Genomic DNA, 72,089 nt, shown 5'->3' on the forward strand with positions numbered 1-72,089 from the left:
ACACGCAGACAATGAAGACAGTAACAGCCATGTCACAGTCAGAAACAGACAAAACACAGACAGCAAGACAAGACACAGAGTGAAAAGAGGACAGATGGAGAGAGAACAGAAGTGGGTTGATAGTACAGGCATTATACAATATGACCTCAGACAAATTGCAACAGAAACTCTTTCAACTGTCCTAGTCTCATGGATATGTCCTTCATAACATATCAAAAGTCTTAAGAAATCCAAGTGGTGGAAAGTATTGAAAAATACTGAAACTGGTGATGCCACAATTTCCCCTTGACGCCCATGTTAAATAATGTTTTTATGCATGTCTTCTTGTCTGATGTCCACACAAAGTGTTCAATACTGTTCACAATCACCCAGAAACTGTTTTACATGAGACATGGAGTTGGATGCAGTACTATATGTGTGTAAAAGGAAATTCTTAACCCATAGATGCATACAGGTAAGTGGGTCAAGAGGGTTCGTTTTCTTGCAATATATTCGTAATGAAAGGTTTTTATCATTTCATATTCCAGGTATTCCTAAAAATATATATATCAGACCATCTAACCCTAACCCATTAAAAAAATGTTTTTTACCTTTTACACTTTTTAAGTATTTTTTGTATTACTAGCCCAAGCTTCCATAAGAGGGTCAAAGATACCTGCATGCATCGGATCTGGATGAAGTTGCTGTCCTCTATGCACAGTTGATGGAGGGATCAGTGTCTGCAGAGAAGGCTTGCAATGCTGATGTGATACTCAGAATAAAGGAACAACTCAAAAGCAAAAGTGAATACTTAAAATCCTGTAACAGGACAGCTGCCCTCTGGTTGCAGTACATGGATATGGTGGGCATACTTCGCAAGTTTCTGAGAGCTGAACGTACTGGCAATTGGGCACTGCACCTTGAGGCAATATCAGAAATGCTTCCTTTCATGGCAGCATCATTTTTTGGCATTTAGCAGACACCTTATTCCAAAGCGACTTACAATCAATACATTTGACTTAGCAAGTGAATCATCAATCCGCCAGTGACCAGTCGTAGCAGGAAGAATAATCCAGCTCAGGCCCGGGGCCATTGATAGAAGGAAAAACCTTCTTCTAAACCTAGGTTGTTGTTTTTTATTTATATATAGACACTGGAGAAACAGAGAAACAGTACAACGGGGTCAATAGATGTTTTTAGGGGACACAGTAGGCCTAGAGGGGTGTCTTCGGGAGACGCAGTTCTGGGGTGCAGTAGATCTCTCAGGAGGAGCAGTCTCAGGGTATGACTTCTCAGGGTATGATTCTCTGAAAGCTGCATGCCTTGTATAATTGTAACGGCGAAGATTGTATCGTTTTTCAACAGCTACCGTTTCAGTGCAGATGAGGCATACAGGTTTTGCTTTACTAAATGTTGGCCAGATAAATGCGTACTTGTCAGTCCATTCCTCATTAAAGCTGCGGGTTTCCACGTGAATGTTACGCTTCAGGTTGTTTGAGAGTGACATTTTGCATGATTGATAACTGAAAATGATTACAATGTGTAATAACAAAGTGAAGCCAAAATATCTCGATCGCCCCCTGGTGGCTGGCTGCAGTATAGGTGTCAGGAGTCTGTTAACACTGATAATAAGCCATTAATTAATAACATACATTTTGAAAGAAAGTGAAAATATTAAACAATAATATGCTAATTATGCCTAAATAAAATAAATAAATATAAGTCCGGCCCCCACAGTGGGGAATTCGAAAAATTCTGGCCCTTGCCTCACCACGGAGTCTCAGCGTGGCCCTTCTCTGAGGAAGAACAGCGTCTTCGTCAAGAACATAGACAAATCCATCGACAGCAACGCTCTCTACGACACCTTCTCTGCCTTTGGGGACATTCTATCCTGAAAGGTGCCCTTTTTATATTCTTCCTGTAAAGCGCATTGTAATGCATTGTAAAGCCACTGAAAATCCATTGATGATATTATGGAATGTATTACGGTGGAAATAACTGTGGAAAGAACGAAAAACGTAATTGTAAGCTGTGTTTACAGAAAACCAGCGAGGTGAAATTCAGCAGTTCTTTCTCCATCGAATCCCTGCTGAAGAGAGACAGTCCTCCTCCTGCTTCTCGTCTGTGCCCCAATCCCTCCCCTCTTGTGTCCGGAGCGGAGCAGCAGCCCTGGCGCGCCGCCGCAGAGAGAGGCGTTGGAACGAAGAGAAGGTTGAGCTGGGACTCCCCACCTGTAGAGATGCAACACCCTCTCCACCGCGCAAGTGACAGTTACCCCGTCTACGCGACAGGAGGCGACACAGCCCATGGACTCATTGGTGAAGATGCAAGGCCTGCCAAGAGGATGCGTGCTGACCCACCCTATGTGATCTTCACAACCCACAGCGCTGCTCCTCATTTCACTAGCCCACACAACTGTAATGTGTACTACCCCGTGCCTACATATCCTTATGATTCTCACCATTTTCGATTGTAAAGACACATCTTGTCCATCTCTCCTTGTGCACTTGAAGCTTTTTTGAGGTTTTCAATAAAGTTAACATACAAACAAAACATCCGTCACTACTGTGTTCATTTTCCGTAATAGAAAAACATTGTAACTAAATTGAGGATGCACTTTTACGCAGCAAACCAGTCTGTGGCGTGGTCAGAGACGGTGTTCATCACAGATAGCTGTTACCTTATCCCCCATGGGTCCTTATGGCTTAAGTTTTCATATTCATTTGAACTCTTTCAAATCAAACAAAATTCCCATTCTAAGCTTGTGAGGGCTACTTTAACATTTTGTCAAAGCCTGTAACATTTGTTTGGACTGTGGATTGTTCAGGGTTAGGCAATACTTGACCACATTCCAAAGTTATAGTCCTGTGAATCACTAATACATATTTAGTATATGTAAATACCACAGGTGGCCTCCCTTGCTTTGGGACAATGGACGTGATCAAATAGGTGATAATGATTGGAATTCTTTTCATTAGACCTAATGAACTTCAGAAAAGATTGCTTTGGGAAAAGTAACCAAATTTAATGATCCCATGAAAACAATTGGAATGTGAGTATGTTCCTTGTTTTGATCATCATTAATCACATAACCTTAAGTTTATTCCTAATTCAGATATGAAGACATTTTATACAATATATCAGCCATTTCTTTAGAGATACATGTTCATTATCTGTTTTGTTTGCTGCTAGGTCTATGATAAATGTGCACAGGCTGGTGGCAAGTGCAAGTTGTAGCCTACTTTATTAGTTTAGACATGAATAGTGTTTACATTTCTGTCCTTGTTTAATTTGTCAAATTCCATGAACATACTGTATGTTTTCATTGCTATAGGCTTCTGTGGTAGAAAGAGTTTTTAGTATATTCACCAAACAGCATAAGTCCAGTTTAAATGATAGAAATAAGCTATACTGGAGGGCATGTTCCTCCACTCAAGACCCTCCCCGACGTTTAACACCTTCTCCCGTATGAAAAGGTCATCGTTAACCTGGAATGCACACCGTGTGTTGTCCCTTTGTTCTAGATGGACATATATCCAGAGCTCTGGGACTCCATCATTCCAGGTCCACAGCTCCACTGAGTCAGGTTCGGATTACTACTGCCCTGTGTGTTACTTGGTATTAGAACTCTACAACGACCGAGGTTCAACATGTCTGAGAACATGGGAACTTACCTGCTGCCCCTCCAGGCTCCAACCAACAGCGCCCCGCGGAAGAAGTATACCCGTTACATGAAGTGTACTAGGCCTACATACCTGGGATTGATCGCATGTGTCATTCGGGATTCTCCAGACAAGATGCTCACATTTAGTCAGGTGTGTAATGTATTATGGCATATATTGTAATACGACTAACTTTTCAATGTTGATATGGAACTGCAATTCCCAGTACTGATGTGAACTTTTCTTTTGCAGTTGATGGACAAGTTGGTAGCGTTTGTCTCAGGAGACAGAAAGGGCCTTGAGAACAACATCAGAGTGTGCTTATCAACCAACAACTGTTTTGTCAAGGTATGTATTTCCTTAAGACATATTCCATACACATGCTTCGATACGTTCTAGTTTTATTACATTACCTGGTCTACAATGGACAGAAAGTGAGAGAGTTCAACAGAAAGATTAACACGCGCTTCTTTATTCCAGGTTCCAGTAAGTCCACACATGCCAAACGCCAAGAAAAACTTTTGGCGTGTCGACGAGAGTCAAATAACGGCGAAGATGGTGCGACGCCACTTCAAGGACATCCTGGACCAATTCCCCGAGTTGTCCTCCAAAGTGCCAATGCAGGTGTACATACCGTCAGAGCGCTGCGCAACGGCCAACTCTCCAACGCCAGTCTTCACAGCTGCGCAGAAGCGATGCGAGGTGAAATTCAGCAGTTCTTTCTCCATCGAATCCCTGCTGAAGAGAGACAGTCCTCCTCCTGCTTCTCGTCTGTGCCCCAATCCCTCCCCTCTTGTGTCCGGAGCGGAGCAGCAGCCCTGGCGCGCCGCCGCAGAGAGAGGCGTTGGAACGAAGAGAAGGTTGAGCTGGGACTCCCCACCTGTAGAGATGCAACACCCTCTCCACCGCGCAAGTGACAGTTACCCCGTCTACGCGACAGGGGGCGACACAGCCCATGGACTCATTGGTGAAGATGCAAGGCCTGCCAAGAGGATGCGTACTGCTGACCCACCCTATGTGATCTTCACAACCCACAGCGCTGCTCCTCATTTCACTAGCCCACACAACTGTAATGTGTACTACCCCGTGCCTACATATCCTTATGATTCTCACCATTTTCGATTGTAAAGACACATCTTGTCCATCTCTCCTTGTGCACTTGAAGCTTTTTTGAGGTTTTCAATAAAGTTAACATACAAACAAAACATCCTGTGTTCATTTTCCGTAATAGAAAAACATTGTAACTAAATTGAGGATGCACTTTTACGCAGCAAACCAGTCTGTGGCGTGGTCAGAGGCGGTGTTCATCACAGATAGCTGTTACCTTATCCCCCATGGGTCCTTATGGCTTAAGTTTTCATATTCATTTGAACTCTTTCAAATCAAACAAAATTCCCATTCTAAGCTTGTGAGGGCTACTTTAACATTTTGTCAAAGCCTGTAACATTTGTTTGGACTGTGGATTGTCCAGGGTTAGGCAATACTTGACCACATTCCAAAGTTATAGTCCTGTGAATCACTAATACATATTTAGTATATGTAAATACCACAGGTGGCCTCCCTTGCTTTGGGACAATGGACGTGATCAAATAGGTGATAATGATTGGAATTCTTTTCATTAGACCTAATGAACTTCAGAAAAGATTGCTTTGGGAAAAGTAACCAAATTTAATGATCCCATGAAAACAATTGGAATGTGAGTATGTTCCTTGTTTTGATCATCATTAATCACATAACCTTAAGTTTATTCCTAATTCAGATATGAAGACATTTTATACAATATATCAGCCATTTCTTTAGAGATACATGTTCATTATCTGTTTTGTTTGCTGCTAGGTCTGTGATAAATGTGCACAGGCTGGTGGCAAGTGCAAGTTGTAGCCTACTTTATTAGTTTAGACATGAATAGTGTTTACATTTCTGTCCTTGTTTAATTTGTCAAATTCCATGAACATATGTTTTCATTACTATGGGCTTCTGTGGTAGAAAGAGTTTTTAGTAAATTCACCAAACAGCATAAGTCCAGTTTAGATGATAGAAATAAGCTATACTGGAGGGCATGTTCCTCCACTCAAGACCCTCCCCGACGTTTAACACCTTCTCCCGTATGAAAAGGTCATCGTTAACCTGGAATGCACACCGTGTGTTGTCCCATTGTTCTAGATGGACATATATCCAGAGCTCTGGGACTCCATCATTTAACCTTGTGCACTTGACGCTTTTTAAATTATTTCAATCAAGTTAACGTCACTGCTGTGTTCATTTTCAGGGATGCAATGCTTTATGATGCTTCCACATTTAGATTTCTTCTCTCACATCCCATGCGTCATGACGCCAATATTTCGATCAACTATTTTGTGTAAACTCAGGTAAGGGCTGTGAGTTGCGGTTGTAGTAGTGCTCCTGTCTGGTTTGGAGATCTTTCAGCCTGGCATGAACTCCTCTCGGGGTAGCTGGCTGTAGAACAGCTGTAGAGCAGGGCAGCGTGCTTCGTAGTACACTTCCCATAAGCACCTGAGCTGGGGAAACATCTGTGCCTGTTTTTGGAGTGTTTCTCAATGCTAGCAGGGCTAGATGGGGGTCTATGTTGGTCTGCAAAGCTTTCTTGAGTGCATGTTTGACCGTCTTCACCATCCTCTCTGCCAAACCGTTGGATTGAGGATATGCAGGGCTGGAGTGAATGAGCTGTATTCCCCAGGAGGCTGCAAACTCCCTCATCTCTGCACTTGCAAAAGGAACATGGTCGCTTACCAGCTCTTTTGGGATCCCGTGCCTCGCGTAGACTGCTTTCATCTTGCGGATGACTGTGTGGGCGGTCTTGTCAAGTAGATGGAGCACCTCTGGGTACTTGGACAGATAGTCCACCACGACAAGGTATGACTGGCCCTGGAGCTCAAAGATGTCAGCCCCGACCTTTAGCCATGGTAGCTCAGGGATATCATGTGACATGAGGGGCTCTCTCTGGTTCTGTGGTTGGAGTTGTTGACACGGAGAGCATCTCTCCACTGCGTTGTCGATGTCACGAGTCATTCCCGGCCAGTACACGACTTGTCGGGCCTGTGCCTTTGTCCTCTGGATACCTTTATGTGCGAGGTGTAGTCTCTCTAGTATCACCTGTCTGGCGGCTTGAGGAATCACAATTCTGTCGCCGGTCATCAGTAGTCCGTCCCTGATGTGGATAATGTGCCGCTGAGGCCAGTATTGGTAGAGACTGGCGGGCACACTGCGTCGTCTTTGGGGCAAGCCGCTGCGGTGTCTCTCAGCCACTGCCTGTAGTGTCTCGTCAGCTGCTGTGGCTTCTTTGAGCATCTTGAGCATGTCTGAGCTCATGGCAGCAGTAGCCTCCATCGTGTGGATCACTCTCTCCTCGAAGAGGTCCTCTTTTCCACTGTCGGCCTGTTCGGTGACAAACGCGCGGGAAAGGGTGTCGGCGACGTGCATGTCTTTTCCTGGCGTGTATGTTATTTTCAAATCATACCGTTGAAGCTGGAGCAACATGCGCTGTAGTCTTGCTGGGGCTTTGCTCAGGTGTTTCTTAAAAATCACTTCAAGTGGCTTGTGATCAGATTGGACTGTGACAGTGTTGCCGTAAACATACTGGTGGAAGCGTTTGGCTGCGAACACTATCGCCAGCAACTCCTTCTCTATTTGGGCGTAGTTTCTCTCAGCTTCTGTGAGAGCTCGTGAGGCATAGCACAGCGGTCTCCCCTCCTGTAGAAGACAAACTCCCAGTCCATCTTTCAACGTGTCAGCCTGTATGGTGAGAGGCATGGCTTGGTCATAGAACTTCAGCACAGGGGCGTTGGTGAGGGCTGACTTCAGCTTGTTTAAAGTAGGGGTGGGCATCAATGATCGACGATCGATAATTGATCGATAAGGATCTTGGTCGATCACAAAATATTTTTCTCGATAATCATTAATATTTTTATTTTTTAAAATAATAATAATAATAATAATAATGGAAATTAGTTTGTCCACGTTATGTGTGAGAAATGAACTTTGTATTTGCCTTCGCATTGAATTTCGCAACGACAAGTTCCCGTACGTTAGTGTAACCTCCAGTAATTCCAGGTTCCCCTCAACAAAGAGGCACTGAGAGCGTCTTATAAAAAAGTTGAAGTTTATTACACAGTTGTAAAAAAAGGTTAGCAGAGCAAGCTCGGAAAATGGCGAAGCGAGCGAAACGAAGCTTGGTGTGGGAGCATTTTGATCTGAAAGGCGACCTCGTTCATTGCAAACACTGCGCAGTGACCTATAAATACAACACGACAACGACCCCGATGAAATACCACCTGCAAACCGTACACCCTGATTGCTCCTTCGCTACCTTCTCAGCCCTCCATCATGTCTCATCTTATACGCGGGAGGTGTGTTGCACAACAAGAAGAGAAAATAACGATGGCCATCTGTAAATTAATTGAAACAGATATTCTGCCGCTCAGTTTTGTCAAGGGTAGAGGATTTCGTGCGCTGATGCAAATAGTCAAGCCAGCATATCCTGTTCCATCGCGACGTTCCATGCTTGTTATTTCTGCCCTATTTTTTTATTTTTTATATATTATTTTTTTATATGAAAAAAAAGCTTAGCAATTAATCGATAATTGATCGTTAATTCTTGCGATTATCGAAAAAGACATTTTGATCGTTTGCCCAGCCCTAGTTTAAAGCATCATCATGTTCATGGTTCCACTGCCAAGCTGCATCTCTCCTCAGCAGCTGTCTGAGCGGGGCAGTCACTGAAGCTTCGTCAGGGATATACTGAGCCAAATCCGGTGTAGGATGGAGAGAGAGAAGGCAGGGTAGGTGTAGGATGGAGAGAGAGAGGAGAAGGCAGACCCTGTCTTCTCTCTCTCCATCCTACACCTACCCTGCCTTCTCCTCTCTCTCTCCATCCTACACCTACCCTGCCTTCTCCTCTCTCTCTCCATCCTACACCTACCCTGCCTTCTCCTCTCTCTCCATCCTACACCCACCCTGCCTTCTCCTCTCTCTCCATCCTACACCTACCCTGCCTTCTCCTCTCTCTCCATCCTACACCTACCCTGTCTTCTCCTCTCTCTCTCCATCCTACTACACCTACCCTGCCTTCTCCTCTCTCTCTCTCCATCCTACACCTACCCTGTCTTCTCCTCTCTCTCTCCATCCTACACCTACCCTGCCTTCTCCTCTCTCTCTCCATCCTACACCTACCCTGCCTTCTCCTCTCTCTCTCCATCCTACACCTACCCTGCCTTCTCCTCTCTCTCCATCCTACACCCACCCTGCCTTCTCCTCTCTCTCCATCCTACACCTACCCTGCCTTCTCCTCTCTCTCTCCATCCTACACCTACCCTGCCTTCTCCTCTCTCTCCATCCTACACCTACCCTGCCTTCTCCTCTCTCTCCATCCTACACCTACCCTGCCTTCTCCTCTCTCTCTCTCCATCCTACACCCACCCTGCCTTCTCCTCTCTCCATCCTACACCTACCCTGCCTTCTCCTCTCTCTCTCTCCATCCTACACCCACCCTGCCTTCTCCTCTCTCTCTCCATCCTACACCCACCCTGCCTTCTCCTCTCTCTCTCTCTCCATCCTACACCCACCCTGCCTTCTCCTCTCTCTCTCTCCATCCTACACCCACCCTGCCTTCTCCTCTCTCTCTCCATCCTACACCTACCCTGCCTTCTCCTCTCTCTCTCTCCATCCTACACCCACCCTGCCTTCTCCTCTCTCTCTCCATCCTACACCTACACTGCCTTCTCCTCTCTCTCTCTCCATCCTACACCCACCCTGCCTTCTCCTCTCTCTCTCTCCATCCTACACCCACCCTGCCTTCTCCTCTCTCTCTCCATCCTACACCTACCCTGCCTTCTCCTCTCTCTCTCTCCATCCTACACCCACCCTGCCTTCTCCTCTCTCTCCATCCTACACCCACCCTGCCTTCTCCTCTCTCCATCCTACACCCACCCTGCCTTCTCCTCTCTCCCTTCACTCCCTGCTCGTTCTTCACTGTGTGTTCACCACGTGTTGGTGACTTGAGGAACGTAAACTGTCGGATTTACCAGCGGGGGGGGGGGTTGTGACGATGTCTCGCGAGCCTGGGTTTTCCTTTAGTAACGTTGATGGAAACGCCTACTGCCAGGTCCTCCTGGGTGCGGCAAAGAAGACCATCCCACGTGGCTATAACAGGAATTACATCCCAGGTTGGGACGAGGAATGCAGCCGCCTTCTGTGCGACCACCAGAGGGCTAGTGCCAGAGAAGAGGTGGACGTGACTGCAGCAGCACTGCTCCAGAAGCTGGATATCACCCGCAGGGCCAGATGGACAGAAGTTGTCGAATCAATCGACTTCACCCATTCTAGTCGCAAGGCGTGGCAGACCATCAACCAGCTCACAGGCAGAAATACAACACCCCACAGCTGCCCAGTCACAGCAAATGCCATCGCATCCCAGCTCCTGAAGAACGGCCGCTTCCCGGATGCTGACAAAGACTTTGCCCGACTGACATCGCGTGAGGTGTCCTGCATCTCGGGAGCGGCCAGTGTCGATTCCAACCTCTCGGGCTCAGAAGACTGAGGAACGGGGTACCGCAGGGGTCTGTTCTCTCGCCGATGCTGTTCAACGTTTACATCCACGACCTACCTGATACAGCATCTAGAAAGTATGGCTACGCAGACGATCTTGCCATCATGCTGAGCCGACCAACGTGGAAGGCGATGGAAGAGGGTCTTAACGTAGACATAGGCACACTGGTAGTATACCTTCGAAGGTGGCGTCTACAACTCAGTGTCGGAAAGACAGTCGCAGCGGCATACCATCTTAGCACCAGAAAAGCCAGGAGGGAACTTGAGGTGCGCGTTGACAACAAATGTCTGGAGGTCCAGCAAGCCCCGAAGTACCTTGGAGTGCGCCTGGATCGGACATTATCCTTCAAACAACACCTGGAAGAAGTCAAGGCCAACGTGACATCCAGGGCCGCGCTGATCCGCCGCCTTGCTGGTACAACCTGGGGAGCCTCCGCTAAGACGCTGAGAATATCCACCCAAGCCCTGGTCTTCTCTGCAGCGGAATACTGCGCCCCAGTCTGGAGCAGAAGCCCTCATGCGAGAAAGGTCGACGTGGCTATCAATACCTCCCTCAGAATAATTACTGGATGCTTGAAGCCTACCCCTGTGTCCCTCTTGCCAGTCCTCGCGGGAATAGCACCGGCCGGCCTCCGACGGGAGGCTGCCACCCTCGCCCTGGCCAGGAAGGCACAAAAGCATGACTGGCACATCCTGCACAACACCACCATAACACCAGCACCTCCAAGCCGACTCAAGACCCGCCACCCTTACAACAAGCCATGCTCAACTCCACCTCTGAGGACATCTCCAGAGATGCATGGTTGGCAGCAGCTTGGAAGCAGGAGTGGGAGTCAGCCGGGCCCTCCCGAATCCACCGCTACATCTGGGACCCAGGAGATGGCGCCATTGGAGGAGACGACCTACCACGCCGGCAATGGACCACACTGAACCGTCTACGAACTGGTGTCGGTCGCTTTAAAACATCAATGAAGGCGTGGGGCCTGGCGGACAGTGCGGCATGCGAGTGCGGTGACCCAGAGCAGACCGCCGACCACATAATCACCATCTGCCCCTTATATAGACCACCCTCAGAAGCCAGCCTCTTCGACCTAGAACCAGAGATGCGGGCATGGCTACGCGACACCGAGTTGGACCTCTGACGTAACACGAAAGAAAGATGGAAAAAACCCCCAGTACTGTTTTTTGGAGACGTGTGTGCTCTTAAAGGATAACTAGTAACATTTCACACATATAATGTTGTTTTAACTTCAAGCGGTGAGCTATATATCATGAGCGGAGCCATCCGTTTACGGCGCAACTAATGAACCAACTAATTACCGTTTTCATTAAACTTTACATGTAAACTACATAAGAGTCCTGAGTCTGACTGAAGTGTTGTTTCATAACATGCCTTGTCAGCCAATCACACAGCTTCTGTCAGCGGCGGCTTCGGAAATGACGGCATATCCCATGGTTCTGGCTTGAGAGGGTGTCACACTCTGTGCTTTTTACATTTACATTTTAGACATTTAGCAGACGCCATTATCCAAAGTGACTTACAACAAATACATATACAGTATGTTGAAGTAAGTGAATCATCTATCCATCAGTCATCGCAAGAAAAAGTATTATCTATGCTCTATGCTTTTATTTACGGTAGAGCAACTGCAGCCTATAAGGGGGGTAGAGGGGATGGAGGGGTTTCAGGAAGGAACAGTGCTGTGGTGAAGAAGGATTGATGCAGAAACGTGTCCACAGTGACTATGCTGATTATGCATTAAAACATCATTTATGTTTTTATTTGAGAGTGCTGGGGGGTATTCCATCAACGCCGCTCAAGGAAAATCCAGGCTTATTCTGATAAATCTCACAAGATTAATAAAAATAAAAATCCAGATTTATTTTGATCAATCACTCATGGGATTATCAAAAATAAGCCTGGGTTTTCCTTTAGCCACGTTGATGGAATACCCCCCTGGATGTATTATGCACAAACCTCTTAAGCCAGACGGGCTGATAATTGGGCCCAAATTCTGCTTTAATTTGATTATTGATTTTATTATTGATGACTTTATCTCCTTGTCATGTGTAGTATGTTATTCTGAATTATGATCTGAGCATATCCACACACAACTTCAAGGTGTTATCTATCAAATGGCATCCTGCTTCTGCATCTGATCATCACATTTCTAATGTTATAAGCAGTTTAGTTTGGGTTTGTTTTTTAGGTGGAAATTAGTCAAATAGGGCATTCAGCAGGGTTAATGCATGGTCAACCACATACCCACAATCTCATTCTTATCTTTCAAATGGAAACAGGGTGAAAACATCCGCACACAAATGAGTTCTCAATTTTATTATGAAGTATATTAGATAGAAAGTAAAAAAGTAAAAATAGAAAGTAAGAAAATGATTGATATGATAAATTACAGAAAGGTATGACAATTTAGATAGTGGAGATCCAAGTTTCTATGGATCCAAGGATCTCCACATGCATTAATAACGTCAGCTTATAGTATACCAGGCACTCTAAAATGATAATGTTTCCTATAGTGTTATCTATATTGCACTAAATGATAATCATAAAAATGTAAAGAAAATACAAAAATACATGTTCCCACAGTCCCTCTAGCTCAATGTTCAATTGAAAAATAAAACATAAAAAAAGTAATAATGTTCCCATATTCCCTCTAGCTCAATGTTCAATTGTACAATTTCTGTAGAAAAAGCCCCTTTTTTAAATCCTTTATTCATAAGTCAAGATGCTCTCATTCAGAGGCCTGGGAAGAGGTAGAGGTGTTTGGTTAGAGAAGCTCTGTCTTTGGTCGGCATCTGTCTTAGACGGGCACTGAAATTCTCCTCAAAACGACCCAAGACCTGCATGAAAAACAGAAATGCTGTGTGATCTGTTTCAATACATCAGGATCAATCTGCCAGCCTCCACCACAAAATAAGAGGAATGATTGTCACTGCCGACAGTAAGTCTAGAGGCCGATTAGAATATATACTGTATGGACACAAATATTGTGCCACCTGCTTTTCTACTATTTTGTTTCTCAAATCCTCAGACAATTCTGCTTGAAATACAATTATTTCTTACAATTTTGAATATAATAATTTTGTCTTTTCATCAGATTTGGCCTTTTTTCTCAGTTTTTTTGTGTAGCTCCAATGCAAACTAAAGAAATAAACATACCAAATACGGAATACCAAAGCATTTGTAATTGCAACAATTTTGGGAGAAGTGGTGCATTATCTGACAGTGCAGGGGTGCCAATATTTTTGTCCATGACTGTACATATATATACACACACACCTGGGAAGATTTAAAGGATTGGTCGAGCTCCCCAAAGTAATTTCTTCAGTTACGAAGATTAGGCAAAATCTTTACATATCTTTCCGAACAGTGTGATAGGGAAATATTTCACGTGTTGTTTTTAAAAAATATTTCTGGTGGTCTGTGTCCAGTTGCTTACCTTCATAAAGAGATCCTCAACATGTTCCTCACAGGCGGAATTTTTGAACGTCTCGACGATATACTGGATGAAAAGGCTTCCTGTGTCTACGTGTCTGTAGGACTTAGTATCTGAGAGGGAAAAGTGTCATAATAGAGGGTTATCTCACATTCAATTCACAAACAAACGAGTAATGAGAATAAATAGATATAGATATATAGATATAGATATATAGATCGATAGATAGATAGAGAGATAGAGAGATAGATAGATAGAGAGAGAGAGATAGAGAGAGAGAGATAGATAGATAGATAGATAGAGAGAGAGAGAGATAGAGAGATACTTCATTGATCCCCAAGGGTAAATTCAGGCATGTGTTATAGAATATGTTAGTTTGACTGACCGGGTGTGCAGGAAAGGAGGGAGATGAAGTCCTTCTCTACGTGCTTGATAGCGTCATCCTCAAAACCCCGCTCAGGGCAAGGCTCTAAACCCGGCTCGGGGCAAGACTCAGGAACAGCATCACTGACCACCGTTGTTCCATCACTGACCCAAACAGCACCATCCTTTCCTGAAACAACATCATAAAAAAAATATGAAACAGTTGCCTTCTTCACTGGTGCCCTTTCATCCGGATGTTTTTATACTGTGTTGTGCATTGGCTAATGGCGATGTTGTTTGAACCCTTTATAATACTGCCTTCACTTACAAAAGAATGATTTCTGCACAGATTTGAGTGTGCACTGTGCAGATGCAGTTCTTTTGCACTCTATTGATACTCTTCAGCTCCAGCACCTCAGCTAAGTCTGATAACGGATGAGCGGTGGTATTTTCACTATTTTGAAGCTTCACACTGTAAAACACAGTGAATAAAACAACTGAACTGGTCACCTCCTCTACAGGCCTGGATAAGGATGACCTTGGGTTTGTCCACCAGAGCTTTGCAGTTCTCCGTGTTCAGGTGTTTGAAGATGTTGTTGATGGGGAACTCGTCCGGGTTGTCCGCCCGGCAGCGGACTCCCAAGATGGATCCCAGCTGCCCGTGGGACGTGATGACCACGAAGGTGCTGTCGGAATGGAAGTGCTCTTCACGTTTGGAGAACGCTTTCACAGCCTCGTCCATCTCCTGCAACACACACAGACACAGTCAGTCACAGTCAAGATACAACACACACAGATACAGTCAGTCACAGTCAAGATACAACATACAAAGATTACAAGATGTTTATTCGTCACTCCGGGTATACAATCGTGTGAGATACTTTCGCTGGGGGAGGGGGGAGGGTTTCCACTTAGAGTGCATATAAGACATATAGAATATGATAACAAAATATAAGGGGCAAACAATTGGATAAAATGATCAAATTCTATAGATTTACGGCGAGAAAAATATACACACAAAATATACATTCAGCAGAATATTGCACAGGAGTTGTCTGTATATATACACGTATGTGTATGTGTGTGTGTGTGTGTGTGTGTGTGTGTATGTGCGTGTGTGTGTGCATGGTGTGCTTCTATGTGTGGTGTGCGGGGGGTGGTCGTGTCTGTGTGTGTCTGTGTGTGTGTGTTTGTGTGTGTGTTATTTATTTAGCAGTCTCAACCATGCCCATTCATTGACTGCAGAGGTACAGTACACCACAGAAACGTGACTGTTCCATCACTATACGACTGACCGGATAATTGACTTGACTAAGAAAAACAACCAGTTAAGTTAAACCTAACTACAACAACCAGTTAAGTTAAACTTAACTACAACAACCAGTTAAGCTAACCTTATGTCTCCCTTTGCGAAGAGTCTCTGGAGAAAATCAATCAAGCCGCCAGAGAATAGAGCATTTTTTTCTTCACGATACAAAGAAACTGATCCCTACTGTGTAGCCTTACTGGGCCTAACAGAATTAATCGGAATTAATATGTTTTTAGTTTATATACTAGGGTCTCTGATTTGCATGTGAATTAATTACACACTGTGTGGATCAGGTTGTCATACACAGTGTGTGTAATTAATGAATTCCTATGAAAAGACTGATGTTATCTAACTACGTATTCTTGGTATACCAAGAAGTACCAGGAAATCTCGGGTTTACTTTATTATTACTTTATTACTGTAGTATTACTAATTTTGCTAATTTACTTGTTGTATTATTGTGATTTTCTATCTTAATGCTGCAATGCCAATGTTGCCAAATATTTTTACTCTTGTGTACTCGTACATTGAGATGTAATAAAATGCGATTCTGATTCTGAAATCCAATATGCAGGTGTTGTTTAGTTGCGTGTAGCCTTACCGGAGCAGACAGGTTCCTGTGTTTCACCACCTGGTACCCCAGAGCCCCGAGCAGGGCCTCCATGTTCTCCTCATCCTTCTCCGCCCCGCGCCTCCTCATCCTCTCATCCTCAAAATCTACGTTGGTGATAAGCAGGGCCAGGCGCTTCCGAAGAATAGACTTCCCCTTCATAGGGTAGATCTGTTAGACCAGAGGAAACACACATGTGAAAATTATGCATTAATGAAACCATGTAGCAAAGATGCAACTCTGCAAACTACGTAAGCAAATTGGCCCCATTTGATATTGAGGCGTTAATCTTGTGTGTTAAGATAGTAGTGGCCCGAGAAGGTCCTGGGTCATTTGTCTGCAGTTAGTTGTTAATATACTAACTGTGATACTCAATGGAGGTTTGTGAAATGACAAATTGAAAGTGAGTTTCTATACACTATGTGACAGCAGGTGAAACCAGGAACAAGTCAGCACCCGATCAAATGTTCAGAGCCAAAATATTGCAATGCAATGGATTTGGTGAGTAATCCTTACTACTACCTATTTAACTATAACACTACTTTACATTGTTAGCAGGCTCACAAAACAAGAAAGGGGCACAGAGAGACAGCTGGTATTAAACCAGATATCTAAAGGGTTTAACTTTTGAAACCAAATAAAGCTTCAACCTTGGGTCCCATGTTCCTGACACTGTCCGCCTTAAACTGTGCGTTGGTGAGAAGGAGACCAAAGGAGTCCTGGGGCCTCTGCTCCGGCTCTGACAGCTGAGGTGGATGAGGTGTATGAGGTGATGGTTTATCTGATGGGAGGGAAAGCACATGGAAAATTGGACATGTTTTACAATACTCCTTTTTTTTTTTTTTTTACATCTTAACCATTTAGCAGACGCTTTTATCCAAATTAGAGATTACAGGGACAGTCTCCCTGGAGTAACTTAGGGCTAAATGCCTTACTCAAGGCCACACTAGTAGTGGTGTTCCCAGGTGGGATTTGAACTCACGACCTTCTGATCACCAGTCCGCTAGAACAGCCGTGCCTATTGTACCTACTATACGAGTTACAATGGGAAGTTGCTATTTACACACAATGACCACTAGTTGGCTGTCTTGTAAATTAGCCTGTCTGCTACACAAAAAAACTGCAAAATAGCTTTGACTTATCCTGATGTGATTTTGAAAATGTAAGTATATGGGCAGAGATATGTGAATGAATGAATTTGAATGAATGAATTTGAATCACATAATTTGAATTTGTATTGTTTAACTTGAATAACTGAATTGACAAACTGAATCTGAATAGCATAATTTGAAAAATAATTTATTTGCTTTGAAACCATTCAGTACAATACAAATTCAAATTATGTGATTCAAAAACATTTTTTTTATTAAAGTATTCATATTGAGTAATTCAAATTCAAAGTCAGTAATTCAAATTCGGTTTCTAGTGGCACATATCTCTGCCCCTATAACTATACTGGGTGGTAGAACGCACATATCTAGGAAAAGTCATGAAAGGAGGGTCCTGAAATTTGATGGAGTGCAAAGATATAACGTTTTATTTTACTCCCATGGCGTTTTACATGGCTGTTCTAGTGCTAAGTCAAAGGAGTGGTCCTCATGTTGTACGTTTTAATCACACAATGCTTCACTCACCTGTCTGGTCAAGCTGCCCGGGGGACAGTCCCAGTTCGGAGAGACCGTCTGAATCAAAAAAAGCAATCATCTTTCTACAGGATTTGTCTCCTTTCCTCAGCACCATGGCAATGAGGCACCGAGCCCGTTCCGCCCGACTGCTGTTCTCCTCGCTAACCGAGTCCGCCTCTTCCTCGTTCAGCACCTTTTCCTCCCGCAGGTGGTCTACGAGCTGCTGGATCATGACCCTTGACACTTTCTCCACAAACTTAGACCGAACCTTCTTGAGCTCTTCTGTTAAAGGAAGTATGTGATTTCAGATAATCATTGTTTGTGTTAGTTGTACACTCTACCTCTCTGTCCCCTTCTCATGCCGTCGCTATTTCCCCCTCTTTCACCTACTCTGTCTCTTAACCACTTTCATTAACTTAATTACCGTAACATCACCGGCAAAAAAAATACTACCGTTCTTTAATACGGAGCTGCTACAGCCAACCCTATCTTTGAACATTGAGTTCGCCTTTGATAATGGCCATCAATAATATAATGTTTTATTTCACTTGATTATAAATTATTCGGCGTTCAGTCTCTGCTATTGTAGTGGAAAATATTTACCTCTAATTCATTAAACTATAATAGGCCTACTTAATTATAAAATACAAATAAACCAAAGCTGAAGATGATACAAGATAAATAAGATGATACAATGCCTTTATTGAAAACAATGCAGGCGACTTCGTTTGCAAAGGAATTCCAACCCAGCCCTCCACACAGATCTTTACTAGTCTACCTCCGGAGGCTATGAGGGTTTTAGGTTACCGGCACCCCCCGCTACACAGTTAACACACGCACATATTTTAACACAATCATAAGAAGACTCCACCATATTGACACATACACATTTGAACACAATTTAGAAAAAAATTATCTACCATATACTGTCATGTCATCCATCCTTAATGAGCGATTAGAAAAGTGAAACGGTGATAAGCAGAACGCAGTCGCGCACACACTTTTTATTTTATTTGACTGCCCTGCAGTTGGCTGGCTGAAATTAAAATTCGCATGGTGCAAAAACCTCTATTCTATAACTTAAACCACCGTACAACTTCACTGACAGACAGACAGACATAAACGGGGATCGTGCATCGGGCATTCTGTTCGGCTGCTTCCAGGCTGTGGAACGCTCTCCCTGACCACCTAAGGGCACCACAGTCTGTGGATGCTTTTAAACGAGGCCTTAAAACCTACATTTTTAATAGAGCCTTTAATTAGCCTTTTTTAATTGAAATGTTCTTCTTGTTTTTAATCTATAGCACTTTGAGATTTCCTTATGTAAAGTGCATTACAAATCACATTATTATTATTATTATTATTATTATTATTATGATTGTGATTATGATTATAATTATAAACGGACAGGCAGACAGACAGACGGCGAAAGTGAAAGTATCAATTGCATGGGTCTCCCGGTCTCAATGTACTCAACGTTTTGTAATAGGCTACTAAATGTCCCCCCTATTTATTCGAAAATATCAGAAATAGTAGCATTTCAAATAGTAACATTTTACATTTCACTTTAAATATACGGAATAAGCCTACTCAAGATTTGTATATGTTTTTCATTATACTGACCTGCCATTTTTCAGCCTTGGAGATCCAGACGAGAAAAGCACTCTGTCTTGTCATCAAAACTTAACTTAACAAAGCTTTCCTCACTGTGCTGTGTGTTAAATAGTTCTAAAAGTATTCTGTATCAATGTGCACACACACACTTGGTCGCCATTCATCAAACTGCTTTATTGGTCACGTTGTACATTCAACATGCAGTAGCTGGTATAGCGCCCCTACAGGCCACTATCGGTACATCTCCCTTTTTCTAAGGATTAAGATGAAGTTGATCTCAGAGAATAACAGTTCACAGATATTACAAGTCTATATCTATAGCTTAGCATACGTACTAGAATTCTCAAGATGTACTCTCCAGCTTGTACAAATAAACAATGTAACGGTACTCTAAACAGTACAATTATTACACTTCTCTTAACTCTTCCCTTTTTTTTTTTTTTTTTTTTCATTGAAAACAAACTGTAATGGAACCATACAGCATCAATTCACAAATAACCTGAGTCCAGAAACAAACAGTAATGACCCTGAGAACAGAACTCCAAGTCCGCAATAAAAAATTAAATAAAAATAATAAACCCACCCTTTCTGTGCGTGTTATTAGCACTCCTCTACAAGTCTCCTAGGTTTGACAATGGACCTACTCGGCCTTTGAACCCGCTCCACCCCAGGGGAGGGTGACTCGACAGGAGGGCTGTCCGTGTCTGATTGAGTATGCCCCCCTTCTATTTGCTCTCCCGGAGTCTCCCTGTCATTGCCATTCTCTGCAGGCTGTGGTTCTGGGCGTGGAATCTTCAACAGGTGTCTCCGGTTCCTGCGGATTGTATTGCCATTCTCGGTAAGTACCTCGTATGATCTTGGAGCAGTCTCTTTAAGGACCTGTGCGACCGGTCCCCATCTTCCTTCGCATCTGACTCTCACTAGGTCCTCTCGTTCAAGAGGTCCCAAGGGCCGTGCTCTTTTGTCATAGGCACGTTTGGACCGGTCCTCTCTCTGTGTGGACCGGTGCTCTCTCTGTGTGCGGTGGTCAGCGCGCTGGAGCAGGTGCTCTGCTGACGGCAGCTTTGTCTTGAGCCTCCTGTTCATCAGCAACTCTGCTGGTGAGCGGCCACCTTCCAGCGGTGATGCTCTGTAGTTGAGGACTGCCAGGTACGGGTCCTCACCCGCTTCCGCTGCTTTCCTTAGCAGTCGTTTCACGATTTGCACTCCCTTTTCCGCTAGACCATTTGACTGCGGGTACAGTGGGCTTGAGGTTACATGCTTGAATCCATACTGTTTTCCGAACTCTGCGAACTCCTGGCAGCTAAACTGCGGCCCATTATCACTTACTAAAGTCACTGGAATACCGTGCCTTGCGAAAATAGACTTAGAATGAGCGATCACTTGCTTTGCTGTGGTATCAGACAACAGCGCATACTCTGGATAGTTTGAATGGTAGTCCACTATGATTAAATAGTCTCTCCCTTTCAGCTGAAATAAGTCTGCACCTACTTTTTCCCATGGCTCGGTTGGTTTGCTATGAGGCAGAAGCGGCTCTCTAGGCTGCATATATCTATGCTGTTGGCAAATCCCACATCGCTGTACTACAGTCTCAATATCTCTGTTCATGTATGGCCAAAACAGTACCTCACGAGCCCGCCTCTTGCTTTTCTCTATTCCCAAATGGCCCTCATGTGCTAACTTAGCCATCTCTGGTCTCATGGAGCCGGGAACTACTATTTTGTTACCTTTAAGGAGTACCCCGTCGATCACTGTCAGTTCATCTCCTGGTGAGAGGATGGCCGCTATGACCTCCTGCAACTCTCTGTCGCTTGCTGTTTCCTGCGCGAACTGGGCCCATTTCTCATTTGATGCAGGCAGCTGGGCCTTCACACAGTCCACATGGATTTGCACCTCCTGCTCGGTGCTGCTCGGGCCCGTGTCACTCAAACTCGCTCTGCTGAGAGCGTCTGCCACTATTAAGTACTTTCCTGGAGTGAACTCGAGCGTCATGTGGTACTTCTGTAGCCGTAACATGAGACGCTGGATGCGTGGCGGTGCATCTCCAAGTGGCTTTCTGGAAATGGCAATAAGCGGCTTGTGATCAGTCTCTAGTATTATTTCCCTGCCGTAGATATATTCATGGAACTTTTCACATCCGAAAACCGCGCCTAATGTCTCTTTCTCAATTTGCGCATAGTTGCGCTCTGCAGATGACATCGTTCGGGATGCGTAAGCGACGGGAAACCATTCTGTGCCGTGTCGTTGGAGCAGCACCGCTCCGAGACCCTCTTTGGATGCATCAGTAGAGACTTTGACCGGTTTGTCAACATCATAGTACTTTAACACCGGCTCTTTGATCAGGTTGGCCTTTAACACCTCCCACTCATTTGCATGTTCGTGTTCCCACTGCCATTCGTTTTGCTTTTCCAGTAGACTACGGAGGGCCTTTGAGCTTGCAGACAGATTTGGTATGAACTTCCCCATGTAGTTGACTAACCCTAATGCTCTTTGCAGGTCTGTTTTATCTTTTGGCGCTGGCATCTCTACTATTGCCCTTATTTTCTCTGGATCAGGCTGTATCCCTTCCGCGGACAACTTGTCACCTAGGTAAGTAACCTCTGTCACCCCAAACTCACATTTCGACTTGTTCAGTTTAAGCCCTGCTTTACGTGCTTGTTCTAGCACCCCGCGTAGCCTCTCGTCGTGTTCTTCTTTTGTTGTGCCCCAGACCACTATGTCGTCAATAAACACACCCACACCCTCCATACCATCAAACAGCTGCTGCACTGTTTTGTGGAACACCTCTGGAGCTGAGCATATCCCAAACGGTAAGCGGAGAAAGCAATGCCTTCCAAATGGTGTGTTAAAGGTACACAGTTTGGAGCTGTCTTCGTCTAGAACGATCTGATAGAACCCTGATGATGCGTCTAACTTAGAAAAGAAACGCGCGCCTGCCATAGCATTAGTTATGTCTGAGTTAGTTGGTAGTTTGTAGTGTTCTCTTTTGATCCACTTATTCAGGTCTTTTGGGTCTATACAGAGCCTCAAGTCACCATTCTTTTTCTCAACTATCACCAGAGAACTGACCCACTCAGTCGGTTCCTCTACTTTCCTCACTATGCCCTTCTCTATAAGGGCTTGTAGTTCTGCTTTCAGCCTAGCTTTAAGGGTCACCGGCACCTTCCTTGCCGGGTGGATGACAGGTTCCGCATTTGCTTTTAACTGGATTCTGTACTGCCCAGGTAGGCATCCTATACCACCGAAGACGTCTCTATATTGCTTCCTTATTTTTTCTGTGTCAGCTACAGTCTCATGCTGTTCCTCAGCTGCACCACTAGGTGTCACTACAGACCTGTCAATTACATGCACTCTTTTGATGAGGCCCAATCTCTCACAGGATTTCAGACCTAATATGGTCTGTCTATCACCCTCAACCAACACAAACATAGCATTAACAGAGTGCCCTTTCCTTGACAGTGTGACCCTACATACCCCTTTTGTAGGAATCGGTTCATCATTGTACGTTCTCAGATTAACCTTTTTCACATGCACTTTTGGCTTCTTGTACAGTTTATTAAAGTCTTTCATCGTCAGTATGTTCACCTGAGCCCCCGTGTCCAATTTCAGAGGAATTGTCGTTCCATTGATTTCCAGATTGGCTATCCACTCCTCCTTATTGTCCTCGTTCTCCACAGTTCCCACGAACCACTTCTCGTCATCCTCGTCTGTGTCGGTCGTGTCGCTGCCTTGTTGCACCACCTGTACTTTCTTTGACAGGCAGCATCGGGCGTAGTGATTCTTCCTACCGCATTTGCGACAGTCCACACCGTAAGCCGGGCAGTTATTCGCTGCATGTCTGCCCCCGCATCTGTCATAGTCTGTGTCCTTTGTGGGCCTGGGCGCGCGGGACTTTCCTTTGCTGTTCCACCTGCTAGCGGCCCTCTCATGCACTCTCTCATGCACTGCGTCCACCGATGCTGGTTCGGGCTCGAATGACTTGAGCTGCATCTTGGCGCTCTCTGACGCCTGGCAGATTTGTACTGCCTTCTCCAGGCTCAAATTGGATTCTCTGAGCAGTTGCATTCTCACCTTCTTGTCGACAACGCCGATGACGACCTGATCCCTTATTAGCGAGTCACACAATGTGCCAAAGTTGCACGACTGGCTTTTCAGACGCAAGTCCGTGACAAACTGTTCAATGGATTCTGACTCGGCCTGTACTCTGTTGCGAAAAACATACCGTTCGTACGTCTCATTTTTCCTAGGTGTGCAATATTCCTCAAACTTTGCTAGCACTGCTGCATACTTTTGGTCATCGCCCTCAGGAAACCGAAACGTGTTGAAAACGTCCCTCGCGGCTCTGCCTGCCACTGTGAGAAGCAGTGCTACCCTTCGACGTTCATGTTTCGCCTCTTCCAGACCGATTGCCAACACGTACAGCTCAAAACTTTGCTTGAAAGCTTTCCAGTTCTCGTGGACATTTCCACTTAACTTCAACTCGTCCGGCGACCGAATGTTATTCATCTTTGTAGGCTAGTGTCACCCCACTCCTGGTACCATGTATCAATGTGCACACACACACTTGGTCGCCATTCATCAAACTGCTTTATTGGTCACGTTGTACATTCAACATGCAGTAGCTGGTATAGCGCCCCTACAGGCCACTATCGGTACATATTCTAAATATTCACATAGCTAAACATGTCAAAACCTCCCCTGTTATCTGGGCGGATCCAAGGGGGTCGCAGCTGCTACCCTAAAAGGCCTTGCCCCCATAGACGGATCATGAAAAAATGGGCGTGTAGAAAGCCCCCCCCCCCCCCCCCTCCCCAGCGCAAGCTTTTTTTAGAGCGCAAGTAAACACAATGCCAACGGCATATAAGACATAGCCTACGTTCACCTGCATCTCAACAGGTTTTACAGCGGAGGAACACTCAAAGCCAACAGAATAATAACTAGAAAAAATTCACCTGTATTTCAACGACACAGGATTTACAACACAGGCATGCCACACTCAATTGAAGCCAACAACAGTACATGTACAGTAACAAAATACACCGCTTTCAACCAAAAACAATTGGCAACACTATGGTGTCATAATATATAGCAACCACAGGATGGCTTTATAAGACTAAATTAATCATAAAATAGTCTTACCTTATGCAATGCATTTTTTCCTGGCTCTGCTTCGTGCAAAATCATCCACGATATCATTAAAGTCCAGTGATTTGGTCAGTTCGCTCTCAATTGCCATGAGAGAAAGAGCCTTGAGACGGTGTTGCGTCATTTTAGTCCGCAATTCGTTTTTAATCCTGGACAGCACAGAGAATGACCGCTGCCCTTCGCAATTGGTTACAGGCAGAGTCAAAAATAGCCGCAGCGCAACATAGACATTTGGAAACATAGATTGCAGGCCACAATCGATAATTACGCGGAGTAGTCCTTGTGGGCTTTTATCATCTTCAGCCTTAATAAAAGATCTGTAAAAGACCTGGACCAGTGTGACCTCGTGACCTGTCCCCAGTACACAAACTTTAATGGCGCCCTCTAGTGTCTAGTTTCTATAGCCTACTCATTAATCTAATGGGAATGTAGCCTGTATTCGCATTAGAATCTGAGTAGGCTATAGAAACTATGTAGCCCACACAAGCTTCTCTTTTTTTTGCAAGACGTGGGCCCCTATAAAATTGTTCAAAATAGTATATTCAAAAGTATATTCAAAATAGTTTTTTTACGTTCATATAAGGAATCTCATTTGTCCCAGTAGGACATTTTCTACCGGCATCCCTGCGACAAGAAATGCAAAGGGCCCCCTGATCTCTGGGGCCCCTGGGCCTGGGCCCGGTAGGCCCGTTCAGTAATATGTCTTTGCTTGCCCCCCTAGTTGCCACCTTAGTTGCCACCCTATTTGTAGGCAATTAATATAAAACAAATCGGTTTTGAAAGTTCATTATATTTCTTCATAGTTGGTGTAAACCTATTTACTCACCAGTTTAGAATACACTTTTCCCCCCTGAATAAAGAAAAAATGGTTGCGCCCGTCACCCGTCATTCCATAAACCCGTCCCTCCGCATTTTTAATATTTGTACTAGGCCTACATACCTAGGATTGATCGCATACCCGACCGGTCAGCCAGCTCCCTTTGAAATGCCCCCGTGGCGAGGAACCCCAGGGTGGAGAGCACCTGTACAGGGACAGGTATGGGCCTGTTGCAGCGTGTCCTCCTCTCCAAGCCTGGGGATAGTTGGTCGCACAAATCAATGAGAATGGCTCTCGGGAACCGGTAGCGGCTCGTTAGCCATTCATCGTCGTGGGCAAAAAAGTCCGCCCGGGCCCTAAACACTCTCTCCCTATGAAACGCATGGTTTGCCAAGTCCTCCAATAAAACAAGCACAGCCTCAGAGGCAGATTTAGGATTGTAGGAGATCCGGGGCTTAGCCCAGAGGGAGAGTATAATGTGCACGCGGAGCGCGCCGAAAAAATTTGCCTTCAACCTTCAACTTACCACCACCTTAAAGCGGACAAAAGGCTGTATTACAAAATAGACAGTAAACACACACACACACACACACACACACACACACACGTCAGTCACCATCAGTATAGAATTACAGAATTGATGGGCTGAGGCTAGTTATGTTACAGTATGTATATCAGGGCAGACTCTGGGCTCACCACTTATATTGTATTGATTGTCTTGTCCTGTGTTATATGACGATATATTACATGTATTGTTGGCCTGTGTATAGTACTGTGAAATCAAATCCCCCCTGGGACATTAAACAAACTTAGTTAGTTAGCGTTACATCTTAGGATAGATTTGAGTCATGTTCTGTATACATACATACTACCATAAGGGCATACTTAATGTGGTTACTTCATGTTTACTAGCTGTAACATTAACGTTACATCATTCTTTTTCACTTGTTACTCAGTCAACCAGAGTGCAGATATCAAAGACTATCAGCCTGTTATTCACTTTATTTGTATAAGTATTATCCTTTGTTTGATTTCTTACCATGTACCGTAACAGTACCTTGCTATGTTTCATTTTCATTATAAACATAACGTTATGTTATGATAGCCAGCTAGCATTAGCAAACCGGAAAAGTAGTGTCAGTGAGTCAGTCACCTTTCTAATAAGATTCACAAACCTGAAACATCATCTATGTCATCACTGCTGGTGATGTCATTGTTGTCAGCTGCTGATACTGCTGCTGCAACAGTTCTTGGCGCTTGTTTTGTTGAAAAAAACTTTCGGATATCCATGCTTACAAAGTCAGGCACTGATTGAGATCACGTCTTCTTCAGGGCAGGGCAGGCTACGCAGTACGCAGGCTAATGTCGCGCAGCTGCTGCCTCTCTGTTGGACTCCGGTACTGCACGTTACTCACGAGAGTTTTTTTTGTTTGTTTTTGTAAGTAAAACATTCGGGGCTTTTCAGAAAACATTCGGGGCTTTTCAGAAAACATCCGGGGCTTGAGCCCAAGTAGCCACCCCCTAGCGCCGCCCCTAATTGTTTGCTTACTGTAGTAGAGTATATATAGGATAGTCTTTAATGTGCAACACCTGAGGAATCACAATTAATTTATCACGCCTCAATTTAGAGTGATTACACCAGACAATAGCCTAATGATGGCATATAAAGGAAGACTGAAATACAATTATAAACATCAGTTCCTTTTAAATATTGAATTTAACTCATTTTCTCGGCTGGTAACAACATCGTTAATTTTATTACGAGCCACTTAAACTTCGCATGAATTAGGCAACGTTTTTCCAGTGCGGCTCACATGCCTGTAATAACTCCGCATAACCAGTAGGTAATGTACGTAAGCAAGTTGAATACTCGACGTCGAGCTACGATCGTTTCCACGTTCAAATCGACTCACGTTGAAATTGTATAAATCACTACGTTGACGTGGTTTTCTACGTACGACACGGGTAAGATCAAAATTTGATCTAAGCACGTTCTATGAATGAGGCCCAAGCTCTTTTGGAGTCGGTGTGTGTACACAGGTGAAATAGGATGCTGACATCCTGATAGATATATTTACCTGATAGTGAGCCTGAGAGGTATTCCAAGAGCTTTCCACGGAACCTCATCGGATATATGCTATCAGATATATGCTACACAATTACCATCATGGCATGGATCAAAATAAAGCTTCTGCAAAGCTTCTCTGGACTTCATGAAATGCATTTATGCAACGAAGTGTGTCTATAGGTTCTAAACTTTATGTCCACTATCGCAGCGAGTAGGACTGGGGCGCTCAATACACACACACACACACACACACACACACACACACACACACACTTGTCTGACATGGGGAATTAGCCTCCTGTGTTTGTGTGTGAAGTCTTTCTAATCTCTGATCTCTTGGATAAGAGCTCAGATGTGCCAGAGTTAACCTGTAGCGGGGCGTCCGGTGTCCTGGTGTCATTTTACGCACACATTTTCAGGTCGGTTCAAGGCGGTTGCATATTTTTAAAAATTAAAATTGTAAGTCATTTTTTCTGAGTTGGGTTGTCCCACTCACATTTCATTTTATTGGACAGATATAGTAAAGACAGACAGGAAAGTAAGGAGAGAGGACATGTCAGCAGGGCATGGGCCAGACTCGAACCCATGCCAACAGACCACTGGACCACCACAGGCCACGGTTGCATATTTTCTGACTTATATATCTTCTTCACTACTTTTGTTTTCTCCTTTGCTTCTGGGTTTGGATATCGTGTCTGGACATGTGTGTGTGTGCGTGTGTCTGTGTGTGCATGTGCGCGTTTGTCTGTCTGTGTCTATGTGTGTGTGTGTGTGTGTGTGTGTGTGTGTGTGTGCTTTCATGTATGTACTTTTTTTTACTGTCTAGCCTGGGGAGCTGTGACCAAGGTCTCTTTTACAAGGGAGCCATGCAAACAGAAGAGTAGATCGTGGAGAGAAACACGGACAGTACAAACACGCAGACAATGAAGACAGTAACAGCCATGTCACAGTCAGAAACAGACAAAACACAGACAGCAAGACTAGACACAGAGTGAAAAGAGGACAGATGGAGAGAGAACAGAAGTGGGTTGATAGTACAGGCATTATACAATATGACCTCAGACAAATTGCAACAGAAACTCTTTCAACTGTCCTAGTCTCATGGATATGTCCTTCATAACATATCAAAAGTCTTAAGAAATCCAAGTGGTGGAAAGTATTGAAAAATACTGAAACTGGTGATGCCACAATTTCCCCTTGACGCCCATGTTAAATAATGTTTTTATGCATGTCTTCTTGTCTGATGTCCACACAAAGTGTTCAATACTGTTCACAATCACCCAGAAACTGTTTTACATGAGACATGGAGTTGGATGCAGTACTATATGTGTGTAAAAGGAAATTCTTAACCCATAGATGCATACAGGTAAGTGGGTCAAGAGGGTTCGTTTTCTTGCAATATATTCGTAATGAAAGGTTTTTATCATTTCATATTCCAGGTATTCCTAAAAATATATATATCAGACCATCTAACCCTAACCCATTAAAAAAAAAAAGATTTACCTTTTACACTTTTTAAGTATTTTTTGTATTACTAGCCCAAGCTTCCATAAGAGGGTCAAAGATACCTGCATGCATCGGATCTGGATGAAGTTGCTGTCCTCTATGCACAGTTGATGGAGGGATCAGTGTCTGCAGAGAAGGCTTGCAATGCTGATGTGATACTCAGAATAAAGGAACAACTCAAAAGCAAAAGTGAATACTTAAAATCCTGTAGCAGGACAGCTGCGCTCTGGTTGCAGTACATGGATATGGTGGGCATACTTCGCAAGTTTCTGAGAGCTGAACGTACTGGCAATTGGGCACTGCACCTTGAGGCAATATCAGAAATGCTTCCTTTCATGGCAGCATCATTTTTTGGCATTTAGCAGACACCTTATTCCAAAGCGACTTACAATCAATACATTTGGCTTAGCAAGTGAATCATCAATCCGCCAGTGACCAGTCGTAGCAGGAAGAATAATCCAGCTCAGGCCCGGGGCCATTGATAGAAGGAAAAACCTTCTTCTAAACCTAGGTTGTTGTTTTTTATTTATATATAGACACTGGAGAAACAGAGAAACAGTACAACGGGGTCAATAGATGTTTTTAGGGGACACAGTAGGCCTAGAGGGGTGTCTTCAGGAGACGCAGTTCTGGGGTGCAGTAGATGTCTCAGGAGGAGCAGTCTCAGGGTATGACTTCTCAGGGTATGATTCTCTGAAAGCTGCATGCCTTGTATAATTGTAACGGCGAAGATTGTATCGTTTTTCAACAGCTACCGTTTCAGTGCAGATGAGGCATACAGGTTTTGCTTTACTAAATGTTGGCCAGATAAATGCGTACTTGTCAGTCCATTCCTCATTAAAGCTGCGGTTTTCCACGTGAATGTTACGCTTCAGGTTGTCTGAGAGTGACATTTTGCATGATTGATAACTGAAAATGATTACAATGTGTAATAACAAAGTGAAGCCAAAATATCTCGATCGCCCCCTGGTGGCTGGCTGCAGTATAGGTGTCAGGAGTCTGTTAACACTGATAATAAGCCATTAATTAATACCATACATTTTTAAAGAAAGTGAAAATATTAAACAATAATATGCTAATTATGCCTAAATAAATAAATAAATATAAGTCCGGCCCCCACAGTGGGGAATTCGAAAAATTCTGGCCCTTGGACAAATGTAGATGGTGACCCCTGATCTACGCCAACCTCAACCAGCCTGCTCCATCATTCTGCATCCCCAAGGCCCCAACCTATGCTGCCTACTGCCTCACCACGGAGTCTCAGCGTGGCCCTTCTCTGAGGAAGAACAGCGTCTTCGTCAAGAACATAGACAAATCCATCGACAGCAACGCTCTCTACGACACCTTCTCTGCCTTTGGGGACATTCTATCCTGAAAGGTGCCCTTTTTATATTCTTCCTGTAAAGCGCATTGTAAAGCATTGTAATGCATTGTAAAGCCACTGAAAATCCATTGATGATATTATGGAATGTATTACGGTGGAAATAACTGTGGAAAGAACGAAAAACGTAATTGTAAGCTGTGTTTACAGAAAACCAGCGAGGTGAAATTCAGCAGTTCTTTCTCCATCGAATCCCTGCTGAAGAGAGACAGTCCTCCTCCTGCTTCTCGTCTGTGCCCCAATCCCTCCCCTCTTGTGTCCGGAGCGGAGCAGCAGCCCTGGCGCGCCGCCGCAGAGAGAGGCGTTGGAACGAAGAGAAGGTTGAGCTGGGACTCCCCACCTGTAGAGATGCAACACCCTCTCCACCGCGCAAGTGACAGTTACCCCGTCTACGCGACAGGGGGCGACACAGCCCATGGACTCATTGGTGAAGATGCAAGGCCTGCCAAGAGGATGCGTGCTGACCCACCCTATGTGATCTTCACAACCCACAGCGCTGCTCCTCATTTCACTAGCCCACACAACTGTAATGTGTACTACCCCGTGCCTACATATCCTTATGATTCTCACCATTTTCGATTGTAAAGACACATCTTGTCCATCTCTCCTTGTGCACTTGAAGCTTTTTTGAGGTTTTCAATAAAGTTAACATACAAACAAAACATCCGTCACTACTGTGTTCATTTTCCGTAATAGAAAAACATTGTAACTAAATTGAGGATGCACTTTTACGCAGCAAACCAGTCTGTGGCGTGGTCAGAGACGGTGTTCATCACAGATAGCTGTTACCTTATCCCCCATGGGTCCTTATGGCTTAAGTTTTCATATTCATTTGAACTCTTTCAAATCAAACAAAATTCCCATTCTAAGCTTGTGAGGGCTACTTTAACATTTTGTTTTTGATTGATTGATTGAAAACTTTATTAGAAGATTTGCAGAAGTAGGTACATGAAAGTACATATTACATACAAGGTCAACTAACAGGATAAAAACCCAAGAAAGCCACTGGCTTATTTCAATTGGGGTCCTTGATTCTCAATTCATCGTTACATGTAAGACAGACAAAAAAGCTAGTACTATCTACAAGATAATACAGACAAATAACTATTACTATCTACAAGATAAACACACATCCATCAGGGGAAGAACAATACAACAAAACATAAGGTATGTACAGCGGGTAGGACAGGTGGGGACATACACCACAGGTGGGGGCGGGGGACAAAACACAAAGTATGTACAGTGGGTAGTTCGGGTCTTTTAATCTGATTTTTGATTTAGAGGGTCCAGTTACGGATTGCAGCCTCCTGTAAATGTTTTTTGAGAGTGGTTTTGAAGGTGGGCAGTGTTTTGCACTCCTTTAAGATTATAGGAAGGGCGTTCCACATTTTTACTGCATAGTTTGCAAACGAGTTTAACCCCTTGTTTGTGGTGCAACGCGGTTGAACGTGGTTCGTGGAGCTTCCTCTGGTGTTGTATGTGTGGACGTTGTTCACTTTTTGGAAGTATGTTGACAGGTACTTGGGTGTCTTTGTGGTGTAGCGTATCTTGAAGACCAGGCCCAGTGCAAGCTGCTGCACTCTGTCAACTACTCGTAGCCAATCAAGGCTCAAAAAATGAGCAGCGGTTAGATGTGTCCTAGGGTTGAGACCTAGCAGAAGCCTAACCAGTTTATTTTGGGCTGTCTGGAGTCTTGTTTTATGGGCCTTTGTGGTTCTATAGTACCATGATGTTACGGCATAGTCGAAGTGACATTGAATGAGAGCTCCTGATAGGGTCCTCAGTGTGTTTTTACTGACAAGTGAGGATATCCTGTACAAGAATCTAGTTCTATGGTTAACTTTTTTGATTACTTTTGCTGCCATTTTATCTCCGGAAAGATTTGCCTCTAAGATGGAGCCCAGGTATGTAATATCCTCTTTTCTTGTGATATTAATGTTACCCACTTTTATTTTAAAATTTTCAGCCTTTCTGAGTTTAGATGGGGATCCGTATAGGATGGTTTCAGTTTTACCTAGGTGTATTGATAGTTTATTGTCAGCTAGCCAGATGCAGATTCTACTCAGTTCAGTGCTTAGCGCTTTTTCCACCTGCAATATGTCCCTGTCAGAGACCAGCAGAGCCGAGTCATCCGCGAACAGGAATAAATTGCAATCACATGCTGATGACATGTCATTCACATATATTAGGAACAGTAAAGGTCCCAAAATGCTTCCTTGTGGAACGCCGCAGGTCACTGGGAGGGGGGGGGACAGTGTTCCGTTCACACTAACCACCTGTTCCCTCCCCTCTAAGTAGGATTGCATCCAGCTCACCGATGTTCTATCGAACCCTATTGCTTTCAGTTTATCTAACAATATGTGGTGATCTACTGTGTCGAAGGCCTTCTGGAGGTCCAGCATGACCATGCCGCAGTACTTGCCCGAGTCCACCTCATGGTTGATGTGGTCGTTCAAATAGAGAAGGCATGTGTCAGTGGAATGGGATGTTCTGAATCCTGATTGAAATTCATACATCAGCTTTTTTTCGGTAAGGTACCTATCGACCTGTTCATAAACTATTTTTTCCATAAGTTTCGAGATGGAATTAAGAATAGAAACAGGTCGGTAGTTGCCTGGGTCTAATTTGCTTCCTTTTTTATACAGTGGGGTTACCCTTGCTATTTTAAAGTCAAGGGGGACGTGTCCCTGTTTGATGGAGAGGTTTATTATGTGGGTGATGATTGGGGTAATGGAGGCAGCTGATTCTTTTAGAAATCTGGCTGGAATATTGTCATGGCCCGTGGCCTTTTCTGAGTGTAGAGCGCCTAGCTTTTTAAACACCTCATCGTTTGACACCATGGAGAGTTTAAAATCATCATTGCGTACACCCAGTTTATTGTAGAACTCACGGATGTGCTCTACACCATAACGCCCTGAGTGGGGTGGTAGATTGTTAACTAATTTAGTGGCTATGGTTGTAAAGAAAGTGTTTAAGCACTTAGCCACATCCAGCTTGTCTGTAAGGAGAGAATCACCAGATTTGATGCTGATGTTTGTAGACCTGGTTTTGAGTTTTTGACTGCAACCTAGTTGGCTATTAAGTAGCTTCCAAAGGTCACGTGGTTTGTTTAAGTTTTCTTCGATTTTGTTATCGAGGTATTCTTTCTTAGCAGATTTGGTCATGGTAATTACCTGATTGCATAGTTTGTTGCATTGTTTTTTAATTTTCTCAAAGTGGGTTTTGTGATCTTCGTTTAAGTGTTTCACTAATTTTGATTTGCATTTTTGAACTTCAGAGCATTTTAGGTCTCTGACTTTCATAGCATTTAGAATGTCCGAATTCATCCATGGTTCCGATCGGGTTTTAACCCTGGTGGTTCTCATGGGGGCTATACTGTCAATAATATTTAGGAATTTGGTTTTGAAACCAAAAGCCTGTAACATTTGTTTGGACTGTGGATTGTTCAGGGTTAGGCAATACTTGACCACATTCCAAAGTTATAGTCCTGTGAATCACTAATACATATTTAGTATATGTAAATACCACAGGTGGCCTCCCTTGCTTTGGGACAATGGACGTGATCAAATAGGTGATAATGATTGGAATTCTTTTCATTAGACCTAATGAACTTCAGAAAAGATTGCTTTGGGAAAAGTAACCAAATTTAATGATCCCATGAAAACAATTGGAATGTGAGTATGTTCCTTGTTTTGATCATCATTAATCACATAACCTTAAGTTAATTCCTAATTCAGATATGAAGGCATTTTATACAATATATCAGCCATTTCTTTACAGATACATGTTCATTATCTGTTTTGTTTGCTGCTAGGTCTATGATAAATGTGCACAGGCTGGTGGCAAGTGCAAGTTGTAGCCTACTTTATTAGTTTAGACATGAATAGTGTTTACATTTCTGTCCTTGTTTAATTTGTCAAATTCCATGAACATATGTTTTCATTGCTATAGGCTTCTGTGGTAGAAAGAGTTTTTAGTATATTCACCAAACAGCATAAGTCCAGTTTAAATGATAGAAATAAGCTATACTGGAGGGCATGTTCCTCCACTCAAGACCCTCCCCGACGTTTAACACCTTCTCCCGTATGAAAAGGTCATCGTTAACCTGGAATGCACACCGTGTGTTGTCCCTTTGTTCTAGATGGACATATATCCAGAGCTCTGGGACTCCATCATTCCAGGTCCACAGCTCCACTGAGTCAGGTTCGGATTACTACTGCCCTGTGTGTTACTTGGTATTAGAACTCTACAACGACCGAGGTTCAACATGTCTGAGAACATGGGAACTTACCTGCTGCCCCTCCAGGCTCCAACCAACAGCGCCCCGCGGAAGAAGTATACCCGTTACATGAAGTGTACTAGGCCTACATACCTGGGATTGATCGCATGTGTCATTCGGGATTCTCCAGACAAGATGCTCACATTTAGTCAGGTGTGTAATGTATTATGGCATATATTGTAATACGACTAACTTTTCAATGTTGATATGGAACTGCAATTCCCAGTACTGATGTGAACTTTTCTTTTGCAGTTGATGGACAAGTTGGTAGCGTTTGTCTCAGGAGACAGAAAGGGCCTTGAGAACAACATCAGAGTGTGCTTATCAACCAACAACTGTTTTGTCAAGGTATCGACGTGGCTATCAATACCTCCCTCAGAATAATTACTGGATGCTTGAAGCCTACCCCTGTGTCCCTCTTGCCAGTCCTCGCGGGAATAGCACCGGCCGGCCTCCGACGGGAGGCTGCCACCCTCGCCCTGGCCAGGAAGGCACAAAAGCATGACTGGCACATCCTGCACAACACCACCATAACACCAGCACCTCCAAGCCGACTCAAGACCCGCCACCCTTACAACAAGCCATGCTCAACTCCACCTCTGAGGACATCTCCAGAGATGCATGGTTGGCAGCAGCTTGGAAGCAGGAGTGGGAGTCAGCCGGGCCCTCCCGAATCCACCGCTACATCTGGGACCCAGGAGATGGCGCCATTGGAGGAGACGACCTACCACGCCGGCAATGGACCACACTGAACCGTCTACGAACTGGTGTCGGTCGCTTTAAAACATCAATGAAGGCGTGGGGCCTGGCGGACAGTGCGGCATGCGAGTGCGGTGACCCAGAGCAGACCGCCGACCACATAATCACCATCTGCCCCTTATATAGACCACCCTCAGAAGCCAGCCTCTTCGACCTAGAACCAGAGATGCGGGCATGGCTACGCGACACCGAGTTGGACCTCTGACGTAACACGAAAGAAAGATGGAAAAAAACCCCAGTACTGTTTTTTGGAGACGTGTGTGCTCTTAAAGGATAACTAGTAACATTTCACACATATAATGTTGTTTTAACTTCAAGCGGTGAGCTATATATCATGAGCGGAGCCATCCGTTTACGGCGCAACTAATGAACCAACTAATTACCGTTTTCATTAAACTTTACATGTAAACTACATAAGAGTCCTGAGTCTGACTGAAGTGTTGTTTCATAACATGCCTTGTCAGCCAATCACACAGCTTCTGTCAGCGGCGGCTTCGGAAATGACGGCATATCCCATGGTTCTGGCTTGAGAGGGTGTCACACTCTGTGCTTTTTACATTTACATTTTAGACATTTAGCAGACGCCATTATCCAAAGTGACTTACAACAAATACATATACAGTATGTTGAAGTAAGTGAATCATCTATCCATCAGTCATCGCAAGAAAAAGTATTATCTATGCTCTATGCTTTTATTTACGGTAGAGCAACTGCAGCCTATAAGGGGGGTAGAGGGGATGGAGGGGTTTCAGGAAGGAACAGTGCTGTGGTGAAGAAGGATTGATGCAGAAACGTGTCCACAGTGACTATGCTGATTATGCATTAAAACATCATTTATGTTTTTATTTGAGAGTGCTGGGGGGTATTCCATCAACGCCGCTCAAGGAAAATCCAGGCTTATTCTGATAAATCTCACAAGATTAATAAAAATAAAAATCCAGATTTATTTTGATCAATCACTCATGGGATTATCAAAAATAAGCCTGGGTTTTCCTTTAGCCACGTTGATGGAATACCCCCCTGGATGTATTATGCACAAACCTCTTAAGCCAGACGGGCTGATAATTGGGCCCAAATTCTGCTTTAATTTGATTATTGATTTTATTATTGATGACTTTATCTCCTTGTCATGTGTAGTATGTTATTCTGAATTATGATCTGAGCATATCCACACACAACTTCAAGGTGTTATCTATCAAATGGCATCCTGCTTCTGCATCTGATCATCACATTTCTAATGTTATAAGCAGTTTAGTTTGGGTTTGTTTTTTAGGTGGAAATTAGTCAAATAGGGCATTCAGCAGGGTTAATGCATGGTCAACCACATACCCACAATCTCATTCTTATCTTTCAAATGGAAACAGGGTGAAAACATCCGCACACAAATGAGTTCTCAATTTTATTATGAAGTATATTAGATAGAAAGTAAAAAAGTAAAAATAGAAAGTAAGAAAATGATTGATATGATAAATTACAGAAAGGTATGACAATTTAGATAGTGGAGATCCAAGTTTCTATGGATCCAAGGATCTCCACATGCATTAATAACGTCAGCTTATAGTATACCAGGCACTCTAAAATGATAATGTTTCCTATAGTGTTATCTATATTGCACTAAATGATAATCATAAAAATGTAAAGAAAATACAAAAATACATGTTCCCACAGTCCCTCTAGCTCAATGTTCAATTGAAAAATAAAACATAAAAAAAGTAATAATGTTCCCATATTCCCTCTAGCTCAATGTTCAATTGTACAATTTCTGTAGAAAAAGCCCCTTTTTTAAATCCTTTATTCATAAGTCAAGATGCTCTCATTCAGAGGCCTGGGAAGAGGTAGAGGTGTTTGGTTAGAGAAGCTCTGTCTTTGGTCGGCATCTGTCTTAGACGGGCACTGAAATTCTCCTCAAAACGACCCAAGACCTGCATGAAAAACAGAAATGCTGTGTGATCTGTTTCAATACATCAGGATCAATCTGCCAGCCTCCACCACAAAATAAGAGGAATGATTGTCACTGCCGACAGTAAGTCTAGAGGCCGATTAGAATATATACTGTATGGACACAAATATTGTGCCACCTGCTTTTCTACTATTTTGTTTCTCAAATCCTCAGACAATTCTGCTTGAAATACAATTATTTCTTACAATTTTGAATATAATAATTTTGTCTTTTCATCAGATTTGGCCTTTTTTCTCAGTTTTTTTGTGTAGCTCCAATGCAAACTAAAGAAATAAACATACCAAATACGGAATACCAAAGCATTTGTAATTGCAACAATTTTGGGAGAAGTGGTGCATTATCTGACAGTGCAGGGGTGCCAATATTTTTGTCCATGACTGTACATATATATACACACACACCTGGGAAGATTTAAAGGATTGGTCGAGCTCCCCAAAGTAATTTCTTCAGTTACGAAGATTAGGCAAAATCTTTACATATCTTTCCGAACAGTGTGATAGGGAAATATTTCACGTGTTGTTTTTAAAAAATATTTCTGGTGGTCTGTGTCCAGTTGCTTACCTTCATAAAGAGATCCTCAACATGTTCCTCACAGGCGGAATTTTTGAACGTCTCGACGATATACTGGATGAAAAGGCTTCCTGTGTCTACGTGTCTGTAGGACTTAGTATCTGAGAGGGAAAAGTGTCATAATAGAGGGTTATCTCACATTCAATTCACAAACAAACGAGTAATGAGAATAAATAGATATAGATATATAGATATAGATATATAGATCGATAGATAGATAGAGAGATAGAGAGATAGATAGATAGAGAGAGAGAGATAGAGAGAGAGAGATAGATAGATAGATAGATAGAGAGAGAGAGAGATAGAGAGATACTTCATTGATCCCCAAGGGTAAATTCAGGCATGTGTTATAGAATATGTTAGTTTGACTGACCGGGTGTGCAGGAAAGGAGGGAGATGAAGTCCTTCTCTACGTGCTTGATAGCGTCATCCTCAAAACCCCGCTCAGGGCAAGGCTCTAAACCCGGCTCGGGGCAAGACTCAGGAACAGCATCACTGACCACCGTTGTTCCATCACTGACCCAAACAGCACCATCCTTTCCTGAAACAACATCATAAAAAAAATATGAAACAGTTGCCTTCTTCACTGGTGCCCTTTCATCCGGATGTTTTTATACTGTGTTGTGCATTGGCTAATGGCGATGTTGTTTGAACCCTTTATAATACTGCCTTCACTTACAAAAGAATGATTTCTGCACAGATTTGAGTGTGCACTGTGCAGATGCAGTTCTTTTGCACTCTATTGATACTCTTCAGCTCCAGCACCTCAGCTAAGTCTGATAACGGATGAGCGGTGGTATTTTCACTATTTTGAAGCTTCACACTGTAAAACACAGTGAATAAAACAACTGAACTGGTCACCTCCTCTACAGGCCTGGATAAGGATGACCTTGGGTTTGTCCACCAGAGCTTTGCAGTTCTCCGTGTTCAGGTGTTTGAAGATGTTGTTGATGGGGAACTCGTCCGGGTTGTCCGCCCGGCAGCGGACTCCCAAGATGGATCCCAGCTGCCCGTGGGACGTGATGACCACGAAGGTGCTGTCGGAATGGAAGTGCTCTTCACGTTTGGAGAACGCTTTCACAGCCTCGTCCATCTCCTGCAACACACACAGACACAGTCAGTCACAGTCAAGATACAACACACACAGATACAGTCAGTCACAGTCAAGATACAACATACAAAGATTACAAGATGTTTATTCGTCACTCCGGGTATACAATCGTGTGAGATACTTTCGCTGGGGGAGGGGGGAGGGTTTCCACTTAGAGTGCATATAAGACATATAGAATATGATAACAAAATATAAGGGGCAAACAATTGGATAAAATGATCAAATTCTATAGATTTACGGCGAGAAAAATATACACACAAAATATACATTCAGCAGAATATTGCACAGGAGTTGTCTGTATATATACACGTATGTGTATGTGTGTGTGTGTGTGTGTGTGTGTGTATGTGCGTGTGTGTGTGCATGGTGTGCTTCTATGTGTGGTGTGCGGGGGGTGGTCGTGTCTGTGTGTGTCTGTGTGTGTGTGTTTGTGTGTGTGTTATTTATTTAGCAGTCTCAACCATGCCCATTCATTGACTGCAGAGGTACAGTACACCACAGAAACGTGACTGTTCCATCACTATACGACTGACCGGATAATTGACTTGACTAAGAAAAACAACCAGTTAAGTTAAACCTAACTACAACAACCAGTTAAGTTAAACTTAACTACAACAACCAGTTAAGCTAACCTTATGTCTCCCTTTGCGAAGAGTCTCTGGAGAAAATCAATCAAGCCGCCAGAGAATAGAGCATTTTTTTCTTCACGATACAAAGAAACTGATCCCTACTGTGTAGCCTTACTGGGCCTAACAGAATTAATCGGAATTAATATGTTTTTAGTTTATATACTAGGGTCTCTGATTTGCATGTGAATTAATTACACACTGTGTGGATCAGGTTGTCATACACAGTGTGTGTAATTAATGAATTCCTATGAAAAGACTGATGTTATCTAACTACGTATTCTTGGTATACCAAGAAGTACCAGGAAATCTCGGGTTTACTTTATTATTACTTTATTACTGTAGTATTACTAATTTTGCTAATTTACTTGTTGTATTATTGTGATTTTCTATCTTAATGCTGCAATGCCAATGTTGCCAAATATTTTTACTCTTGTGTACTCGTACATTGAGATGTAATAAAATGCGATTCTGATTCTGAAATCCAATATGCAGGTGTTGTTTAGTTGCGTGTAGCCTTACCGGAGCAGACAGGTTCCTGTGTTTCACCACCTGGTACCCCAGAGCCCCGAGCAGGGCCTCCATGTTCTCCTCATCCTTCTCCGCCCCGCGCCTCCTCATCCTCTCATCCTCAAAATCTACGTTGGTGATAAGCAGGGCCAGGCGCTTCCGAAGAATAGACTTCCCCTTCATAGGGTAGATCTGTTAGACCAGAGGAAACACACATGTGAAAATTATGCATTAATGAAACCATGTAGCAAAGATGCAACTCTGCAAACTACGTAAGCAAATTGGCCCCATTTGATATTGAGGCGTTAATCTTGTGTGTTAAGATAGTAGTGGCCCGAGAAGGTCCTGGGTCATTTGTCTGCAGTTAGTTGTTAATATACTAACTGTGATACTCAATGGAGGTTTGTGAAATGACAAATTGAAAGTGAGTTTCTATACACTATGTGACAGCAGGTGAAACCAGGAACAAGTCAGCACCCGATCAAATGTTCAGAGCCAAAATATTGCAATGCAATGGATTTGGTGAGTAATCCTTACTACTACCTATTTAACTATAACACTACTTTACATTGTTAGCAGGCTCACAAAACAAGAAAGGGGCACAGAGAGACAGCTGGTATTAAACCAGATATCTAAAGGGTTTAACTTTTGAAACCAAATAAAGCTTCAACCTTGGGTCCCATGTTCCTGACACTGTCCGCCTTAAACTGTGCGTTGGTGAGAAGGAGACCAAAGGAGTCCTGGGGCCTCTGCTCCGGCTCTGACAGCTGAGGTGGATGAGGTGTATGAGGTGATGGTTTATCTGATGGGAGGGAAAGCACATGGAAAATTGGACATGTTTTACAATACTCCTTTTTTTTTTTTTTTTTACATCTTAACCATTTAGCAGACGCTTTTATCCAAATTAGAGATTACAGGGACAGTCTCCCTGGAGTAACTTAGGGCTAAATGCCTTACTCAAGGCCACACTAGTAGTGGTGTTCCCAGGTGGGATTTGAACTCACGACCTTCTGATCACCAGTCCGCTAGAACAGCCGTGCCTATTGTACCTACTATACGAGTTACAATGGGAAGTTGCTATTTACACACAATGACCACTAGTTGGCTGTCTTGTAAATTAGCCTGTCTGCTACACAAAAAAACTGCAAAATAGCTTTGACTTATCCTGATGTGATTTTGAAAATGTAAGTATATGGGCAGAGATATGTGAATGAATGAATTTGAATGAATGAATTTGAATCACATAATTTGAATTTGTATTGTTTAACTTGAATAACTGAATTGACAAACTGAATCTGAATAGCATAATTTGAAAAATAATTTATTTGCTTTGAAACCATTCAGTACAATACAAATTCAAATTATGTGATTCAAAAACATTTTTTTTATTAAAGTATTCATATTGAGTAATTCAAATTCAAAGTCAGTAATTCAAATTCGGTTTCTAGTGGCACATATCTCTGCCCCTATAACTATACTGGGTGGTAGAACGCACATATCTAGGAAAAGTCATGAAAGGAGGGTCCTGAAATTTGATGGAGTGCAAAGATATAACGTTTTATTTTACTCCCATGGCGTTTTACATGGCTGTTCTAGTGCTAAGTCAAAGGAGTGGTCCTCATGTTGTACGTTTTAATCACACAATGCTTCACTCACCTGTCTGGTCAAGCTGCCCGGGGGACAGTCCCAGTTCGGAGAGACCGTCTGAATCAAAAAAAGCAATCATCTTTCTACAGGATTTGTCTCCTTTCCTCAGCACCATGGCAATGAGGCACCGAGCCCGTTCCGCCCGACTGCTGTTCTCCTCGCTAACCGAGTCCGCCTCTTCCTCGTTCAGCACCGTTTCCTCCCGCAGGTGGTCTACGAGCTGCTGGATCATGACCCTTGACACTTTCTCCACAAACTTAGACCGAACCTTCTTGAGCTCTTCTGTTAAAGGAAGTATGTGATTTCAGATAATCATTGTTTGTGTTAGTTGTACACTCTACCTCTCTGTCCCCTTCTCATGCCGTCGCTATTTCCCCCTCTTTCACCTACTCTGTCTCTTAACCACTTTCATTAACTTAATTACCGTAACATCACCGGCAAAAAAAATACTACCGTTCTTTAATACGGAGCTGCTACAGCCAACCCTATCTTTGAACATTGAGTTCGCCTTTGATAATGGCCATCAATAATATAATGTTTTATTTCACTTGATTATAAATTATTCGGCGTTCAGTCTCTGCTATTGTAGTGGAAAATATTTACCTCTAATTCATTAAACTATAATAGGCCTACTTAATTATAAAATACAAATAAACCAAAGCTGAAGATGATACAAGATAAATAAGATGATACAATGCCTTTATTGAAAACAATGCAGGCGACTTCGTTTGCAAAGGAATTCCAACCCAGCCCTCCACACAGATCTTTACTAGTCTACCTCCGGAGGCTATGAGGGTTTTAGGTTACCGGCACCCCCCGCTACACAGTTAACACACGCACATATTTTAACACAATCATAAGAAGACTCCACCATATTGACACATACACATTTGAACACAATTTAGAAAAAAATTATCTACCATATACTGTCATGTCATCCATCCTTAATGAGCGATTAGAAAAGTGAAACGGTGATAAGCAGAACGCAGTCGCGCACACACTTTTTATTTTATTTGACTGCCCTGCAGTTGGCTGGCTGAAATTAAAATTCGCATGGTGCAAAAACCTCTATTCTATAACTTAAACCACCGTACAACTTCACTGACAGACAGACAGACATAAACGGGGATCGTGCATCGGGCATTCTGTTCGGCTGCTTCCAGGCTGTGGAACGCTCTCCCTGACCACCTAAGGGCACCACAGTCTGTGGATGCTTTTAAACGAGGCCTTAAAACCTACATTTTTAATAGAGCCTTTAATTAGCCTTTTTTAATTGAAATGTTCTTCTTGTTTTTAATCTATAGCACTTTGAGATTTCCTTATGTAAAGTGCATTACAAATCACATTATTATTATTATTATTATTATTATTATTATTATTATGATTGTGATTATGATTATAATTATAAACGGACAGGCAGACAGACAGACGGCGAAAGTGAAAGTATCAATTGCATGGGTCTCCCGGTCTCAATGTACTCAACGTTTTGTAATAGGCTACTAAATGTCCCCCCTATTTATTCGAAAATATCAGAAATAGTAGCATTTCAAATAGTAACATTTTACATTTCACTTTAAATATACGGAATAAGCCTACTCAAGATTTGTATATGTTTTTCATTATACTGACCTGCCATTTTTCAGCCTTGGAGATCCAGACGAGAAAAGCACTCTGTCTTGTCATCAAAACTTAACTTAACAAAGCTTTCCTCACTGTGCTGTGTGTTAAATAGTTCTAAAAGTATTCTAAATATTCACATAGCTAAACATGTCAAAACCTCCCCTGTTATCTGGGCGGATCCAAGGGGGTCGCAGCTGCTACTTTCGTATATATTTTGGTATCTGTTACTTACTAAAAATGAAGAAGAATTCTTGAGCAAATTTGAGCAAGACTTGTTTATTCAAAAAAGCAGGTTACACAGCATGGCCCCTTCAATGGAGCTGATGGTCCGAATCGGTCACAGGATGGATGTGAAAAAATAAAGAGAAAGAGTCCATCTACGTAGCGGACTTTATACCCTGTCACTATTATTTCGCTGAGCCAACTAAACTTTAATTTGGTTGAATACAAAGCATACCAGTGAGTAGGTGAGGCCATTCTCCGTCCTGCAAATAGGATGTCATTGTCTTATTATAATGCAACTCACCCTATGGTCTAATACAATTCCAATGTAACCTATGTTATGGCCGTCTTGCTGACTCGACCCCAATGCAATTATCCTCCCATGATGACATTCCATCCTCTGCACATGCATTGTCAAAAGGCCACCGTGTGTCTCTCCCTATCTTTCCTAACAGAAACAACACAAACGGACGGTTATCTAGTGAATAGGGGAACGAATCAGATAAATGACAAATATGTTTCTGCCCTCAAGCAAGCCCTGGATGAGTAAAGAGGGACTACTGTGTTGCTTTCACTACGTGGCCGTCGGGTTGCCATGGCTACGTCATATGAAAATACACTACACAGCCCCCCTCGGAACACGCAGAGTGTGTTCCGAAACTAAACGACAGACAGAAAAACTACATCAACCCATCAACTACATCAACACATCAACACATCAACACATCAACACATCACTCAGTTCATCATGCATAATACAAAAACTGAGATACAGAAATTTCCAACGACCGATGTTTCCCTCGTCCGAAGCGGCAGGGTCAGAGGTTGCTAGCACATGGCCCCAGTTGGAGAACAGCCTTTACCGCTGTCTCAGATTGATAACACTTTCATAGTCAGGAGCTTCCATTGTCGCGTAACCATTACATCACTTCACAACCGACATCAATCACATGATATAGAAAGAAACAAACAGGAACCGAAGCAAACAATCACAAAACATCACTTAATAAACAAATCATCAAAAGAGGAAACAAAATCAGAAAGCAAAGCAGAATCCAGCTTTTGCTCATCAGCTATGTCGGCCATCATTAAAGCATTAACCGGAACATCAGAAATACACTTTCCAAAACATTTGATTAAAATACCAAGTAACATAATACAGATGATAATGACAACAAGAATAATAGCGACGGACCTGATCATATTACCAATACCTGAAAAAGCAGAATCAAAGAAATCCAATGTATTCCAACCGTGTTCTTTACGTAAATCCTCTATACCCTTCTTGTTAGATTCATGGAAATCATACAGAGCGTTATCAGAATCCGAAATATAACTGCAACATTCACCGCCTATCAAAGCACAAGTACCACCCTGACTGGCCAAAATAATGTCCAAAGCCATTCTATTTTGGAGAGCTACATTCTTAGTTTCAGTCAATTCAGTAGCCAGGGCAGATACTACAGCATCCGAAGCATTAATGTGTTTTTCAAGAACGGATGATAGGGCACTTAATTCAGTCTGAGAGTTGTAGACACCATAACTTGGGAATATTAGGCCAAAAAACTTCTGAGCGGTAGATAACGCCCTACGACTACGATGGGTTGCTTGTTTGTGAAGTACAGACATCTCTTCCCGAGTAACTTTCCTAATCAAAGGTATCAGATGAGCTAAATAACAAAGTCCCTCACTCAAAGCAGGAAGCTTAGAGAATGCATTATTATCACACACAAGAAACACACCCTCCGGGAGTTGAAGCTCCGTACCAGGATACACGAAAATGACACCACCTATACAAGACGCGGCCCCTAGCTGACGAAGCGCGCTGCCATTGAGCCGAGATTGTATGTCAATACAGGTTGTAATATTTACGAGAGGCATGACCTTAAGCTGCGTGGTGCCTTTCTGCCGTCTGGTAGTATTGGTATCATGTAATTTCATTTGAGGCACCATAGCACAATCAACAACTTTACATTTCAATCCAGAAATAACAACTGAACCTCTCCACCGTGTAGAAGTCACACTCCCAGAACATAACAGATGAGGACTCAATGCAGTACCATTCAATTGAACGAACATAGCTTGGATAATATATATCTTCTTCGGACCTGTTGGTTGTGACAAATGTGTAAGCCTATCAATAATAACCTTCCCCACACCGCTAGGCCTATGGTGTTCGTTAACTGCTGCTGTCAGACGTTCCAACACACCAATATCCACACCTGCATAGGAAGAATTTAAAGGAACCAGAATCGTGCTGGGCTGACAAGAAGAGCTCTGGTTCTTGCCCTGTAAAACAAATTGGGCTAAACCCTGCCAATTATAATGAAACCATTCTGCTTTAGTTAACGGTATGGGGAAAAACATAGGAGCAGATGTACTTACAGGGACCTGTTGACAAATCCAGCAATCAGAATAATTCATTTTTGAAGCAAAATCTTTCATGATACTAGTGGCAGAATTAGGGTGGGACCGTGTCCCCAGGTGATTAGAATCATACAACAAATAATCGTCAGTAGCGACTACAATCGCCTTCGTAGAAGCCTTTACAGTAACATTTTTAACCTTTCCTGGTAACTCAACTGGAAAAATATATTCATGCACAAATTCCCTACAGTCCACCAAAAAGTCGTGTGGAAAGTCAGGAATGTTACTACAAACTTTGTCCTTGAAATTGTTGGATTTGTCAAACACCTGTTCACCGATATTACGTCTAGCACACCAATACGAGTTCACCTCATTGTCAACATTAGTTAATGTCACAAGTGTTGACATTAACTGTTGTGTAAGTGTAATATATTTGGCATCCAGTAAGTACCACTCAGCCGCTTCAGTCGAGGCATAGATCAAACAATCATCAACAGTACAACGTGAATGTGGGCAAATAAAAGCTCTACCTAATGTGATAAATCTTTTCTGACGTCCAGGCATAACAGTGTGTGAGTGAAGTGTAGCATTGTCCAAGGAAGTCAATGGGGTAGGAACACTAAGGGGTATATTAGTCTCTGAAACGGCATGGCTTGAGTTTCCTCCTAATTGGCCTCGGTGTATCACGGGATCTGTCTGGTTGGGGTGTATCACTGACAGGTCTGTGTCTCTCAATGGTACCTTGGTCCGGGCAGCCGCCCGGGTTGCTGACATCTCCGTCTGGAGCATTGTCAGGGTCGGAAGGGGTGACAACAGGGGCAACACCAGGCTTGGTAGAACCCCCAAGAGGGGTGTCGCAGTCACTGGATCCTTCACGATCTCCCTTGGCCCACTCGTCTCTGGGCTGGACAGGGTCTGGGACGAGGCCCCCCTCATCATCTGCATCACGGCGCAGATACTCACCAACATCTTCGTCAGCCTGGATGTCCAAGCTGTGGACTTCCTCGTCCCCAGGGGTCTCCTCACCATCCTGCTGAGGCTCTCCCTCATCGTCCTCATTGGGTGCCTTGATGCAGTGATGAACGTGATACCAGGTGGGGGACCCCTTGATTTGGATGGCAGTCCCAGTGCACCGAACGACCTCGTATGGTCCTTCCCGTCGAGCCTCATGCCACTTCCGTCTGTAGACCTTCACGTATACTTTGTCACCCGGTTGCAACGCGTCCTTCCTCTCCTGTGCGTTCACCTCCTCTTCACGTTCCTGTTTGTGGAGCACATAAGAAGAGATACTCTTTTGCCGGTTAGTCATGTACTGTACATAGGCTTTCATGTCACTCTCCAAGAGAGCCAAACTTGGCCCTTTCCCACTGGTTCGTGCACAGGGAGCTGTCATTATTCTCCCCATAGCCAGTTCATGGGGAGTCAAGTGCAGCCCTCGAATCTCACTGGAACGACAGGCCATCAATGCAAGAGGGAGTCCTTCCACCCAATTAAGACCTGTATGCTGACAGACCTTAGAAAGACGGTTCTTAAGGACCCCGTTCATCCTCTCTACCATCCCCTGGCTTTGAGGTGAGTAAATACACCCAAATCTCTGCTTGATTCCCAACTTTTGTAGTATAAGCTTTACCGTCTTATCCACAAATTCCTTACCATTGTCTGACGCTATCCTATCTGGAATTCCAAACCTAGGTATGAATTCCCTGCATAGGAACTTTGCTACAGACTGAGCATCCTTTTTTCGAGTGGGGCATGCTTCTACCCATCTGCTGAACCTGTCCACTACAACTAACATGTACCTGTATCCTGCAACAGGACGAATCATGTCCACATAGTCAATCACCAAATGTTTCATTGGCCCGTTTGGGGTAGGGATATGCCCAGTTCCCACTGGTATTCCAGGTCTGATATTGTTTTTCAAACAGACCACACATTGACCAAGGATATGGTCTATTTGTTCCAATAAATATGGAGCCCAAAAACCATATTCCTTGGTGATCTTGCGTCTTACCTCCCCCCTGGCCACATGTGCTAATCCATGGGCTTCCTGTATCAGCATGCCTAATAAATCTGGGGGTGCCACAACCAGTCCCTCATGATTTCTCCATAGACCTGTGTCATCCTGACTAGCCCCCCTTGTTAACCATAGGTTTTTGTCTAGCGCATTTGCCCCACTCTGTAACATCAACAAATCCTCAAGCGTGACCATGCCCTGTAACTGTGCTTCATGTGTGACCAGCAGAACTTTACCTGCTTTGTCTGCTCCTGTAATGGCTTTGGCTGCATCATCTGCAGCCCTGTTACCTTGTGTGACATGTGATGAGTCAGATCTGTGTGCGGCACACTTCACTATGGCTAATTCCCTTGGTTTCATCATGGCTTGTAACAGCTTCATGATTTGAGCGTGGTGCTGAATAGGCGAACCATCAGTTTTCTTAAAACCCCGTCCCTTCCATACAGCTCCATGTAGATGACACACATTATGGGCGTAGGCAGAGTCGGTGTATACTGTCACTCTTCGTCCGGTTCCCAAGTTGCATGCTTCTGTGAGGGCAATTAACTCAGCCAATTGAGCTGAACAAGGCTGAGGAACAGCCTCGGCTTGTTCCACAATGAACCCTGAATTTTGGGATCGGACTATGGCATACCCAGCACGTAAACTTTCTCCTACCCGGTAACAAGATCCATCAGTCCAATACTCAACGTCAGCTTCCTTTAAAGGCAAAGCTAGTAGATCTGCTCTAAGCTTAGAGTACCTCATAGCTTCCTTCACACAATCGTGTGGTTCCCCATCTTCTGGGGTTGGCAAGGTCTCTGCTGGGTTAAGTGTGTTACATCTTAGTAATGTTACATCTTCTCTTTCCAACATCCTGTAATAATTCCTAATCCTAGGCATCGTCAAAGTATACTTGCCTTGATTCAAAAGATTCCTTAGACTGTGGTGGCAGAGAATGGTAATTGGGTACCCCATTGTTAAGGTTGTTGCCTTCTCGTACATAAGATATGCCCCGGCCATTGCTCTGTAGCATGGCGCGAAACCCATTTCTACCTCTGAATATGCGACAGAGTAATAGGCTATGGGCTGTGGACTAGGTCCAATGCCTGTTGGTTGCGTAAGAACAGCGCAGGCATACTTCCCTTTGGCTGAAGAAGAAACATACAATCCAAATTCTTTGGAATAATCTGGAAGCGCTAAAGCTGGCGCTTCTTGTAATTTGTGTTTAATTGTCTCAAACGCCAAATCAGCTTCCCTTGTCCAAGTAATGCAACATTGGAGTTTATCACTACCTGTTTCCTTAATCATCCCCCTCAATGGAGCGACCAGTCTAGTGTAATCCTCCACCCATGCTGAACTATACCCAGTAATGCCCAAAAACATCATCATTTCCCTAACCGTTCGTGGTTTTGGAGCCTTCTGAATAGCTTCCAAGTGTTCGTTAGTGACACTGCGATGTCCCTGTGTAATAGATTGTCCTAAGTAAGTTACCTTTTCCTGGCAATACTGTAGCTTCTTTTTAGACACCTTGTGTCCCTTCTCCGCCAAAACCTTTAACAGTTTAACGGAATCCCTGTGACATGTTTCTTCATCTGGGGCACAAAGGAGTATGTCATCCATGTACTGAATGGCAGTACTACTTATCGTCTGCCCTAACCCGTCTAAGTCCTCCTTCAAGACCTGATTAAAAACATGAGGACTGTGTTTGTACCCTTGTGGCATTCTGGTATATTGATAATGTTGACCTTTGTAGGTAAACCCAAATAACCCTTGACTTTCTACACTAAGAGGTATAGAAAAGAAAGCCCCGCATAAATCAATCACTGTAAATACTTTGGCTGTAGATGGAATCTGAGTCAACAGCACATGAGGATCAGGAACTTCGGCTGGATAGCTAACAACTACCTCATTCACAGCCCGTAGGTCATGTACCAGACGATATGAACCATCAGGTTTCGTTACTGGCAGAAGAGGTGTGTTACTTAACGGATATTGAGTTATCTTCAAGACTCCTGCCTCTAACAATCCTTTGATCTGTGGCTCAATTCCATTAATTGCTTCCTGCTTCAATGGGTATTGGTTTTTCCAAGGGGGTTTTGCACCCGGTATGAGTTCAACTCTCAATGGACGAGCTGATTTCACAAATCCAATGTCTGTACTGTTCTTTGCCCACAGGTCTGCTGGCACATTCTGTATCATTTCTTCTCTGAGGTCTTTTTCAGGTTGTACAGGAAGGATTAGCTGGTTCATTAGCTTCACAGTCTGCGGATGTCCTATTCCTTGAGCAGAGATCATTAGTTTTGTGAACTGTCCATCAATGCTCCTCCAGATAGCAGGGTTTTCTTTTGTCGTTACAAATCTGGCTTTTTCTGAGTCTGCCATCATTGCCCCTAAATGCTTCTGTTTATAGTGTTCAGATATCATAAGTGTCACATGAGGGATGCTACCCTCAATCTTATGCTCCTGATCTAGATAAGTGTCACTGTTTATCTTCATAGCCACTCCCTGAGGGCCTAGGATTATACAACTTGTACTAAGCTGTACCTGTTTTGGCTGATGCTTCAGCCACTCATCTGGGTTTGCATCTGCAACTTCTCTAAAATACTGGAGTGTACAATGCAATGGATCAGTAGGCCTTCTGGCCTCGGACATGTGTGCCAGGATATAATTGTCCCACATCCTTGCTGGTTCCATTAGGTCTGGGCTAAGCCCTCCCACCCAATACACCATAGATGCGTTGTTGTCCATCATGACAGACAGCTGTCTGTTCTCTTGTGGCACTGTCACCCGACAGCCGTCAGGTGTGCATTTCACTGTACAGTTCAATTGGCATAGTGCATCTCTCCCTAGTAGCCCTATTGGCGTGTGTTCTGATACAAGTATTGACAGATCTGCTCTCTGTCCTTTGTACTCTAAGCTTACAAGCTCAGTAGTAGGGATCAGCTGTTTAATTCCCTCGAATCCGATTGTCTTCACATATTTCCCAGACATAGGAAGGTGCGTGGCATCTTCAGGCTTCAGACAGGTGTAGGCTGCTCCACTGTCCACCATCAATTCTAATGGACGTTGGTTGACCGACACCCATATGGTAGGTTCATCTTCAGGCCTGTTCGTCACCACCAGCTGGCACCCCCCTCTCGGATCTTCTGGGCACCCCTATAGCCCAGCTGGTGGGCCTCCGTAGGGGTTCACCACTCCTGGAGCCGGTGTAGCAGGGGGCCTATATCTTCCTTTTTGTTTCCCCCCTGCGCCCCCCTGGTTCTTCTTCCAGCAGGTACGGGCTAAGTGTCCATCCTGGCCGCATTGGAAACATGGTCCTAACATCTTCTTCCCGGCTGCGGTCCATCCCTCTTGTGGTGGTCCTTGGCCAGGCTGGTTGTATGGCTGGTACGGAACCACTTGCACCCCTGGTGGCCCCTGTGGGTATGGATACCCCCCTTGTGGCCCCTGTGGGTATGACTGGGGAGGGACAGTTTGCAGTTGCTGTGGCTGAGATGGGACCTGTAGGGCTATGGTCTGCACTCTCTCTCTGGTTTTCTTGCCTTCCGTCAATTGTACTTGAGTTAGTTTTCTGAGTGAGTCTTCGTCTTGTGCCTTCTGTATCTGAATCTTCTTTCTAAATAATTCTACTTGGTGTGCTACGTTGTCTATATAAACAGCCTTGTTCATGTGTCGTAGCCCCACCACTTCTGCTAACTTGTTCTTAACTGGGGTAGGGAGACCTTGTTGAATCTTTTCCCTGATTATGGCTTTTTCTAACGGGTTATCTTCGGCATCCTTCCCTGTCACACTTCTCCATTGAGAGTGCACACGGGCTACATAACCTCTGGGATTCTCATCTTCTCCCAGTGGCATCACAATGATATTGTCTGGGTGAATGTGAGTAGGGTATGTCTCTCTGATTGCCTTCCACAGCCTGCCTCTGTTTGCTGCGAAGAGCTCTGGGTCATAAACTGATGTACCGATATATTTATGAAGTCCTGCCTTCGTCAATATTTCCTGCATGGTGTCCAATCCTGTAATAAAGGCTAAGAGTCTTTTCAGGTCTCCCATCGCGGCCTGCGTCCCTGTCAGTCTCACGTCCATCTCGTTAGTCCAAGGGTGACCCCCATCTTCTAGGACTGGGAGTTTTTCGATCACTTCAGACAGATCTGTATGACCCCAAGGACGATATTCTATCTTGTTATCTCGAAACAGCACCGGGAAGATCCCCTGAATTTCCTCTTCCTCCGATGCCTTCCCTCTTGGTCTAAGGCCATAATTGCTTACTAGTGGCTCCGTTCTTTCGTCCCACCTTGGTGTCGCTGTAGACCTTGGGAGGTTCGGCTGGGATGTATGATGTGATGACACTTGACGATATTCTCTTGAGAGGTTCGGCTGGGATGTATGAAATGATGTCACTTGAGCTATCTGTTCTTCCAGTTCCTCTATCTGTCGTATACAACTTTCCTCCTCTCTTAGGCTTCTCTGGAGTTTTCTTGCCCTCTTTCTTAACTCCTCCTTATCCTTTTTCACCCTTTCTTCCTCCTCTTCCTCCGACATCCTCTTCTTTTGCTTTAAGCTCTCTTTCTTCTTCTCTATCTTCAGAGACTCCTGCTCATCTTCAGAACCACTTTCTTCTTTTCCCTTTTTATAGCGTCTTGTCCTTCCCTGTTTTTCGGCCCTGGCTATTAGTTTTCTGATCTGAGCACTGTAACCTCCCTGTGCATTGCTGTCAGCACCGGAACATTCGCCTTCACCTCCACTGCCATCTTTACTGTCATCTGTCTTGTTCTCTGGTTCGAAATCCACGGTCACTTTTGCTCTTCCCCTCTCTAGTACATTATCACCCCCATCTTTGATAGTGAAGGCTCCGTTCGTACTTAGGACGGGGACCTGAGGGTAGATCCGCTGAGAATTGTCCTCCAGTATCTTGGCATAGGGAGGAGGACTGGAGATTGGAGCTGTGTGTGAGAATGGAATGTTCACTTTCTCTTCCATTGCTTTGGCCAATTCATCTCTTTTTTCTGGATCCATGTGAGCTGTTTTCTCATTCCAAGCTAATGCTACTTTCTGCCCCTCTACCTTGAAGAGGTCTAAAATAGCTAACTCTAACCTGCGTTTCTCTGATCTAATCTTTCCTTTTTGATGCGCCTTATGTGCATTGATAAGTATCTCCAATGTTGCAATTAATTGTAAGTCAAAGGTGCCCTCTTCTGGCCATGGTTGTTCAATGTCTGCCCAACGAATATTCCATTTCGTTGACATTTTGCTAATCTCCTTAACAAGAGGATTCATTTTTTCCACTATAGCCACAGGGGATGAATTTGCTAATATTCCCTTGTCTGTATTAACAGCCCTCACAATGTTACTGGGTTTGGCTCCCATGTCTGAAATATTTATACTGCTTAATATGCTGAAAATATGCTATAAGGTGTACTTTTCTTACAACCCACCTTCTGTTGCCGTATCTGCTAAACAGATGCTAGTCCAACTTTTAACTGCGTCAACTGTCTACACAGAACATTACAATTCAGAACAACGGATTGTTTCAGTGGTATTGTGTATTATTGACTTAAATGTAATCTATGTGTGTGTGTTTTAATTTAAATTTAATTAAAATTTTAATTCAATTTTATTTAAATTATTTAAATAATCATAACTAATTAATCACTAACAATCAATTATCACTATTAATTAATATTAATTAATTATTAATAATCATAACTAAATAATCATTCAATTCAAATTTAAATTCAATTTAATTTCAATTCAATTCAATCCAAATTTAGTTTAGTTTTAATCTAAATGTTTTTCCCTTATTGTGTATGAGTGTGTATCACTTAATTGCTCAGTCAATACTAATTATAGTTCAGGTCAACTTTAATTATTAAACTACAAAGGCTGTTCAACACAATTTATCAAATTACAAAGGCAGGTCACGCTTTCTGATTCACAAAACCCTTGATTGCTCAATCCTCAGATATAAACTGTTCTGCTCTTCTTTAATCAAAAGCTGTGAAAAAGAACTTGAAATAAAAAGATGTAAAATACGAATAGTGACAACAACCTGTAAAGAAATCGATTTATTTTGGAAGGAATAAAATGATTAATTATTAATTACAATCTGTAAAGAAATCGACTTGTTATTTGAAAGGAATGCATAATTAATTAGACTTAGTCATTAACACTTCATTGATGTAATCCTGTGAAAGAAAACGTTACCATTGGACTATTACAATCTGTCCACTAGATGGCAGCAAGTTCCTTCCCCAGACCTGTCAATGAAATTTCTCCAAACCACTCTATCCCACTGGTCAATTCACTTTCCTTATCTTTTAGAATACGACACAACCCATGCGAAATGAATCCAATTTTATCTGCAAGAAATAAGTAATGTAATTCAGGTTCCTTTCTAAAGGAATGCTTATTATTCCACTTTGTTCCTTCAGACCTCCCCTCTTCCCAGGGCGCAGTCTCAGGCTGGAACCCTTTCCGCTGAGGTCCTTTCCAAAGGACATCTCATCTCAGCCTCTCTGCTTCCCAGGCGTCTCCTTTTCAGAGCCCTGATCACAGAAAGCACCACTCGCCTACTAGCTGTACGTCGCTTTCAGCTTATGGTGGCCTGACTGTACATTGAGCTGAGCGCTACTGCCATATCATATGGCCTTACGTTCTTGAGCGACCCAACCGGCCGGTGACCCAGTCGATAGCGACCCCCTGCCAATGTATAACACTGGCCCTGTAGCGGTGATTAGCCGCCCAGGTGGGAACCGACGGTCTGATCCCTAGCCCACTTTGCTATGGGTCTAGAAACTTTGACCGTTTACACCAGCCTTGCCTGTTCACGGGTGTAGCTTCCTCTCACATCCCGCTAGGTGTGGGCTGTCGCCCACGTACCACGCACTGCCCACACACCTACATGCGACAGCTGCGCCGACTAGACGGTACCACGGTAGTATGTTCATTCATACTTCATCAGACACGGGGGGCCTTCAGTCTCTCCCCAGCACTATATGAGATATTTAACGTGCCCTCGGAACTTTGCAATTCCACCGCCGCCTGTTTTTGGCTAGGTTCGGGGTGCCTAATCCCCTGCCTAACCAAACCAATCTCATTCTAACATTTTCTAATGCCTTTTTTCCACAGCCTCTGTACTTGAACGCCTTGAGCGCTTGCAGGCATAAGGCTCGACGGCACTAAAGTAATTAGCTGACAATGGTCCTCTTGTCTTCTCACAAACAGGACTATGCTCTTTCAAACTAGGAATTCAGATTCCTTTACACTCATAACAATCCTGTTATACCACACACACGATAAAGTATCGTACAATTACAATAACACAATTATCAGACTCTCTTCTGATTTATCACAAGATATCAATATTGCCGACCCATTAACAAAACGTCTTCCGTTAATTTTTTGTCGACAAGCCTACACTTTTCATGTAGACACTACTAAAGTTCGTCTTCCTTTAGTACCAGGCTTACACACACACACGATATTTTCCCAATACAGTGCAATTTACACATTTATGTACAAATACAGATTTCTAAATCCGGCTCTTTAAATTCAATCCAATTGTAATTATCTTATATTTCTAACAGATACTCAACACAAATCTAAATTCTTTTGTTTACAGCTTTAAGACCATTTAATTACATCAAGGAAGTCTGACTGAGAGAGAGAGGGACAGAGAGACAGAGAGTGAGAGAGGAAGGGAACCAATTTGAGAAAGGCAGAGGGAGAGAGAGAGGGAGATAGAGAGAGAGAGAGAAAGGGAACCAATTTGAGAAAAGCAGAGGGAGAGAGAGAGAGGGAGGGAGACAGAGAGAGAGAGAGAGAGAATGAGAGAAAGGCAGAGGGAGAGGGGGGGAGAGAGAGAGAGAGAGAGAGAGACAGAGAGAGAGAGAGAGAGAGAGAGAAAGGGAACCAATTTGAGAAAGGCAGAGGGAGAGAGAGAGAGAGGGAGGGAGACAGAGAGAGAGAGAGAGAGGCAGAGGGAGAGGGAGAGACAGAGAAAGAGCAGAGAAAGGGAGAATGGTACTTACCTCCAGGCGCTGAATGAAGAGATGTAAAAATTGACGGTCACTATAATTACTTATAAGCTATTAATTAACTCGTGGGCTAGTCTCGCCATTATTTCGTATATATTTTGGTATCTGTTACTTACTAAAAATGAAGAAGAATTCTTGAGCAAATTTGAGCAAGACTTGTTTATTCAAAAAAGCAGGTTACACAGCATGGCCCCTTCAATGGAGCTGATGGTCCGAATCGGTCACAGGATGGATGTGAAAAAATAAAGAGAAAGAGTCCATCTACGTAGCGGACTTTATACCCTGTCACTATTATTTCGCTGAGCCAACTAAACAGAGTCCACGTTACTTTAATTTGGTTGAATACAAAGCATACCAGTGAGTAGGTGAGGCCATTCTCCGTCCTGCAAATAGGATGTCATTGTCTTATTATAATGCAACTCACCCTATGGTCTAATACAATTCCAATGTAACCTATGTTATGGCCGTCTTGCTGACTCGACCCCAATGCAATTATCCTCCCATGATGACATTCCATCCTCTGCACATGCATTGTCAAAAGGCCACCGTGTGTCTCTCCCTATCTTTCCTAACAGAAACAACACAAACGGACGGTTATCTAGTGAATAGGGGAACGAATCAGATAAATGACAAATATGTTTCTGCCCTCAAGCAAGCCCTGGATGAGTAAAGAGGGACTACTGTGTTGCTTTCACTACGTGGCCGTCGGGTTGCCATGGCTACGTCATATGAAAATACACTACACTACCCTAAAAGGCCTTGCCCCCATAGACGGATCATGAAAAAATGGGCGTGTAGAAAGCCCCCCCCCCCCCCCCCTCCCCAGCGCAAGCTTTTTTTAGAGCGCAAGTAAACACAATGCCAACGGCATATAAGACATAGCCTACGTTCACCTGCATCTCAACAGGTTTTACAGCGGAGGAACACTCAAAGCCAACAGAATAATAACTAGAAAAAATTCACCTGTATTTCAACGACACAGGATTTACAACACAGGCATGCCACACTCAATTGAAGCCAACAACAGTACATGTACAGTAACAAAATACACCGCTTTCAACCAAAAACAATTGGCAACACTATGGTGTCATAATATATAGCAACCACAGGATGGCTTTATAAGACTAAATTAATCATAAAATAGTCTTACCTTATGCAATGCATTTTTTCCTGGCTCTGCTTCGTGCAAAATCATCCACGATATCATTAAAGTCCAGTGATTTGGTCAGTTCGCTCTCAATTGCCATGAGAGAAAGAGCCTTGAGACGGTGTTGCGTCATTTTAGTCCGCAATTCGTTTTTAATCCTGGACAGCACAGAGAATGACCGCTGCCCTTCGCAATTGGTTACAGGCAGAGTCAAAAATAGCCGCAGCGCAACATAGACATTTGGAAACATAGATTGCAGGCCACAATCGATAATTACGCGGAGTAGTCCTTGTGGGCTTTTATCATCTTCAGCCTTAATAAAAGATCTGTAAAAGACCTGGACCAGTGTGACCTCGTGACCTGTCCCCAGTACACAAACTTTAATGGCGCCCTCTAGTGTCTAGTTTCTATAGCCTACTCATTAATCTAATGGGAATGTAGCCTGTATTCGCATTAGAATCTGAGTAGGCTATAGAAACTATGTAGCCCACACAAGCTTCTCTTTTTTTTGCAAGACGTGGGCCCCTATAAAATTGTTCAAAATAGTATATTCAAAATAGTTTTTTTACGTTCATATAAGGAATCTCATTTGTCCCAGTAGGACATTTTCTACCGGCATCCCTGCGACAAGAAATGCAAAGGGCCCCCTGATCTCTGGGGCCCCTGGGCCTGGGCCCGGTAGGCCCGTTCAGTAATATGTCTTTGCTTGCCCCCCTAGTTGCCACCTTAGTTGCCACCCTATTTGTAGGCAATTAATATAAAACAAATCGGTTTTGAAAGTTCATTATATTTCTTCATAGTTGGTGTAAACCTATTTACTCACCAGTTTAGAATACACTTTTCCCCCCTGAATAAAGAAAAAATGGTTGCGCCCGTCACCCGTCATTCCATAAACCCGTCCCTCCGCATTTTTAATATTTGTACTAGGCCTACATACCTAGGATTGATCGCATACCCGACCGGTCAGCCAGCTCCCTTTGAAATGCCCCCGTGGCGAGGAACCCCAGGGTGGAGAGCACCTGTACAGGGACAGGTATGGGCCTGTTGCAGCGTGTCCTCCTCTCCAAGCCTGGGGATAGTTGGTCGCACAAATCAATGAGAATGGCTCTCGGGAACCGGTAGCGGCTCGTTAGCCATTCATCGTCGTGGGCAAAAAAGTCCGCCCGGGCCCTAAACACTCTCTCCCTATGAAACGCATGGTTTGCCAAGTCCTCCAATAAAACAAGCACAGCCTCAGAGGCAGATTTAGGATTGTAGGAGATCCGGGGCTTAGCCCAGAGGGAGAGTATAATGTGCACGCGGAGCGCGCCGAAAAAATTTGCCTTCAACCTTCAACTTACCACCACCTTAAAGCGGACAAAAGGCTGTATTACAAAATAGACAGTAAACACACACACACACACACACACACACACACACGTCAGTCACCATCAGTATAGAATTACAGAATTGATGGGCTGAGGCTAGTTATGTTACAGTATGTTTATCAGGGCAGACTCTGGGCTCACCACTTATATTGTATTGATTGTCTTGTCCTGTGTTATATGACGATATATTACATGTATTGTTGGCCTGTGTATAGTACTGTGAAATCAAATCCCCCCTGGGACATTAAACAAACTTAGTTAGTTAGCGTTACATCTTAGGATAGATTTGAGTCATGTTCTGTATACATACATACTACCATAAGGGCATACTTAATGTGGTTACTTCATGTTTACTAGCTGTAACATTAACGTTACATCATTCTTTTTCACTTGTTACTCAGTCAACCAGAGTGCAGATATCAAAGACTATCAGCCTGTTATTCACTTTATTTGTATAAGTATTATCCTTTGTTTGATTTCTTACCATGTACCGTAACAGTACCTTGCTATGTTTCATTTTCATTATAAACATAACGTTATGTTATGATAGCCAGCTAGCATTAGCAAACCGGAAAAGTAGTGTCAGTGAGTCAGTCACCTTTCTAATAAGATTCACAAACCTGAAACATCATCTATGTCATCACTGCTGGTGATGTCATTGTTGTCAGCTGCTGATACTGCTGCTGCAACAGTTCTTGGCGCTTGTTTTGTTGAAAAAAACTTTCGGATATCCATGCTTACAAAGTCAGGCACTGATTGAGATCACGTCTTCTTCAGGGCAGGGCAGGCTACGCAGTACGCAGGCTAATGTCGCGCAGCTGCTGCCTCTCTGTTGGACTCCGGTACTGCACGTTACTCACGAGAGTTTTTTTTGTTTGTTTTTGTAAGTAAAACATTCGGGGCTTTTCAGAAAACATTCGGGGCTTTTCAGAAAACATCCGGGGCTTGAGCCCAAGTAGCCACCCCCTAGCGCCGCCCCTAATTGTTTGCTTACTGTAGTAGAGTATATATAGGATAGTCTTTAATGTGCAACACCTGAGGAATCACAATTAATTTATCACGCCTCAATTTAGAGTGATTACACCAGACAATAGCCTAATGATGGCATATAAAGGAAGACTGAAATACAATTATAAACATCAGTTCCTTTTAAATATTGAATTTAACTCATTTTCTCGGCTGGTAACAACATCGTTAATTTTATTACGAGCCACTTAAACTTCGCATGAATTAGGCAACGTTTTTCCAGTGCGGCTCACATGCCTGTAATAACTCCGCATAACCAGTAGGTAATGTACGTAAGCAAGTTGAATACTCGACGTCGAGCTACGATCGTTTCCACGTTCAAATCGACTCACGTTGAAATTGTATAAATCACTACGTTGACGTGGTTTTCTACGTACGACACGGGTAAGATCAAAATTTGATCTAAGCACGTTCTATGAATGAGGCCCAAGCTCTTTTGGAGTCGGTGTGTGTACACAGGTGAAATAGGATGCTGACATCCTGATAGATATATTTACCTGATAGTGAGCCTGAGAGGTATTCCAAGAGCTTTCCACGGAACCTCATCGGATATATGCTATCAGATATATGCTACACAATTACCATCATGGCATGGATCAAAATAAAGCTTCTGCAAAGCTTCTCTGGACTTCATGAAATGCATTTATGCAACGAAGTGTGTCTATAGGTTCTAAACTTTATGTCCACTATCGCAGCGAGTAGGACTGGGGCGCTCAATACACACACACACACACACACACACACACACACACACACACACACTTGTCTGACATGGGGAATTAGCCTCCTGTGTTTGTGTGTGAAGTCTTTCTAATCTCTGATCTCTTGGATAAGAGCTCAGATGTGCCAGAGTTAACCTGTAGCGGGGCGTCCGGTGTCCTGGTGTCATTTTACGCACACATTTTCAGGTCGGTTCAAGGCGGTTGCATATTTTTAAAAATTAAAATTGTAAGTCATTTTTTCTGAGTTGGGTTGTCCCACTCACATTTCATTTTATTGGACAGATATAGTAAAGACAGACAGGAAAGTAAGGAGAGAGGACATGTCAGCAGGGCATGGGCCAGACTCGAACCCATGCCAACAGACCACTGGACCACCACAGGCCACGGTTGCATATTTTCTGACTTATATATCTTCTTCACTACTTTTGTTTTCTCCTTTGCTTCTGGGTTTGGATATCGTGTCTGGACATGTGTGTGTGTGCGTGTGTCTGTGTGTGCATGTGCGCGTTTGTCTGTCTGTGTCTATGTGTGTGTGTGTGTGTGTGTGTGTGTGTGTGTGTGCTTTCATGTATGTACTTTTTTTTACTGTCTAGCCTGGGGAGCTGTGACCAAGGTCTCTTTTACAAGGGAGCCATGCAAACAGAAGAGTAGATCGTGGAGAGAAACACGGACAGTACAAACACGCAGACAATGAAGACAGTAACAGCCATGTCACAGTCAGAAACAGACAAAACACAGACAGCAAGACTAGACACAGAGTGAAAAGAGGACAGATGGAGAGAGAACAGAAGTGGGTTGATAGTACAGGCATTATACAATATGACCTCAGACAAATTGCAACAGAAACTCTTTCAACTGTCCTAGTCTCATGGATATGTCCTTCATAACATATCAAAAGTCTTAAGAAATCCAAGTGGTGGAAAGTATTGAAAAATACTGAAACTGGTGATGCCACAATTTCCCCTTGACGCCCATGTTAAATAATGTTTTTATGCATGTCTTCTTGTCTGATGTCCACACAAAGTGTTCAATACTGTTCACAATCACCCAGAAACTGTTTTACATGAGACATGGAGTTGGATGCAGTACTATATGTGTGTAAAAGGAAATTCTTAACCCATAGATGCATACAGGTAAGTGGGTCAAGAGGGTTCGTTTTCTTGCAATATATTCGTAATGAAAGGTTTTTATCATTTCATATTCCAGGTATTCCTAAAAATATATATATCAGACCATCTAACCCTAACCCATTAAAAAAAAAAAGATTTACCTTTTACACTTTTTAAGTATTTTTTGTATTACTAGCCCAAGCTTCCATAAGAGGGTCAAAGATACCTGCATGCATCGGATCTGGATGAAGTTGCTGTCCTCTATGCACAGTTGATGGAGGGATCAGTGTCTGCAGAGAAGGCTTGCAATGCTGATGTGATACTCAGAATAAAGGAACAACTCAAAAGCAAAAGTGAATACTTAAAATCCTGTAGCAGGACAGCTGCGCTCTGGTTGCAGTACATGGATATGGTGGGCATACTTCGCAAGTTTCTGAGAGCTGAACGTACTGGCAATTGGGCACTGCACCTTGAGGCAATATCAGAAATGCTTCCTTTCATGGCAGCATCATTTTTTGGCATTTAGCAGACACCTTATTCCAAAGCGACTTACAATCAATACATTTGGCTTAGCAAGTGAATCATCAATCCGCCAGTGACCAGTCGTAGCAGGAAGAATAATCCAGCTCAGGCCCGGGGCCATTGATAGAAGGAAAAACCTTCTTCTAAACCTAGGTTGTTGTTTTTTATTTATATATAGACACTGGAGAAACAGAGAAACAGTACAACGGGGTCAATAGATGTTTTTAGGGGACACAGTAGGCCTAGAGGGGTGTCTTCAGGAGACGCAGTTCTGGGGTGCAGTAGATGTCTCAGGAGGAGCAGTCTCAGGGTATGACTTCTCAGGGTATGATTCTCTGAAAGCTGCATGCCTTGTATAATTGTAACGGCGAAGATTGTATCGTTTTTCAACAGCTACCGTTTCAGTGCAGATGAGGCATACAGGTTTTGCTTTACTAAATGTTGGCCAGATAAATGCGTACTTGTCAGTCCATTCCTCATTAAAGCTGCGGTTTTCCACGTGAATGTTACGCTTCAGGTTGTCTGAGAGTGACATTTTGCATGATTGATAACTGAAAATGATTACAATGTGTAATAACAAAGTGAAGCCAAAATATCTCGATCGCCCCCTGGTGGCTGGCTGCAGTATAGGTGTCAGGAGTCTGTTAACACTGATAATAAGCCATTAATTAATACCATACATTTTTAAAGAAAGTGAAAATATTAAACAATAATATGCTAATTATGCCTAAATAAAATAAATAAATATAAGTCCGGCCCCCACAGTGGGGAATTCGAAAAATTCTGGCCCTTGGACAAATGTAGATGGTGACCCCTGATCTACGCCAACCTCAACCAGCCTGCTCCATCATTCTGCATCCCCAAGGCCCCAACCTATGCTGCCTACTGCCTCACCACGGAGTCTCAGCGTGGCCCTTCTCTGAGGAAGAACAGCGTCTTCGTCAAGAACATAGACAAATCCATCGACAGCAACGCTCTCTACGACACCTTCTCTGCCTTTGGGGACATTCTATCCTGAAAGGTGCCCTTTTTATATTCTTCCTGTAAAGCGCATTGTAAAGCATTGTAATGCATTGTAAAGCCACTGAAAATCCATTGATGATATTATGGAATGTATTACGGTGGAAATAACTGTGGAAAGAACGAAAAACGTAATTGTAAGCTGTGTTTACAGAAAACCAGCGAGGTGAAATTCAGCAGTTCTTTCTCCATCGAATCCCTGCTGAAGAGAGACAGTCCTCCTCCTGCTTCTCGTCTGTGCCCCAATCCCTCCCCTCTTGTGTCCGGAGCGGAGCAGCAGCCCTGGCGCGCCGCCGCAGAGAGAGGCGTTGGAACGAAGAGAAGGTTGAGCTGGGACTCCCCACCTGTAGAGATGCAACACCCTCTCCACCGCGCAAGTGACAGTTACCCCGTCTACGCGACAGGGGGCGACACAGCCCATGGACTCATTGGTGAAGATGCAAGGCCTGCCAAGAGGATGCGTGCTGACCCACCCTATGTGATCTTCACAACCCACAGCGCTGCTCCTCATTTCACTAGCCCACACAACTGTAATGTGTACTACCCCGTGCCTACATATCCTTATGATTCTCACCATTTTCGATTGTAAAGACACATCTTGTCCATCTCTCCTTGTGCACTTGAAGCTTTTTTGAGGTTTTCAATAAAGTTAACATACAAACAAAACATCCGTCACTACTGTGTTCATTTTCCGTAATAGAAAAACATTGTAACTAAATTGAGGATGCACTTTTACGCAGCAAACCAGTCTGTGGCGTGGTCAGAGACGGTGTTCATCACAGATAGCTGTTACCTTATCCCCCATGGGTCCTTATGGCTTAAGTTTTCATATTCATTTGAACTCTTTCAAATCAAACAAAATTCCCATTCTAAGCTTGTGAGGGCTACTTTAACATTTTGTCAAAGCCTGTAACATTTGTTTGGACTGTGGATTGTTCAGGGTTAGGCAATACTTGACCACATTCCAAAGTTATAGTCCTGTGAATCACTAATACATATTTAGTATATGTAAATACCACAGGTGGCCTCCCTTGCTTTGGGACAATGGACGTGATCAAATAGGTGATAATGATTGGAATTCTTTTCATTAGACCTAATGAACTTCAGAAAAGATTGCTTTGGGAAAAGTAACCAAATTTAATGATCCCATGAAAACAATTGGAATGTGAGTATGTTCCTTGTTTTGATCATCATTAATCACATAACCTTAAGTTAATTCCTAATTCAGATATGAAGGCATTTTATACAATATATCAGCCATTTCTTTACAGATACATGTTCATTATCTGTTTTGTTTGCTGCTAGGTCTATGATAAATGTGCACAGGCTGGTGGCAAGTGCAAGTTGTAGCCTACTTTATTAGTTTAGACATGAATAGTGTTTACATTTCTGTCCTTGTTTAATTTGTCAAATTCCATGAACATATGTTTTCATTGCTATAGGCTTCTGTGGTAGAAAGAGTTTTTAGTATATTCACCAAACAGCATAAGTCCAGTTTAAATGATAGAAATAAGCTATACTGGAGGGCATGTTCCTCCACTCAAGACCCTCCCCGACGTTTAACACCTTCTCCCATATGAAAAGGTCATCGTTAACCTGGAATGCACACCGTGTGTTGTCCCTTTGTTCTAGATGGACATATATCCAGAGCTCTGGGACTCCATCATTCCAGGTCCACAGCTCCACTGAGTCAGGTTCGGATTACTACTGCCCTGTGTGTTACTTGGTATTAGAACTCTACAACGACCGAGGTTCAACATGTCTGAGAACATGGGAACTTACCTGCTGCCCCTCCAGGCTCCAACCAACAGCGCCCCGCGGAAGAAGTATACCCGTTACATGAAGTGTACTAGGCCTACATACCTGGGATTGATCGCATGTGTCATTCGGGATTCTCCAGACAAGATGCTCACATTTAGTCAGGTGTGTAATGTATTATGGCATATATTGTAATACGACTAACTTTTCAATGTTGATATGGAACTGCAATTCCCAGTACTGATGTGAACTTTTCTTTTGCAGTTGATGGACAAGTTGGTAGCGTTTGTCTCAGGAGACAGAAAGGGCCTTGAGAACAACATCAGAGTGTGCTTATCAACCAACAACTGTTTTGTCAAGGTATCGACGTGGCTATCAATACCTCCCTCAGAATAATTACTGGATGCTTGAAGCCTACCCCTGTGTCCCTCTTGCCAGTCCTCGCGGGAATAGCACCGGCCGGCCTCCGACGGGAGGCTGCCACCCTCGCCCTGGCCAGGAAGGCACAAAAGCATGACTGGCACATCCTGCACAACACCACCATAACACCAGCACCTCCAAGCCGACTCAAGACCCGCCACCCTTACAACAAGCCATGCTCAACTCCACCTCTGAGGACATCTCCAGAGATGCATGGTTGGCAGCAGCTTGGAAGCAGGAGTGGGAGTCAGCCGGGCCCTCCCGAATCCACCGCTACATCTGGGACCCAGGAGATGGCGCCATTGGAGGAGACGACCTACCACGCCGGCAATGGACCACACTGAACCGTCTACGAACTGGTGTCGGTCGCTTTAAAACATCAATGAAGGCGTGGGGCCTGGCGGACAGTGCGGCATGCGAGTGCGGTGACCCAGAGCAGACCGCCGACCACATAATCACCATCTGCCCCTTATATAGACCACCCTCAGAAGCCAGCCTCTTCGACCTAGAACCAGAGATGCGGGCATGGCTACGCGACACCGAGTTGGACCTCTGACGTAACACGAAAGAAAGATGGAAAAAAACCCCAGTACTGTTTTTTGGAGACGTGTGTGCTCTTAAAGGATAACTAGTAACATTTCACACATATAATGTTGTTTTAACTTCAAGCGGTGAGCTATATATCATGAGCGGAGCCATCCGTTTACGGCGCAACTAATGAACCAACTAATTACCGTTTTCATTAAACTTTACATGTAAACTACATAAGAGTCCTGAGTCTGACTGAAGTGTTGTTTCATAACATGCCTTGTCAGCCAATCACACAGCTTCTGTCAGCGGCGGCTTCGGAAATGACGGCATATCCCATGGTTCTGGCTTGAGAGGGTGTCACACTCTGTGCTTTTTACATTTACATTTTAGACATTTAGCAGACGCCATTATCCAAAGTGACTTACAACAAATACATATACAGTATGTTGAAGTAAGTGAATCATCTATCCATCAGTCATCGCAAGAAAAAGTATTATCTATGCTCTATGCTTTTATTTACGGTAGAGCAACTGCAGCCTATAAGGGGGGTAGAGGGGATGGAGGGGTTTCAGGAAGGAACAGTGCTGTGGTGAAGAAGGATTGATGCAGAAACGTGTCCACAGTGACTATGCTGATTATGCATTAAAACATCATTTATGTTTTTATTTGAGAGTGCTGGGGGGTATTCCATCAACGCTGCTCAAGGAAAATCCAGGCTTATTCTGATAAATCTCACAAGATTAATAAAAATAAAAATCCAGATTTATTTTGATCAATCACTCATGGGATTATCAAAAATAAGCCTGGGTTTTCCTTTAGCCACGTTGATGGAATACCCCCCTGGATGTATTATGCACAAACCTCTTAAGCCAGACGGGCTGATAATTGGGCCCAAATTCTGCTTTAATTTGATTATTGATTTTATTATTGATGACTTTATCTCCTTGTCATGTGTAGTATGTTATTCTGAATTATGATCTGAGCATATCCACACACAACTTCAAGGTGTTATCTATCAAATGGCATCCTGCTTCTGCATCTGATCATCACATTTCTAATGTTATAAGCAGTTTAGTTTGGGTTTGTTTTTTAGGTGGAAATTAGTCAAATAGGGCATTCAGCAGGGTTAATGCATGGTCAACCACATACCCACAATCTCATTCTTATCTTTCAAATGGAAACAGGGTGAAAACATCCGCACACAAATGAGTTCTCAATTTTATTATGAAGTATATTAGATAGAAAGTAAAAAAGTAAAAATAGAAAGTAAGAAAATGATTGATATGATAAATTACAGAAAGGTATGACAATTTAGATAGTGGAGATCCAAGTTTCTATGGATCCAAGGATCTCCACATGCATTAATAACGTCAGCTTATAGTATACCAGGCACTCTAAAATGATAATGTTTCCTATAGTGTTATCTATATTGCACTAAATGATAATCATAAAAATGTAAAGAAAATACAAAAATACATGTTCCCACAGTCCCTCTAGCTCAATGTTCAATTGAAAAATAAAACATAAAAAAAGTAATAATGTTCCCATATTCCCTCTAGCTCAATGTTCAATTGTACAATTTCTGTAGAAAAAGCCCCTTTTTTAAATCCTTTATTCATAAGTCAAGATGCTCTCATTCAGAGGCCTGGGAAGAGGTAGAGGTGTTTGGTTAGAGAAGCTCTGTCTTTGGTCGGCATCTGTCTTAGACGGGCACTGAAATTCTCCTCAAAACGACCCAAGACCTGCATGAAAAACAGAAATGCTGTGTGATCTGTTTCAATACATCAGGATCAATCTGCCAGCCTCCACCACAAAATAAGAGGAATGATTGTCACTGCCGACAGTAAGTCTAGAGGCCGATTAGAATATATACTGTATGGACACAAATATTGTGCCACCTGCTTTTCTACTATTTTGTTTCTCAAATCCTCAGACAATTCTGCTTGAAATACAATTATTTCTTACAATTTTGAATATAATAATTTTGTCTTTTCATCAGATTTGGCCTTTTTTCTCAGTTTTTTTGTGTAGCTCCAATGCAAACTAAAGAAATAAACATACCAAATACGGAATACCAAAGCATTTGTAATTGCAACAATTTTGGGAGAAGTGGTGCATTATCTGACAGTGCAGGGGTGCCAATATTTTTGTCCATGACTGTACATATATATACACACACACCTGGGAAGATTTAAAGGATTGGTCGAGCTCCCCAAAGTAATTTCTTCAGTTACGAAGATTAGGCAAAATCTTTACATATCTTTCCGAACAGTGTGATAGGGAAATATTTCACGTGTTGTTTTTAAAAAATATTTCTGGTGGTCTGTGTCCAGTTGCTTACCTTCATAAAGAGATCCTCAACATGTTCCTCACAGGCGGAATTTTTGAACGTCTCGACGATATACTGGATGAAAAGGCTTCCTGTGTCTACGTGTCTGTAGGACTTAGTATCTGAGAGGGAAAAGTGTCATAATAGAGGGTTATCTCACATTCAATTCACAAACAAACGAGTAATGAGAATAAATAGATATAGATATATAGATATAGATATATAGATCGATAGATAGATAGAGAGATAGAGAGATAGATAGATAGAGAGAGAGAGATAGAGAGAGAGAGATAGATAGATAGATAGATAGAGAGAGAGAGAGATAGAGAGATACTTCATTGATCCCCAAGGGTAAATTCAGGCATGTGTTATAGAATATGTTAGTTTGACTGACCGGGTGTGCAGGAAAGGAGGGAGATGAAGTCCTTCTCTACGTGCTTGATAGCGTCATCCTCAAAACCCCGCTCAGGGCAAGGCTCTAAACCCGGCTCGGGGCAAGACTCAGGAACAGCATCACTGACCACCGTTGTTCCATCACTGACCCAAACAGCACCATCCTTTCCTGAAACAACATCATAAAAAAAATATGAAACAGTTGCCTTCTTCACTGGTGCCCTTTCATCCGGATGTTTTTATACTGTGTTGTGCATTGGCTAATGGCGATGTTGTTTGAACCCTTTATAATACTGCCTTCACTTACAAAAGAATGATTTCTGCACAGATTTGAGTGTGCACTGTGCAGATGCAGTTCTTTTGCACTCTATTGATACTCTTCAGCTCCAGCACCTCAGCTAAGTCTGATAACGGATGAGCGGTGGTATTTTCACTATTTTGAAGCTTCACACTGTAAAACACAGTGAATAAAACAACTGAACTGGTCACCTCCTCTACAGGCCTGGATAAGGATGACCTTGGGTTTGTCCACCAGAGCTTTGCAGTTCTCCGTGTTCAGGTGTTTGAAGATGTTGTTGATGGGGAACTCGTCCGGGTTGTCCGCCCGGCAGCGGACTCCCAAGATGGATCCCAGCTGCCCGTGGGACGTGATGACCACGAAGGTGCTGTCGGAATGGAAGTGCTCTTCACGTTTGGAGAACGCTTTCACAGCCTCGTCCATCTCCTGCAACACACACAGACACAGTCAGTCACAGTCAAGATACAACACACACAGATACAGTCAGTCACAGTCAAGATACAACATACAAAGATTACAAGATGTTTATTCGTCACTCCGGGTATACAATCGTGTGAGATACTTTCGCTGGGGGAGGGGGGAGGGTTTCCACTTAGAGTGCATATAAGACATATAGAATATGATAACAAAATATAAGGGGCAAACAATTGGATAAAATGATCAAATTCTATAGATTTACGGCGAGAAAAATATACACACAAAATATACATTCAGCAGAATATTGCACAGGAGTTGTCTGTATATATACACGTATGTGTATGTGTGTGTGTGTGTGTGTGTGTGTGTGTGTGTGTGTGTATGTGCGTGTGTGTGTGCATGGTGTGCTTCTATGTGTGGTGTGCGGGGGGTGGTCGTGTCTGTGTGTGTCTGTGTGTGTGTGTTTGTGTGTGTGTTATTTATTTAGCAGTCTCAACCATGCCCATTCATTGACTGCAGAGGTACAGTACACCACAGAAACGTGACTGTTCCATCACTATACGACTGACCGGATAATTGACTTGACTAAGAAAAACAACCAGTTAAGTTAAACCTAACTACAACAACCAGTTAAGTTAAACTTAACTACAACAACCAGTTAAGCTAACCTTATGTCTCCCTTTGCGAAGAGTCTCTGGAGAAAATCAATCAAGCCGCCAGAGAATAGAGCATTTTTTTCTTCACGATACAAAGAAACTGATCCCTACTGTGTAGCCTTACTGGGCCTAACAGAATTAATCGGAATTAATATGTTTTTAGTTTATATACTAGGGTCTCTGATTTGCATGTGAATTAATTACACACTGTGTGGATCAGGTTGTCATACACAGTGTGTGTAATTAATGAATTCCTATGAAAAGACTGATGTTATCTAACTACGTATTCTTGGTATACCAAGAAGTACCAGGAAATCTCGGGTTTACTTTATTATTACTTTATTACTGTAGTATTACTAATTTTGCTAATTTACTTGTTGTATTATTGTGATTTTCTATCTTAATGCTGCAATGCCAATGTTGCCAAATATTTTTACTCTTGTGTACTCGTACATTGAGATGTAATAAAATGCGATTCTGATTCTGAAATCCAATATGCAGGTGTTGTTTAGTTGCGTGTAGCCTTACCGGAGCAGACAGGTTCCTGTGTTTCACCACCTGGTACCCCAGAGCCCCGAGCAGGGCCTCCATGTTCTCCTCATCCTTCTCCGCCCCGCGCCTCCTCATCCTCTCATCCTCAAAATCTACGTTGGTGATAAGCAGGGCCAGGCGCTTCCGAAGAATAGACTTCCCCTTCATAGGGTAGATCTGTTAGACCAGAGGAAACACACATGTGAAAATTATGCATTAATGAAACCATGTAGCAAAGATGCAACTCTGCAAACTACGTAAGCAAATTGGCCCCATTTGATATTGAGGCGTTAATCTTGTGTGTTAAGATAGTAGTGGCCCGAGAAGGTCCTGGGTCATTTGTCTGCAGTTAGTTGTTAATATACTAACTGTGATACTCAATGGAGGTTTGTGAAATGACAAATTGAAAGTGAGTTTCTATACACTATGTGACAGCAGGTGAAACCAGGAACAAGTCAGCACCCGATCAAATGTTCAGAGCCAAAATATTGCAATGCAATGGATTTGGTGAGTAATCCTTACTACTACCTATTTAACTATAACACTACTTTACATTGTTAGCAGGCTCACAAAACAAGAAAGGGGCACAGAGAGACAGCTGGTATTAAACCAGATATCTAAAGGGTTTAACTTTTGAAACCAAATAAAGCTTCAACCTTGGGTCCCATGTTCCTGACACTGTCCGCCTTAAACTGTGCGTTGGTGAGAAGGAGACCAAAGGAGTCCTGGGGCCTCTGCTCCGGCTCTGACAGCTGAGGTGGATGAGGTGTATGAGGTGATGGTTTATCTGATGGGAGGGAAAGCACATGGAAAATTGGACATGTTTTACAATACTCCTTTTTTTTTTTTTTTTACATCTTAACCATTTAGCAGACGCTTTTATCCAAATTAGAGATTACAGGGACAGTCTCCCTGGAGTAACTTAGGGCTAAATGCCTTACTCAAGGCCACACTAGTAGTGGTGTTCCCAGGTGGGATTTGAACTCACGACCTTCTGATCACCAGTCCGCTAGAACAGCCGTGCCTATTGTACCTACTATACGAGTTACAATGGGAAGTTGCTATTTACACACAATGACCACTAGTTGGCTGTCTTGTAAATTAGCCTGTCTGCTACACAAAAAAACTGCAAAATAGCTTTGACTTATCCTGATGTGATTTTGAAAATGTAAGTATATGGGCAGAGATATGTGAATGAATGAATTTGAATGAATGAATTTGAATCACATAATTTGAATTTGTATTGTTTAACTTGAATAACTGAATTGACAAACTGAATCTGAATAGCATAATTTGAAAAATAATTTATTTGCTTTGAAACCATTCAGTACAATACAAATTCAAATTATGTGATTCAAAAACATTTTTTTTATTAAAGTATTCATATTGAGTAATTCAAATTCAAAGTCAGTAATTCAAATTCGGTTTCTAGTGGCACATATCTCTGCCCCTATAACTATACTGGGTGGTAGAACGCACATATCTAGGAAAAGTCATGAAAGGAGGGTCCTGAAATTTGATGGAGTGCAAAGATATAACGTTTTATTTTACTCCCATGGCGTTTTACATGGCTGTTCTAGTGCTAAGTCAAAGGAGTGGTCCTCATGTTGTACGTTTTAATCACACAATGCTTCACTCACCTGTCTGGTCAAGCTGCCCGGGGGACAGTCCCAGTTCGGAGAGACCGTCTGAATCAAAAAAAGCAATCATCTTTCTACAGGATTTGTCTCCTTTCCTCAGCACCATGGCAATGAGGCACCGAGCCCGTTCCGCCCGACTGCTGTTCTCCTCGCTAACCGAGTCCGCCTCTTCCTCGTTCAGCACCTTTTCCTCCCGCAGGTGGTCTACGAGCTGCTGGATCATGACCCTTGACACTTTCTCCACAAACTTAGACCGAACCTTCTTGAGCTCTTCTGTTAAAGGAAGTATGTGATTTCAGATAATCATTGTTTGTGTTAGTTGTACACTCTACCTCTCTGTCCCCTTCTCATGCCGTCGCTATTTCCCCCTCTTTCACCTACTCTGTCTCTTAACCACTTTCA

At 43.2% G+C, this 72,089-nt stretch overlaps 2 protein-coding genes across 2 annotated transcripts; both read right to left on the minus strand.

Annotated features, from left to right (window-relative positions):
- Positions 1 to 36,946: 36,946 nt before the first annotated feature.
- Positions 36,947 to 41,792, minus strand: LOC308158125 (caspase a-like; the record flags this gene model as incomplete). The annotated part of the gene is made up of 7 exons (XM_080531722.1): positions 36,947 to 37,058; positions 37,658 to 37,767; positions 38,040 to 38,207; positions 38,528 to 38,762; positions 39,926 to 40,105; positions 40,585 to 40,715; positions 41,570 to 41,792. The coding sequence occupies 7 exons, from the start codon at positions 41,790 to 41,792 to the stop codon at positions 36,954 to 36,956; spliced, it is 1,152 nt and encodes a 383-aa protein (XP_080387848.1). The 3' UTR covers positions 36,947 to 36,953.
- Positions 41,793 to 67,053: 25,261 nt separating this feature from the next.
- LOC308158126 (caspase a-like) lies at positions 67,054 to 71,910 on the minus strand (the record flags this gene model as incomplete). Its single annotated transcript, XM_080531723.1, has 7 exons — positions 67,054 to 67,165; positions 67,765 to 67,874; positions 68,147 to 68,314; positions 68,635 to 68,869; positions 70,045 to 70,224; positions 70,704 to 70,834; positions 71,688 to 71,910. The coding sequence occupies 7 exons, from the start codon at positions 71,908 to 71,910 to the stop codon at positions 67,061 to 67,063; spliced, it is 1,152 nt and encodes a 383-aa protein (XP_080387849.1). The 3' UTR covers positions 67,054 to 67,060.
- Positions 71,911 to 72,089: the final 179 nt, after the last annotated feature.

The sequence above is a fragment of the Nansenia antarctica genome (assembly GCF_963989245.1).
Source record: "Nansenia antarctica genome assembly, chromosome: 5".
Taxonomy (NCBI): Eukaryota; Metazoa; Chordata; class Actinopteri; order Argentiniformes; family Microstomatidae; genus Nansenia; species Nansenia antarctica.